Source organism: Diabrotica virgifera, chromosome 7 (assembly GCF_917563875.1).
Source record: "Diabrotica virgifera virgifera chromosome 7, PGI_DIABVI_V3a".
NCBI lineage: Eukaryota > Metazoa > Arthropoda > Insecta > Coleoptera > Chrysomelidae > Diabrotica > Diabrotica virgifera.
In genome coordinates this window covers 245,863,358-245,935,446 of record NC_065449.1, presented here as the reverse complement: position 1 = coordinate 245,935,446, position 72,089 = coordinate 245,863,358, and the positions used below count along the sequence as shown (strand labels likewise).

Here is a 72,089-nt window from a genome sequence, read left to right as displayed (position 1 = left end):
GACACATTCGAAAGGAAAGTACTTACTGAGGAGAACGTTAGGACCTGTGAGGGAAAACGGAATCTTTAGAATTCGATACAACAACGAGCTTCATCAACTTTATAAGAAAACATTGCTGTCAGACTTCATTAGAATAAAAAGATTGCAATGGGCCGGACATGTGATAAGAATGGGAGAGGATAGGCTACCAAAAATAGCACTGAATGCTAGAATGCAGGGAAAGAGACCGGTCGGAAAGCCAAGAACGCGCTGGGAAGACACAGTAAGCAGAAACGCACAAGCACAGACAAACAAGGATGGAGGTAAAAAATAAAGGCCAAGGCTCAATTTGGTCTATAGTGCCGTAGAAGAAGAAAAAGAACTGATTTGCAAGCAGGTAAACTACTGAAGACTAGAACGTAGTTATAATTGTACAGTGTTATTCACTATATTTTGACCCCCCTGTAAACTGCTTTATTTACAGAATTAGAAAAAAAATGAAAAATACAAAAGTTATTCGATTTTTAAATTATGATTTTTTAACGTAATATCGTACTAGTGGCGTCAGAATAGGGGTCGAGTGCTAGCTCATTTGAAAGGTCATTCAATTCCCTATTCAGTAATGTCAACATTAACATGATCAATTATACAGGGTGCCAAAAAAAATTTTTAATTAAATTAATTGGCACAAAAAGAAGAATGTAAATATAAAATAAAAATTTTATTTTTAATTCAGTTGCAATGCGAAGGCGAGACAATCTTACTTTTCAATTAGAATACGGAGCGCAGTCCAGTCCCTTGAATCGCGATTTTCGGCTCTTATTGGAGCCTCATCGGAAAGAACGTAGGCTTGTTCTCCATATCCCAATTGATCCGTACTGAGAGGTTTTCCCACCCATTGCAACTGAAGTGAAAATATTAGGTGACTAGCGTCATCTGGCAATTAAAATATGAAGTTTTCGATCCTAATAGCATTATTAATAATATTTAGAAAATATTAAAATATTGCTAAAAGATTTTTAAATCGAAATCTTATTGGTCCATTTCCTTGGTAACACCTCCAAGGCTTCTAAAATTTGCAAGCCAAATGGATGCTGAAGCGAAGAAGACAAGAGGGAATTCAAAAAACTTACAATTCACGACCCCGTCTGTTCAGCTGGTAAATTCCAACAGAAATTGGGACTGGACTGCGCTCCGTATTCTAATTGAAAAGTAAGATTGTTTTGCCTTCGCATTGCAACTTAATTAAAAATAAAATTTTTATTTTATTTTTATATTGGTCTTTACTCCTTCGAGTAACTACATTTTCTGTTGGAATTTACCAGCTGAACAGACGGGGTCGTAAATTGTAAGTTTTTTGAATTCCCTCTTGTCTTCTTCGCTTCAGCATCCATTTGGCTTGCAAATTTTAGAAGCCTTGGAGGTGTTACCAAGGAAATGGACCAATAAGTTTTCGATTTAAAAATCTTTTAGTAATATTTTAATATTTTCTAATTATTATTAATAATGCTATTTGGATCGAAAACTTCATCTTTTAATTGTCAGATGACGCTAGTCACCTAATATTTTCACTTCAGTTGCAATGGGTGGGAAAACCTCTCAGTACGGATCAATTGGGATATGGAGAACAAGCCTACGTTCTTTCCGATGAGGCTCCAATAAGAGCCGAACATCGCGATTCAAGGGACTGGACTGCGCTCCGTATTCTAATTGAAAAGTAAGATTGTTTTGCCTTCGCATTGCAACTGAATTAAAAATAAAATTTTTATTTTATTTTTATATTGGTCTTTACTCCTTCGAGTAACTACATTTTCTGTTGGAATTTACCAGCTGAACAGACGGGGTCGTGAATTGTAAGTTTTTTTAATTCCCTCTTGTCTTCTTCGCTTCAGCATCCATTTGGCTTGCAAATTTTAGAAGCCTTGGAGGTGTTACCAAGGAAATGGGCCAATAAGTTTTCGATTTAAAAATATTTTAGTAATATTTTAATATTTTCTAAATATTATTAGGTAATAATGCTATTAGGATCGAAAACTTCATCACCTAAGAATGTAAATGTAATTTAAAAACTATGTTTGCTCAGCATTTTAAAACTATTCGACGTATCCTTTTGATGCTTGGCAGAAAGTGCGACTACTATACACCCTACTAAATTATGATAAACAAACGTTTCTAGCTACTACCAAAGTCGTACGACAGAATTGACGGGTTGAGGAATGCAATCTTAGATTGCCCCTAGTCAATTTTATTCATCGTTCGTTTGGCTTGGAAATTTTAGAAGGCACGAATTCAGGTTGTCACTTGAATCTTGGTCCCGACGATAGAAGTTTTAGATTTTTGGATGTAAGATTTTCATTGTTTTTGATTATAATTAATTTTCATATGCAATTGTACATACTAAGTGTAAATTTTATCAATATTTATTACTTTCTTTTAAACCTGCAGTTTAAAAATTGATAAAAAAAATGAAATGAAAAACCCTCGCCAATGTCGCAGGAAAATGAAATACTGCGACAGCATTCCCGATACAAAATATTAAGAAAAAATCGATGAATGACACACAGGTTCGTTAAACTTATTTCAGATGAAAACTCTTCCTTCGGGATATCAGATATCCTTGTGAATCTTACTTTTAATGAAAAGCTCTGATTAAAAAATGTCGAGAAATAGACCAGGAAATTATCTGAGGGAATTTATCTTTTGCCGTTGATTTTTAATTTAATTAAACTGCTTTGGCATTAATTTTGTTGGAGTTTTTTCTTGTTATAAAGAAGTCGGGGTGGCAGTTTCGAATTTATTAAGCCCCGGCGATTCCGTATTTTCAACAAAGCGATAAACTTTCAAAGAAATCAACTAATGGGGAATTTTTCCTTTTTTTTGTCAATATAGTTGAGCTAGATATGCAATGCTAGTAAAAATTCCCCTTCCCTCTCTTATCGTTTGAACGGTTATACTTATAATAGCGAAATTTGTTTAAGTGATATCTCGTTTAAAGGGTATTGAAAATACTTATTCAGTCATACTGATTTTGTTTGGGTTTAAGTTGAATTTGGTAGATAAATTAAATAAATATAATAGTTTCACATTTAATTAATAAAGATTTAGTCCATGTGGTGAGACCGCTCCCGTCTGAAAAAATTTCTGATTCGGTTTCATTGTGGATTCCTATTCAAAAATGTCCCCTTTAAACAAATCTGAAGGGTGCCGGACGGAATTTTTGGGCAGAAATTGTTTAAACAATTTTTTTAAACAAATACAAAAGATTACGTTTTTTGCTCTGAAATATATATTTTTAGGTTTTTTGTGTCATTCTGAAAGGTATCTTGTAATTTTTCTCAAAAATTGATAGTTTTCGAGTTATAAGCGATTTAAAATCTGAAAAATGCGAAAATACGCATTTTCGAGGCTTAAAAACTCATACAAATGAAATAGAGAATGTGGAAAAATCCCCTTACGAATAATTCACACATCCACCATTTCGGGATGGGAAAAATTTTTTGAATAGAATCAAAGACCCAAACACCAGTTCTTAGAAATGTGTTTCGCCCTCTTCAACCTCCCTGGGCTCGTCGGTAAAGATGAGAGGTTGAATATCTTTAGACACATCCAATCAAAAAACATCAAGAGGGCGAAACACATTTCTAAGAACTAATGTTTGGGTCTTTGATTCTATTCAAAAAATTTTTCCCAGCCCGAAATGGTGGATGTGTGAATTATCCGTAAGGGGATTTTTCCACATTCTCTATTTCATTTGTTTGATTTCGTACGAGTGGTCGTTAAACCAGTACCTGTGGATCTTTTGATCACTGAGTGTGTTTCAAAGATCTACATCTTTTGTTTTTTTAAAAACTCATATTTAAATTAGTATCTTTGAGGTTGCCATATACTTAAATTGAAGTTTAAACATTCAGCTTCAAGATTCTGAAGAGTGATCGCGTCTAACCTTAATTTAAATAGTTGTTTTTTAATTGTTAAAATATGCATGTACATCCGATTTTTTGCCGGTGCGGCGCGCTCTATTCCAAAAATCTCCTATTTTCTTCCGAAAAATATTTTTCGTAGATTCTTTGGGATATTCTAAATAAAAAAAGTTTCCTGACATTTTTCTCAAAAGTTAATAGTGTTAAAGTTATAAGCGATTTAAGAACCGAAAATACGTTTTTTTGTCATTTTTCGGATTTGAAATCGCTTATAACTTTAAAACTGTTAACTTTTGAGAAAAATGGCAAGATACTTATTTTATTTAGAATATCCCAAATAATCTAGAAAAAATATTTTTCGGAGGAAAATGGGAGATTTTTGAAATAGAGCGCGCCGCACCGGCAAAAAAATCGGATAAACATGCATATTTAACAATTAAAAAATAACGGTATAAATTAAAGTTAGACGCGATCACTCTTCAGAATCTTGAAGCTAAATGTTTAACCTTCAAATTAAGTATCTGGGAACCTCAAAAATACTAATTTAAATATGAGTTTTTAAGCCTCGAAAATGCGTATTTTCGCATTTTTCAGATTTTTAATCGCTTATAACTCGAAAACTATCAATTTTTGAGAAAAATCACAAGATACCTTTCTTGTTTAGAATGACCCAACAAACCTGAAAATATATATATTAGAGCAAAAAAACGTGATCTTTTGTATATGTTTTAAAAAATTGTTTAAACAATTTCTGCCCAAAAATTTCGCCCGGCACCCTTCAGATTTGTTTAAAGGGGATATTTTTGAATAGGAATCCACAAAGAAACCGAATCAGAACTTTTTTTTCAGACGGGAGCGGTCTCACCACATGGACTAATTCAAACGTCCCCCTTCATATGTACAGTTTGGGTCTCACAGAGTCACCTAACTGTGAGTTTGGAATAGAAGGTGATCTACTACATATTCTCCTCGAATGTTCACATCAATCAGTAAATATAAACAAATTTTATGTTAATCTTAATATATTAAAAATTCCACTTCCCGTTTATCTGAACAATTTTATATTTTCTGAAGATATTAATACATTAAAAACAATTTACGAACATATCAAAAACTGTAAATATAGATTGAAGCAATAAAATTTACCCTGTATTTACCATGTTCTTTTTGTTATTTTTTTTAAATCCTGTAGATTTAAGTAATTATTGTATACTATAATTGAAAAAAGAAAAGAACAAGAAAAAAAGAGAAAAGAAAAAGCAAAACAGAGAGAAAAAAAAAGAGAAAAAAAGCAAAAAAGCAAAAAAAAAAGAAAAAAAAACTAAGAAAGTGTAAACCTCCGAGATGTTGAATCGGGTTTATGTCTTAGCGTAGTAAAAAAAACAATTAATATTAAATAATAATAAAAAATAATAAAAAAAAAACAAACTTGTTAAATTTTTAATAGGATTTACTACTATTGTAAGTATAATTCATGATATCAATATTATTGATACCCAAAAACCCCTTGGTTGCGCCACTGTTACGAGTAAAAACACTACTTAAATTAAACGTACACAATGACGAGTGCGCTAATAACCGTCAAAATAATGCAAAATATGGAAAACATAATACGTCGTGAATTAAAAAGAGATGAAACTTGTAGAAGTGGGAAATTATCAATAGAAACCTATAAATCTACATTATTTTAATAGTTTTCCACCTATAGACGTATCAGAAGAGTTTGGCAACTGCCACTGTCACAGGAGAATTTTATAAAATTCTCCTGTGACAGTTTGACTCCAATAGGTACGACTAGAGGTGTAATACTATGAAAATAATGTAAAAGTAACACTAGGTATGAAAATAATATACAGTCGGAAAAATGAAATATTTAGTACATTCTTCCACGGTTTTTGCTGTAAATTTTAAAGAACCGCTTGGATTGACATGAAATTTGGCAAACGCATAGCTAACATGTCAAAGAAAAAAAGTGATATGGTGCCGATGTGTGCTTTTGCCCTGGGGGTGAGTTTCACCCCATCTCGGGGGTAAAAAAATATATGTCCAAGGAAAGTCCCGAAATGTATAAACTGACTAATTATAAGCAACTTTTGTTCAATAGAGTTTTTTCACCAAATCAATACTTTTCGAGTTATTTGCAAGTGAATATGTTCATTTTTCATCAAAATAACCACGTTTTTAGACGGTTTTTCGGAAATAACTCAAAACTTAAGCATTTTATCGAAAAAAATATTCTTATCAAAACTATAGCCTATAAAAAAGTGAAAAAAACGGTGTATATATTAGGTCTCTATACCGAGCAAAAGCAGAGTTACAGCTAATGAAAACTAGTTTCATATTCGAAAAATTCCAAATAGAATAATTAAATGTGAAATATCCAAATAATGAAGCAATCTTGGGGAAAACACATTACAACTTTTTTAAAGTGTTTAAAAAAAGATTTATTTCTGTTTTTATAAAAAAAATTCTAGCACCAAATGTAAGCAAGTTACGCTCAAAATAAAGTTGGTCCCTTTTGTTTTGGCAAAAAAGAATCAGGAAGATCACCCCCAATTAACAACTTAAATAAAATTAATCTTTACCGCTTTACATGTTACTTTACTTATGTTAAAAAATCTACGAGGAAAATAAACTCCCTGTAGCTGGCTGTATACCATAAATCACAAAAATACCAGGTTTTTGTAAAAGGTATATTTTAAAATACCCTAAATAAGGGTCACAATACAAAACGTTTTCGGATTAAGAAATTATCATCAGTGTTTAAAAGCCAAAAATTGCATGCCCAAGCCACCAAAGTCTATTGGGTAAAAACCCTTTAAATTTAAACGATTTAGTTGTTTTACATATTTATATAAAATTCATGTGATGTCAAAGATATGCCTGGATGTTACCCAGGGCAACACAGGACTCTTCCCACGTGGTTGAAATTTTTTTGGAAAAAACCTCACATATTGGATTTCAATGGCCAACTGACATGAACATTTGGTCAGTTGGCCATTGAAATCCAATATGTGAGGTTTTCTCCAAAAAAATTCCAACCACGTGGGAAGAGTCCTGTGTTGCCCTGGATAACATCCAGGCATATCTTTGACATCACATGAATTTTATATAAATATGTAAAACAACTAAATCGTTTACATTTAATGGGTTTTTACCCAATACATTTTGGTGGCTCAGGCATGCAATTTTTGGCTTTTAAACACTGATGATGGATTTCTTAATCCGAAAACGTTTTGTATTGTGACCCTTATTTAGGGTATTTTAAAATATACCTTTTACAACAACCTCGTATTTTTTTACTTATGTTGTGTTTATATGATCTGTAAGTTTCATCGATTCAAAGTGCTTATTTTTGAACAAATTTGGCTTTAAAGTAAATTTTTTTTAAATTTTAATTTTGAAAAAAATGCTTTTTTTCAAAGTAACTTAAAAATTGTTAGAGATACCAAAAATCTTAACAAGAAAAGTCGGATTTACTATTCTGAATACTTTGTTTCTGTTTTTCTGTAAGACAAAAATTGGTTAAGATTCGGTGTTTCTAAATTTGCATACACTCGTGATAAGTGACTCGTTCAAGCCCTTTTAACTACAGCTCTTTCAAAAATAAGGACTTTGAAACGATGAAACTTACAGATCATTTATGATCAATACATACGCGAGTAAAAAACTTGTGAAGTAGTAACAATTAAGTTCATTTCAAATGCTAATTAGGGGGCGATTTTCCCGATTTCTTAACAAAAGAAGGGACCAACTTTATTTTGAGCGTAACTTGTTTACTTTTGATGCTAAAAATTTAAAAAAAAAAAACAAAAATAAGTATGTTTTTAACACTTTAAAAAAGTTAAAACGAGTTTTCCCCAAAAAAAGTGCTTCGTTTTTTGGTTATGGCACGTTACAATATTTGATTTGGAATTTGACGAATATAAACCTATTTTTCATTAGCTATAACTCTGCTTCTGCTAGGTATAGTGATCTAATATATACACCATGTTTTTCACTTTTTTACGTGCTATATTTTTGATAAGAATTTTTTTCGACCAAATACCTACTTTTTTAGTTATTTGAGAAAAACCGTCTGAAAACGTGGTTATTTTGTAGAAAAATTAACATATTCACTCGCAAATAACTCGAAAACTATTAACTTGGTGATAAAACTTTATAGAACAAAAGTTGCTTGGAATTAGTCATTTTATCCATTTCCGGACTTATTTCGAACATTTATTTTTCACCCCTAAAAGGGGGTCAAACTCACCCCTAGGGCAAAAGCACACATCGGCACACTATCACTTTTTTTTCTTTGACTTGTTAGCTATGGGTGCCAAATTTCATGTCAATCCAAGCGGTTCTTGAAAATTTAGAGGTTTTGTAATATGTATTTTACCTTTAAAGAACGTACTAATTACCCCCATGAACGATCATATCAATCACTTATTTTGTATTTGCTGTCTTTTTCTATAAATAACAAACGTTTGTTATAGAAAAAGACAGCAAATACAAAATAAGTGATTGATGTGATCGTTCATGGGTAATCTTTCATTTTTCCGACTGTAGATTTATATATCTCTTTTTATTACACAACTTAATAGGTTTTCTGTCTTTTCCGTTATTGTGTCGGTTATTAGCGAACTCATCACTGTATTTAAGTAAGTCCAACAAGTCCAGTCATCAACATTTTTGCTTATAACTCAGTAACATTACCCTATATAAAATATAATGTATGTACTGGAAGAGGGTAAATCTGCTCAAAAAATTCTTACAGTGTATGACTGACCTTCGCTCAGTTACAATTAATATTACGCAATATGGAAATCTGCAGAAATACCAAAATTAACGGGAATTACAATCACAACATTTGAATTCGGTCTGAAGTGGACCGCCTCGCTTGAAATTCAGACTTAATACAAACAACAACAAGAGGATTTCAATGTTGTTTTAGAAAATAAAGCTGAAGGAAGCGACTTCTTAGAATCAAGAGGTTGTTGAAGAGATTTACTCGCCTCAAAATGAACTAAGCTGTTCAATTGGATTCGTAAAATAAACTGTAGAGTTTTCCGATAAAGTAAAATCAGTTATACAGTTATACAGTCTTTGAGGAATTAAGAACAAAGCACTCCCAGTCAATTATGCATATAGAGAGAAAAGTGATCTGTTATTGTCCATTTGTTAAGTTAAAAACTCTGTATCGTATTTTTAAATTCTTTATCTTTCCCTATTGTTTTCATGTTTGACAATAGTCCATTCTTTCACGGTTTTTGCTCTAAATTTTAAAGAACCGCTTGGATTGACATGAAATTTGGCATACGTATAGCTTACATGTCAAAGAAAAAAAGTGATGTCGTGCCGATGTGTGCTTTTGCCCTGGGGGTGACTTTCACCCCCTGTTGGGAGTGAAAAAATATATGTCCAAAATAAGTCCGGAAATGGGTAAACTGACTAATTTTAAGTAACTTTTGTTCTATAGAGCTTTTTCGATAAGTCAACACTTTTCGAGTTATTTGCGAGTGAATATGTTCATTTTTCAACAAAATAACCACATCTTTAGAAAGTTTTTCGCAAATAACTCAAAAAGTAAGTATTCTGTCGAAAAAACGTTCTTAGCAAAAATATAACCTATAAAAAAGTAAAAAAAATGGTGTACACGTTAGGTCTCTGGATCTCGTAGAACCAGAGTTATAGCCAATGAAAAATAGATTCATATTCACCAAATTTCAAATAGAATATTTCGACTTGAAATATCCAAAAAATTAAGCACTTTTTGGGAAAAACCCATTATAACTTTTTTAAATTATTTAAAAAAAGCTTTATTTTTGCTTTTACAAAAAGTTTCTAGCATTAAATTTAAGCAAGTTACGCTCAAAATAAAGTTGGTCCATTTTGTTTTTGCAAAAAAAAAAATCGGGAAGACCACCCCCTAATTAGCAACTTAAATGAAATTAATCGTTACCGCTCCACAAATTATTTTACTTATGTTGTGTTTATATGATCTGTAAGTTTCATCGATTCAAAGTGCTTATTTTTGAAAAAATTTGGTTTCAAAGTAAAATTTTTAAAAATTAAAATTTTGAAAAATATGCTTCTTTCAAAATAACTTGAAAATTGTTAGAGATACCAAAAATCTCGAAAAACAAAAAAGTGAGATTTGTTTTTCTGAATATCATGTATTTTTTGTTTTTCTGTTAGATAAAAATTGATTGAGATTTGGTGTTTCTAAATTTGCATACATTCGTGATCAGTGACTCGTTCAACCCCTTTTAACTACAGCCCTTTCAATAATAAGAACTTTGATCCGATGAAACTTACAGATCATATAAACAATATATACACGAGTCAAGAAACTTGTGAAGTCGTAACGATTAAGTTCATTTAAGATACTAATTAGGGGGTGATTTTCTCGATTTTTTTACCAAAACCAAAAGGGACTAACTTTATTTTGAGCGTAACTTGTTTAATTTTGATGCTAGAATTTTTTTTTATAAAACAAAAATGAAGCTTTTTTTAAACACTTTAAATAAGTTGTAATGAGTTTTCCCCGAAATGTGCTTCATTTTTGGTTATTTCACGTTAAAATATTCCATTTGGCATTTGACGAATATGAACCTATTTTTCAATAGCTATAACTCTGCTTCTACTAGGTGTAGAGACGTGATATATACACCATTTTTTAAAATTTTTTACAGGCTATATTTTTGCTAAGAATATTTTTTCGATAAAATACTTACTATTTGAGTTATTTGCGAAAAACCGTCTAAAAGCGTGGTTATTTTGTTGAAAAAATGAAAATATTCACTGCCAAATAACTCGAAAAGTATTGACTTAGTGAAAAAACTCTATAGAACAAAAGTTACTTAAAATTAGCCAGTTTACCCATTTCCTGACTTTCTTTGGACGAATATTTTTTAACCCCCAAGAGGGGGTGAAAACCACCCCCAGGGCAAAAGCACATATCGGCACAATATCACTTTTTTTCTTTGACTTGTTAGCTGTGTGTATGCCAAATTTCATGTCAATCCAAGCGGTTCTTTAAAATTTAGAGGTTTTGCAATATTTTACCGTTAAAGAACGGACTACAACTTGGTTTTTTACATTTGCGTTTACTATAATTCACTGTGACTTATATACGGGGCCAATGAAAAGAGTCCACCGCGATATTTGGCAGTATTTATTTGATTTTAAGGAAATGAAGAAACATATCGAGTTTTGATCTAAGGAAGACACGTTTTTACGGTATATCCATCTGTCATTTTTCAACTCCCTCCCTTCCACTTCTCACACGCCTTATTTTTAAATAGGGAATAGGGGTCGTGTGCTATGTCATTTGAAAGGCTATTCATTTTTCTATTCATTAATATTAACGTTAACATAAGTTATTTATACAGGGTGTCCAAGAAAAATTATTTTTAATTAAATTAATTAACACAAAAAGAAGAATGTATGTAATTTATTTAATTTAAACTACATTCTATTGCTGACAGAAAACAAAAAAAATGTTTAATTGATAAATAGACATTGCTTGTTGCTAAATTCAATATTCAACCTACCAAGAGGCAGATGGGTGGCAGCTTGAACATTGAAATTAAGCAAAAAGCAATATTTATCTATTTATTTATCAAAAAACATTTTTTTCTCTTTTGTCACAGCAGTAGAATGTATTTTGAATTAAATAAATTACATACACTCTTCTTTTTGTATCAATTAGTATTAAAAAAATTTTCTTGGACACGCTGTATAAAAAATTATCTCAATGTTTATATTACTGAATAGAAAATTGAATAACCTTTCAAATGAGCTAGCACGCGACCCCTATCTATCACTATCTATCATTTCTCTTTTGCTTCTAACTATGATATCAACATCATCTGCAAATGCCAATATTTGTACACTTTTTGTTATTATTGTTCCTCTGGTGTTGACTTTTGACTCTCTAATTATTTTCTCTAATGTGATGTTAAATAGAATACAGGATAGGGCATCTCCCTGTTGTAGGCCCGTTCTAACATGGATTGTATCTGTTAGTGCGTTTTGAATTCGAACCCTGCTTTGTACTTTAAGTGTTTCTTTTACTATATCAATGAGATGAGTTGGAATAATAAACTCTTTCAGGGCGTTGATCAGAAATTCTCGATGGATACTATCATAGGCACTCTCAAAGTCAATGAAGAGATGATGTGTTTCTATATTAAATTCACTAGTCTTTTCCAAGATTTGTCTCAAAACGAAGATCTGATCTATTGTGGACTTCTGCCTACAGAAACCACATTGATATCCCCCAACTATTTGTTCCGCATATGGTCTCAATCGCTCAGACACAATATTTGACAGTATTTTATATGCCACAGTCAGTAGCGTTATTGCCCGGTAGTTGTTACATTGAAGCTGATCTCCCTTTTTATGTAGTGGAATGATTACTCTGGTACTCCAGTCTTGTGGAAGTTGTTTATTATTCCATATGTTCACTATAAGTTCGTGTATCGCATTCAATAGGGAGTCTTCGCCTTCTTTTATTAATTCTGCGCTAATGTTGTACAATCCAGGTAAGCCATACGCTAAATAAAATAAATAAAATAAAACAATCCAGGTGACTTGTTGTTTTTCAGTCTGGTAACTGCTTCTTGCATTTCAGCTACTGAAGGGGGGGTTGTTTCTCTGGTATCCGTTTGATCCAGTATAATTTCATCGTATAGTGGATCTCCATTTTGTTCAAACTTCTCTTTGAAGAATTTAGTCCATCTTTGCAGTATTTCACTCTGTTGAGTTACTATATCTCCTTCTTTGTCTCTGCACATCATTGTTCTTGGTTTAAATTCTTTTCTGCTTTTGTCAAGTTTTTGGTAGAATTTTCTGGTTTCTGTTGGTTTATTTAATTCTTCAATTTCTTGGAGTTCTTTTTCTATATGTTCTCTTTTCTTTCTGCGGTGTATTTTCTTCCCTTCCCTCCTTAGCATTCTATATTCCTCCTCTGCCTGTCTTGTTTTATGTCGTTGTTGTAGTCGTTGATATGCATTATTTTTTCTCTCTGTTATGTTACGACACTCTTCATCGAACCACTTCCCTTCAGTTGGTTTGACCTTTTTTTGTAGACCCAAGGTCTCTTTGGCAGCATCTTGTATGATGTTTTTATACGCTTCCCATTCTCTGTTTATATCCTCGTGCTTTTGTCTGTTTTCTAGCCTTCCTTTTATATATTCTTTGTATTTGGCCCTTTTGCTGTTGTCTGCTAAGTTTTTTATTTCATATTTTTCAATTTTGGATCCATTTTCTTTTTTAGAAAAGTTTATTTGTTTTATTTAAATAAGGAAATGCCTACATTTTATACAATATTAAAGTCAATATGAGATAATACTTTTCCTCACTTACTTAAAGAAATCAGTTTTTGCTATGAAAATTAAAGAAAAAGATCTATATTAAGATCAAAACTGGAGATTTTGTATGTAGGCGAAGACAGTACTTGAGAACGATAAGAAGGTTTAGATTAGAAGAAAGATGCATTTTCTAATTAGACGAAACCTGGCTAAACGAAAATCATACCGTTTCAAAAATATGGGTAGATAAAAATATTATTTGTACGTTCTCGGCAATCCTTTCTAGAAGGATATTCTATTGAAATGTTAAAGGATATTCTATTAGTTTCAATGCTCCCGGAGGAAAGAGTCGAAGATTAATATAACACACACAAAACTAATATGCTCAAATCATGACCTCTGCTTATTATTTATACCGTAGAGTCAGACTACTTACAACTAAATGTTAATATAAACATTTTTTGAATAGGTACTTTCTACGTAGACTAAACACAGATGAAATTAATTATATGGGAACTCAAAATACAGCGTAGTTAGACATAATAAAAACAGTCTACGAGATAGGATAAGCATATTGTGGTACAAACAGTACAATCAAAATTTAAGGACAGTTATGACTAGTGAAATGAGAATGTTACAATAACAAATAGAACTAAAATTAACAAAAAATCGTTGACAAAATTAAAAATATTCTTATTTTTCAAATCGCCGTGGATATTTAGCATGAAAGATTAGAAAGATTAACAATAGAACAATTTACCAGAATTTAGGTAGTTGTAGCTTAAAAGAGATTTTAACAATCCCTCTAGAACTTTGTTGTGCCCCTTGTTTGTGCAAGTCAACTTTTTTATCATTTAACTAAATCCTATAAACTCTCTCAACTGTTTATAGTTTTTGTTGAGTTTTGTCCCTGGACTTATAAGACAATTTAAACTTTTCGTGTATGTAGTGGATGAAGAGCCGTGTCTACGCTAAAATACCATCTACGATCGATCCAGCCTTTCCCAGGTCTTACAAACCAAAACCGTTCCGTGTTCGTGTGAACGTTTGTTTCAAACATTCTCAGCTTCCCTAAGATCGCCGGAATAAATCAGATTAAGTTCATTTTCCCATATCATCTACTCGGACGAGACCAATCAGTGACTGGGTTAACCTCTTCCACTCTTCCCTAAACCTCTTAGAGAAATTCGCATGATATATTTAAGACAGAGGCGCACGTCAGACAACTCCTTACGAATTACTTCCGTGCTTCTTAACTTATAGTTTGTGTAGTCGGCGAAGGATGAGGATTTTCCTCATAAAGAGATTGCTGAGTTTGTACTAATTTCTACACTCATGATTTATTTATTAAATTGCTTTAGATGGTTATACAGCCACGTAGACATAGAACTTTATAAACTTGTTACAAGTTTCTACTAATTTGGTGGACTATTATCAGCCACTTATTTTTTTGTTGTTTTCACCCATCTGGAAAAATGGGAAAACGTTAAATTATTCATGTCTGTCTGTTCGTCCGTCCGTGAAAACAACCCCTCCATTATTAGGCCAAACAGAATGACAAATTTGATGTCGAATGAAAGCTTATTAGTCGAGGAAATGAAGCATTTTGGCTCGCAATTTTTTCGTCCAGCATGGATTTACTTGAAATTTTCACAGAAGGTAGGGAAAAGCCCAAGAATCATTTTCTATATCATGCGGCTGTACGCTAAAACCTTGGGGGTGGTTGCCACCCCATCTCGGTGGTGGGAATTTTTTTATTACACTTTAACCATGTAAATCGATGTAAACATTAATTCTAAGGAAAAAATGTTTTTTACATTTTCTTCGTAAAACTAACATTTTTCGAGTTATTCGCGCTTGAAAGTAACAGTTTTTCGTCGAAAAAATCAACTTTTTTAGACAGTTTTTTGCGAATACCTCTAAAAATATGCATTTAATAAAAAAAACTGCAGATATCAAATTTGTACCTTTTAATAACACAAACTAAATTATTTTTCTATAATATCTTTAAAACCAATACAAACCGAGATACGGTATGTTAAAGGTTAGCTTTTTTCGTCAAATGCATAATTTGAAATATTCAAAGCAAAATAACGGGAAAACTTTGCATTTTTCGAAGAAAACTTAAATTATCTTTTTTCAAGTATATAATTAAATCTTTCAAAAAATTATATTAAAAAATTTCTAACGTGAAAATAGAGCGACTTATGATTAAAAAAAGGTCGGTTCCTGCTTTTCTCTACGAAAAATTCGGTGAATATACCCCCCTAACTACCCTCCTAATTAAAAACTGGTCTTCAACTTTCTGAAATTCCCTGTATATTTGCATTGTCAATACACCCAAGAAGCTTGACCTATTTAAAAGGCGTAATTTTAGAAAAATTGGAGTTAAAAGAAAAATTGATTTTTTGCAATTTGGTATTTTTCACCATTTAATTCAAAATATCTCCGAAAATGCTGGAGATACGAAAAAAATGATAGATTACTAAATTAAAGACTTTTTAATAACTAAAATTATATATTGCATATATTTTCATTACAGATAATAGTAAGCGAGATATATCTGTTTAAAACCTCTATTTACGAGCAAACACCGCCTTATTCGAACCCTTTAAACCCGCCCCAATTAAAAAGTAAGGGATCTAACGGAATTTAATTGACACAGTCTTATAGTTCTTCAAAAATCCTACAAAATCATTTTCGAAAAAACCTTTTATCGCTAAAAATGAAGGAGCTATGTTTATAAAACAAAATTTTTTTCGAAATATTCGAATAGTCCGCTTATGGAACATTTTCAATGCGTGTATAATACCACAGATCTGGTTCGTATACTGGAAGATGACTTAAAAAATATCTGTATTTGTACTTTAGCATATTTGTAAATTCGTATTTTTGTGTAAATAAATGTTTTTGTAATTCATTAATTCTACTTTTTGAAGTTATACTTCTTTACCGGCGATAGAGGGTGATTTTTTATATGTTAAAACCTATCAGCCCGGCGCATGCGCATTATAACTTTGTTCTGATTGGATGTTCAAATGACATGTCAAAAATTATCCGATATGGCAGCTGTGGTTTGGAGGTAAAGGTAAAGGTAAACAAATGTATAATATATTAGTTTTATTGTTGTGAGGACAGAAACAAAAAAGTTTATAATATTGTAGTGACTTTTAAATAGTTTTTAAAAGCAACAGGTACGTAATAATTGTTAATGTATCATGGATATAAACCTACCTATTTGATCTGCCAAAATACATAGTATGTAATACTTTTATTTATATAATTTGATTACCATCAAAATTTCTATCAATATTCACCTAATATATTGTTTTTTTACTCTATGTTTTGTTGTATTTTTTCAATTCTAAATCATTTCAATTCAAAATTAAAATAATTTGATCAATTTTCAAAATATCAAAATATCACAAGTTTAATCCGTTTAGTTAGTCGATCTTCGTAAATAATGACACATAGTGTCCTTGGCTAAGCGGAGAAGGCGAATGAATTCCAATACCAACCGCTCTTATCAGCGCTGGTTCGAGTCCCAATAGAAACTTTCTTTTTTGTTTTTTTTTTAATACATTTTATGATTGTAAGTATATTTATTATATAATTGTATTTTCAGAAAATACGTATTTAGTTAAAAAAATTTTCGACAATTAATGTTCAGACATCATTTGTGGCTTGTTTAATGTGTTTGTGTGTGTTTTATTCTTTTATTATTTTAAATTTTGGCACTGTTCTAATAAAAATGTTTGAGAAGTAGTAAGTATAAATTAGTTTAATATTTAAACAAAATATAAATAAAAAGTATATTAATTTCGTTTAAATCATATAATAGAAGTATAACTTCTTACGTGCGTACAAAGTACACACACATTCTTTTTTTTCTGTATAGATCTATTAAATTATCTACTTATAAAAATTGTAATGTTCTTAAGAGTGGTTTTTAAGGGTTGAAATATTGTGATATTATATCCTAAAGCATAAAACAATCATTATTTTTAGCCAATCAAAAACAAATTTTACCCATATTAAAGTTTACAACGTTTTTATATAATTTTTGAAAATAAAGGTAGTTTACACCCCTGAAAATAATCGATGCCCTTGAGCATGTTATAGAATATGAAGTACAGGGTGAGATGATCCTAATCCCAAATTTTTATGTAAATCGATGCAAGCCGAAATTATTCTTTTAGGATAAGTGATTTTTTATATATATAGCTCCAAGAAGGGTGGTTTTAAGGGTTAAAATATTATGATAGTATATCTTAAAGCATAAAACACTTATTATGTAACTAATTAGAAACAAATGTTGACAATATTAAAGTTTAAAATGATATTTTATAATTTTTAAAATTAGGGGTAGTTTTCACCCTTAAAAAACCAAAAGCGTACAACGGCTCAATATAGAAATTGAACTAGAGGGTGAAATGAGCCTAATCCCAAATTTTTGTACAAATCGATGCTGGACGAAAAAATTGCGAGGTTTTGCCATTTTTTCAGCTTCATTTCGTCGACTATATGGCATAAAAATAGTATTAAAGGTGAGAAATTTGACCACGGACTTGGTTTTGGAGTTGCAACCGGAAGTACTGTTTTAAAGTTGCCGAAATAGTACAAGCGATATATTATTCGACGCGCCTTAGCAATACTAGAACAAATACATACTTCCGGTTTCATGCCCGTCGGTCCGTCCGTCTGTATGTCCGTGAACACAACTCCTCCGTCATTAGAGCAGATATAATGAAAATAAGCTGTCTAATGAAAGCTAATAACTTAAAGATGGTAATAAAGGTGAGAAATTTGACCTAGATCTTTCTGTTCCAGAGTTGTAACCGAAATTACTGTTTTAAAGTCCCCGAAATAGTACAAGGAATATATTATTCGACGCCTTAGCAAAATCAGGGATAGCTCAATAACGATAACTTAACGAAACCTAATGATATGAAATGGTAATACTGATAATACAAGGAGATATAAGAGGAGGAATGAATAGATATGTGAAGAAGGAGAGAAACGCAGTTCAATTTAACTTTTCAGAGCAGCGGTAGATAAAGTAAAGATCGTGATGATGATATCTAACCTCCGATTGGGAGACGGCACTTAAATTAGAAGAAGAACCTGCAACAATCCAAGCACTAGTTGCCATGCTATCATACCTATCAAAATCTTCACCTAATCATTGATAACTCGTTTCTGGTTCACTGCCCCCGCAAAACGTTTAAGAGTAATAAGTTTTTGAGTTTTTCTTCATCCAGCCTCAAAAGTCCACTGCTGAACATAGGCCTCCTCCCCTCGTTTCCAATCCCGTCTATCCTTCGCCGCACTCATCCAGTTTTTATTTAGCTTTGTTAAGTCGTCAGTCCATCTTGTAGGCGGTCGATCGACGCTTCTCTTGTCTTCTTTTGGCCTCCATTCACCTTCGTTCTTCTCCTGATTTCTTCGTTTTTGATTTTGTCTCGCAGAATTATTCCTAACATTGACCGCTCCATTCTTCTCTGCGTGACTCTTAGTTTGGTAGCCGAGGCTTTAGTTAAGGTAAGTGTTTCTGATCCGTACGTCAAGACTGGGAGGACGCACTGATCAAATACCTTTCTCTTTAGACATGTGGGCAACTCACTTACTTTTAAAAATTTCTCTCAGTTTTCCGTTTGCTGCCCACTAGTGCCCACCCAAAATTGATTCTTCTCTTCAGTTCTGAAGTCTGGTTATCTCTGCCAACCGTAATGTCATGTCGCAGGGATTAATATCTATCTCCGAGTTCTATTTCTTTTCCACCAATACTGATGTTCTGGTTGGGTACTAAATTTGTCATTATTTTTGTTTTCGAGATATTTATATTTAAACCTACATTTTCTGTGGCCACAACGAGTTCCTATACCATCTCTCTTGCCATACCTAGATCCTCAGCTACCATGACTATATCATCGGCGAAACGTAAGTTGTTTACGTACTCTCCATCTATTTTTATTTCCTTTGTCATCCAATCCAAATTCTTGAAAGCATGTTCTAAGACCGTATTAAAAAGTTTAGGTGACATTGGGTCTCCTTGTCTAACCCCCCGTTCTATTTTTATGCGATTACTGTTAGTATGTAATTTGACAGTGGTTGTTGCCTGTAAGTATATTTCGTATAATAATTTTGTATACCTATAATCTAGTCTGCATTCTTTAAGCGCCTGTAATACACTCACCGACACAAAATTCCGCAACCCAAAATTTTTGATTAAGTTTGACAATCTATAACTTTATTATTTTGTACTCTGATTTTCAAGATTCTTGTATCAGTTTGTAGGTACATGTATTGATGTCGTTTGTAATTATTCCGCTAACAAAAATTTTTTGCTTAGATGGCATTATACGGGGGTGAATGGAAGCATTGTTTTTTCTCCTAACTTTAAAAAATTCTATGGAAAAATTGGAGGGCTAATTTTGTTTCATACTCCCTATTTATTATCCTGGAGGTATTAGTAGGGTTTTGCTTTTCGAATTATCTGAATATCTCTTTTCTTGTAAGAGCTGTAATAAAAACACTGTTTTGAAGGTTTATTTAATTAAAAATATCAAACGCACTAAAATTAACAAAACAAAACAAAGGGCCTAGCCGGGTAAGATGATGAAAAGTGCCCCCAACTCGATTCGAATTCCATATAGGTCACCGTTTAGCATATATAGTGAAACTAACTTTCTGAAATTTTTAGCCCCCTAGGTGGTCATGTGACTCACCTAGAGCCTAATTAGGCTTTTTAAGTTTTTATTTTTTATCTCAGCCGCATCGAGAACTAGCGAAAAACTTTAAATAAAAAAGTTGTAAACTTTAAAAAGTTCTGTCCGAAAAAAATTAATTTTTTTAATTTTTGGCGGAAAATTTAAATTTTAGAACGATTTTAAAATTTTAAATGAGTATAAAAAAATAACTAAGACATTCGTTTTCACTAAAAAATATATAACGTGATTTTTGCATAATATTTCACCCTGAATTTTTTCAAATTTTTAAAATTGGTGAAACGCACCTTTAAAAATAAAAAACCGCATTTTTTCGGTTTTTTTTTCGTTTTTTGATACAATTTTATACATATTTTTCAAAAAAGGTAATACCGTCACTAGAATAGGTAAAAAACTGAAAAATAATTAGGGTTTGCTTAATAAAAATTTTTTTGTAATCCCATCCATTTTCAATATACAGGGCGTTGAAGAAAACAAAATTTTACACATTTTTTACGATTTTGCCGAAACTACTGGCAACATTGTAATACAATTTGGCGAGTTTTAAGAGGTAGTTGTTGTGCATTTTTTGATATACAACTAAGAATTTTATATTTATCATTGGCGCGTATACGGGTAATAGTCTGAACTTTTTAAAGAAAAAAGATAGTACGCCACTGACATATTTCAAATTAACAATCCTTTTTGAATTCCTCGTTTAATTTGTGACAAAAAATATATCTTCCTATTTTTTCATACGACGCGCCATTTTTATTCAAAAAATAAAACATTTTAACCCTTACAAAATATTCGAACTTCTATTAGTAGTTTCTACATCTACATACGTACAGTTGAGTCCGCGAGTCTTTACCCGTGCGTCATTAATACCTGGCGAGATAAAACACATACTTTTTATCTAGCATCATTCTCTTCCACGCATGAAACTCATGACAAACCAGCTGCTGTTTGTTATTAAGTAAAGACACATGCTATTTTTATGAACAATCTAGACTCAGGGCATTGAAAAGAGATAGGTACAAAAAAAGACGATTCGGTATGTTTTCATATTTTAAGCACAATTTGTTTGACGTTTCTGCTTTGTTTACTTTTGTGGCTGTCAGTCAGTTGAATTTTTTGAGGTTATTGTCGAATTTTTGCGTTTTGAAGTTTCTTTATATTACACAAAGGGTTGTTTTCACAACTAATTTTATATTGGGCTTTTAAATTTTAAGGTAAATAATTATATTTTGGCAATTAATATTTAAAACATACAAAGCTAACGTCATTCACACAGTAAAGAAATGATTGTGTTTAGATTTCCGTCAAAGTGAATAAAATAACAAAAATAAAATATGTTATTGTATTTTTTTATAAATTGTTTATTTATTTATTAATCAATAATAATAAAATAATTTATTACGCTACTTCAAATGTAGCTGTAATTCTGCACAAAAATTTTGAAGCAAAACTTACATTTGACATTCTATACATTTGAAAACGTCAAATTTTATAATAAAACCCGTAATCGGAACAGTAGCCACTTTCTGTCAGTTGTTGTTGCGTGAAATAGATTTCCGACTTATTTCGTATGCTTTAAATGATGACGCACGGGTAAAGACTCGCGGACTCAACTGTAAACTCGTACGTCCATTATAAAAACTAATTCCAATACTTTGGAAGCGTTAAGATATTTTATTTATTGCAGCAAAACGGCGCCTCGTATAAAAAAATAAGATAGTTTTTTTATCGCAAATTGAATGAGGAATTTAAAAATGATTGTTAATTTGAAATATGTCAGTGGCGTACTATCTTTTTTTCTTTGAAAATTCAGACCATTACCCCTAAGCGCGCCAATGATGAATATCAAATCCTTAATTGTATGTCAAAACATGCACAATAACTACCTCTTAAAATCCGCCAAGTTTCCTTACAATGTTGCTAGTAGTTTCGGCAAAATCGTAAAAAATGTGTAAAATTTTGTTTTCTTCAACGCCCTGTATCTTGAAAATGGATGGTGTTACAAAAAATTTTTATTAAGCAAACCCCAATTCTTTTTAAATTTTTACCTGCTCCAGTGACGGTGTTGAAAAATATGTATAAAATTGTATCAAAAAACGAAAAAAAAAAACGAAAAAATGCGGTTTTTTATTTTTGAAGGTGCGTTTCACCAATTTTAAAAATTTGAAAAAATTCAGGGTGAAATATTATGCAAAAATACATGTTATATATTTTTTTCGTGAAAACGAATTTCTTAGTTATTTTTTTATACTCATTTAAAATTTTAAAATCGTTCTAAAATTTAAATTTCCCGCCAAAAATTAAAAAAAAAATTTTCGCACAGAGCTCTTTAAATCTTACAAATTTTTTATTTAAAGTTTTTCGCTAGTTCTCGATGCGGCTGAGATAAAAAATAAAAACATAAAAAGCCTAATTAAGCTCTAGGTGGGTCACATGACCACCTAGGGGGCTAAAAATTTCAGAAAGTTAGTTTCACTGTATATGCTAAACGGTGACCTATATGGAATTCGAATCGAGTTATGGGCACTTTTCATCGTCTTACCCGGCTAGGCCCTTTAACAACAAAACAAAACAATTCAATAGCGGGTACGTCCACTTCTTGCAGCAACGACTGCTCGCAATCTGTTTAGCGAATAAAGATGTGTTATCCTTCCTGAGGAATAGCCCGATATTCCTCTACCAGGGCCATAACGGTACCAAATTTTCTGGAGGTTTAGGATGACGACGAATAGCTATTTTCAATTCATCCCATAAATGCTCGATAGGATTGAGATCTGGGCTGCATGCGGGCCATTTTAATCTTATCAATCCAACCTCTAATTTATGAGTCAATCAGTGTTTTTATTTACAAAAAATGGTACAGCTCTTACAAGAAAAGAGATATTCGGATAATTCAAAAAACAAATTTTAGTGATGCCTCCGGGATAATATGACAGAACTATGAAATAAAATCAGGTATTCCATTTTTCCACAGAATTTTTTAAAGTTAGGGGAAAATACAACGTTTTCATTCACCCCTGTATAATGCCATGCAAGCAACATTTTTTTGTTGTCGGAATAATACCAAGTAATATGTACCATGTACCATGTACCTACAAACTGGTGCAAGAATCTTGAAAATCGGAGCACAAATAATAAAGTTATAAATTGTCAAATTTAATCAAAAATTTTGGGTGGCGGAATTTTGTGCCGGTGAGTGTATTTTGCTAAGCTCAACTGTGTCAAAGGCTTTGTGATAATCGATAAAAACAGAACTAGAGGTTTATTGTATTCCACTACTTTCTCTATTTCTATTAGGGTTTTTATACTTTGTAGATGGTCATTTGTTCCGTAATTTTTTCGGAATCCTGCCTGTTCTCTTGGTTGATTAAGGTTTGAGTTTTTATTAGGTGTTCATTTTTTTATTAACTTTCACAAAAAAAAAAACGAATACTATATTCTACCTACTTAGATCGATCTTACGTAATGAAAGAGAGCCGTTGACGAGATAATTGAAAACGGCATAAGAGCCGCGCTTAAGATAATGGAATCCAACAAAGCAGCTGCCTCAAGTGATATATTAACCAAGGCAATATATAAATTACAAGTCCCTTTTTTCTTGTCCCTTATATTGATTTACACAGGATGTTCTAATTATGACAGGCTTCAAATTCTCCAAAATAAGGCTATGCGAGTAATATTGAGATGCAATCGATATACTCGAATTCAAGATATGCTGAAAACTTTAAATTGGTTAAAAGTTGAACATTTTCTGTATGTCCAATCTATGACATTCTTATTATACCATCTTATAAGATGGTAAACCATTTATTGCCTGAGTATTTGAACAGTCAGTTGGTCCCGATAGCGAATGTTCATGAGCATAGCACTAGAGCTGCAAATTCAATAAATTTTTATGTTAGAACAACCAACAAGTCCAGTTCAATGAAAAGCTTGTTTCATAAAGGAATTGTACAGTTCAATAATATACCTTATCACATTAAAAATAGCCATAATGCAACTATCTTTAAGAGATTATTAATCAATTATATTAAAACTAAGACCTAGAAACCAATTGGCAATGTTTGTTGTACTTCCAGTGTTTTTATTTTTATTTTATTTTCTCTTTTTTTATTTATATATTGAATGTTTCTTATTAATTTAATTTGACAATGCTTATTTCTTTATTTGTTTAGTCTCATGTTTTTAATTTTTGTAATACTTTATGATAATTATACAGCGCTCCTTGCCTTCACAATTCTTATGTAATTTGTACAGGTGTGGAGTGCAATGTTTTTGTTTTGTGTATTATCTATTATGATAAATAAATAAATATCTATCTATCTATCTTATTATATCCAAATACAATTGTGCCTAAATAATAAAAGAACAGCTTTCTCGTAGACACAAAAATGGTGATTGTGCTAAAAATTTAACAAAAATTAGAATTTTGTATGTTTTTACAATTTTTTTAAAAATTGACAACTTTACGTTTTTTTGGCATAAGGATCAGAAAGCAAAAAGTTGCTAAGCACGGATTGTGGAGCTGTTCGTGACATGGTCCTTTATACTACAGAATAGTTGCTCATATACAGGTGTTCCATTTGAAATAAGCAAGTTCATTAGATTCTCAAAAAAAACAGAAAATCTGACAACAATGTAGATACCACCATAATATAGGCCACATCACAAGACCACAGTACAAGACCCTAAAGAGTCCCATTCACATTGAGATCGGTATCGATACATGTATCGTGACAAGTTGCGATACACGTATCATGATGAGATTTGTATCTGTTTCACGTCAGTGAGTTGTGATTCTGATACAACGATACTGAGACAACCAAATACACTATGAGATTTGTATCGCGATATTGGGGGCCTATAATCAGATAATTATATAATAATTATCTGATCTAGACATAATTATATAATAGTGGACAACAAAAAAATGTTTTTGACAGAGATTAAGCAAAAATTCGACGATTCTGAAAAACCAATTTCATCACAGCAACAACAAAATTCATCATCGTCTTCAAAAAACTACAGTTTGAGAAGTGGAATACGGAGCTAAATCCGAATTCAACTGAACAATGTTCGCAAAAATTCTCATTAGTGCATCTTAATGTTCATTCAATTCGCAATAAAGTTGATCACATAAATATTTTTATTGACGATTATAGTTCAGAAAACTGTATTGACGTGATCTGTTTCACAGAGCATTGGATGCAAGAGGGAGAATTTGACTTTTACTCTTTAGAGGACTATCAATTCATCATCATCATCATACAACCTCTTCTGTCCACTGCTGGACATAGGTCTCTCCCATTCTTCGCCACTCTTCACGGTTCTGTGCTTCTTGTTGCCATTTCTTGGATATTCGTTTAATGTCGTCCATCCAGCGTGTTGGTGGTCGTCCTCTGCTGCGTTTGTCTTCTCTTGGGCGCCAGTCAATTAGTTTTCTGGTCCATCGTGAGTCTTTCAGTCGCGCTATGTGACCTGCCCAATTCCATTTCAGCTTGGCTATACGTTCAACGACATCAGTGATACCTGTTCTTTTCCTTAAGTCTTGGTTCCTTATTTTGTCTTTTTTTGTCACGCCGAGAATCGATCTTTCCATGCGCCTTTGTGCCACTCGCATTTTTAGTGCTGTTGTTTTTGTGAGCGTGAGAGTTTCTGCTCCGTATGTCATAATAGGAAGAACGCATTGGTCAAATGTCTTCCGTTTCATAGCTGTCGGGATGTTGCTCTTAAAGATGTCTCTTAGTGATCCATACGCCGCCCAAGCAAGTGTTATTCGTCGTTGAAATTCGCAGGTCTGATTGTCCTTGCCTATTCTGACTTCATGACCGAGATATATGTACTTTTCTGTCAATTCTACCACTTGATTTTGGATGGTTAGGTGTTCGCTGGGAACTAAATTTGTCATAAATTTGGTCTTACTGATGTTCATTTTTAGACCTATTGTTGAAGACACGTTTTCTAATTCTAGTAGCATTTGTTGTGCTTCACCCAGATCTTCGGTAATAAGTACTATATCGTCGGCAAAACGCAGATGATTGAGCATTTCTCCATCTATCTTTATTCCTCTATTTTCCCACTTTAGCATTTTAAAGGCGTATTCGAGGACCGCTATAAATAATTTAGGTGAGAGAGTGTCGCCCTGTCTCACACCTCGCTTGATATGAATTTCTCTGGTAGTATCATGTAGTTTTACACGCATTGTGGCGTTTTGGTATAATGTTTGCACTAACTTTGTAAACCGGTAATCTATTCTACTATTGTTCAGAGCAGTTATAATGCTGTCTAATTCCACAGTGTCGAAGGCTTTGTGAAAGTCTACGAAGATAAGTACCAGTGGTTTGTTATATTCTATCGACTTTTCTATTAAGGTTTTTACTGTTTGTAGGTGATCGTTCGTTCCGAATTTTGAGCGGAATCCAGCTTGTTCTCGGGGTTGGTAGAAATCTAACTTTTTTTCTAGTCTTGTCGTAATTATTCGGGTAAACATTTTATAGATGTGGTTCAATAAGCTGATTGGTCTATAGTTTTCTAGGTGCGCCTTGTCTCCTTTCTTGTGTAGTAAAATTGTTACTGCATTGTTCCATGTTTCCGGTATGCAACAATCTGTTAGACAAAGGTTAAACAAAATTTTTATTTGGTTGAGAAGGACACGTCCACCCATCTTTATAGCTTCTATTACGACTCCATCTTCTCCTGGCGCTTTGTTGTTTTTCATCCTTTTCATTGCGTCCTGGATTTCGCTTAGTGTGATCTCTGGCATGAGCTCTGAACCCTGGTTGATAACTTTGCGTGATGCAGCGGCTTCTAAATTCTTTTGGTCTTCTCTTTGGCTTGTATATAGTTCTTGATAGAAGTCTTCAACTATGTGTAGTAGTTCTTCTCTATTTGATGTGGGGACTCCTTCTTTGTTCTTTAGTTTGTGTATTTCGCATTTTCCATTGTTTAGCCGCCTTCTCAGGACTTTCAGACTTTTATTCTCTTCTACTATCAATTAATAAACAAATATTGTAGGAAAACGGATTCCCATGGTGGAGCGGCCGCTTTTTCTAATAAAAAGTTTTATTTTAGTCCAGTTGTTAATTTAGAAACTGTTTCTGTAGATAACAAAATTGAATTTACCGTTGTAAACAATCATAATTTAAAATTAGTAATTTCTTGTATTTATAGACCCCCCTCGGGAGATTTGCGAATATTTTTTAATGTGTTGTGCGATTTGTTAAGTGAACTGTATTTAAAATACAGAAATTACAATTATATAATTTGCGGCGATTTTAATATAGACTTAGATTGTAAGAATAAGAATGTTTTTGATTTTGAAAACATATTGACAATGTATAATTTAATACCAACTATTTTAGAACCTACTAGAGTAACAATAACGTCTGCTACACGAATATAGTATTTTTACTTCTTCTTCTTAAAGTTCCCTCTCCTATCGGAGGTTGGATATCATAATGGCTATGGTCACTTTGTTGGCTGCTGCTCTGAATAGTTGTAATGAACTACAGTTAAACCATTCTCTAAGGTTCCTCAGCCAGGAGATGCGTCTTCTTCCTATGCTTCTTCTTCCTTGGATCCTTCCTTGCATAATAATTCTCAGTATTTTTACTACAAAAACGTTATTACGTAGGTCAAAATTTTTGACGTAAGAGAACTGTCAAAACATTAGAATGTGACTTTTCATTATTGCCATGTTTATAATAAACATGGCAATAATGAAAAGACACATTCTAATGTTTTGACAGTTCTCTTACGTCAAAAATTTTGACCTACGTAATAACGTTTTTGTAGTAAAAATACTATAGATAATATTTGTGTTAATTTGAATCCTAAACTATTATTTGAGGGGTCTACATTTGAAGTAGGAGTGTCTGATCACAAAGCTCAAATTTTAACCATAAGTGTGGATAAAGCTGATGCTAATAATCAATATCATCTGGTTAGATCCTTTTGCCAAACTAATAAATTAAAATTTCTTGAGTATCTTCGTCAGTGCGACTTTAATGATGTATATGAAATATCAGATGTGGAAGTAGCTTATAATGTTTTAATGAAAAAATTGGTTCGGGCTTCGAATACGCGTTCCCGACTAAACGTAAAAAAATACATAACAAAAGAAATTTTAAAGGTTGGTTAACTCCCGGAATAAAAGTATCGTCAAAAACAAAAGATTCTTATTACAACTAAAAAAAATATACAAATAATATTACCATAAAAAACTACATTAAAACGTATTGTCGATGGTTACAACAAATAATTAAAGAGGCAAAAAATAAGTACTTCCACGGTATAATCAACTCCTCAAATAATAAATCTAAAGCGACATATGATTTAATTTCACATTTTAACAAAAAAAACATAACAGCTAAGAAAGATATATTTATTAAAAAAGATGATGTTGATATCACAAATCCAACTGAAGTTGCAGAAGAATTTAAATCTTATTTTCAACACATTGCATCAAGTATTATTCCTAATATCAAAAGTAAAAAATCTAGTGATAACTATTTGCAGAGTTTACCGGCAAATAATGTAAGTTCATTGTTTTTTGGACCTTTAATAGAAACTGATGTCAGGGAGTGCATTTTGTTACAAAAACCAAAGAAATCCGCGGGGCTTGACAAAATTCTAATTACCCTTGTAAAAGAAAATATTGATACCCTTTGTAGGCCTTTAGTTTTTCTTTTTAATTTGTCTCTTGAAAACGGAATATTTCCTAAATGTTTTAAAAAATCGGTAGTTATTTCTGTACATAAAAAAGGTGATAGGTGTAATATAGAATATAGAGAACTATCGCGGAGTGTCTCTATTACCGTCCCTTTCAAAACTATTAGAATGGTGCGTAAATAAGCAATTACTCCTTTTTTTAAATAAACATAAAATTCTAACAAGTTCTTAATATGGCTTTAGATCTGATATGAGTACTACAGATGCAGCATTTTCTCTAATCGAAAATGTGCATAAAATCTTGGAAGCAAAACACCATCCTCTTGGTATTTTTTGTGATTTATCGAAAGCATTCGATTGCGTAGGCGTAGACCATCAAATACTACTGGACAAGATCTACTACTACGGCATTAGAGGTACACCACATAAATGGTTTCAGACATACCTATCACACAGAAAAATGTGTGTTAGAATAAATAATTCTGATAGCTGTGAAGCATCCTATTCAAATTTCGCAGAAGTTCAGTGTGGAGTTCCACAAGGGTCTGTTTTAGGACCAACACTGTTTCTTATCTATATCAATGACTTGGTAGCTAGTTTCCCGAATACCACATTTTCACTTTTTGCAGATGATACGAGTATAGTAATTAAAGGCGATACTTCTGATACATTAACATCCTGTGCCGCTACTACAGTTGAAGAGATATCAGACTGGTTTCTCGCCAATAAATTGGTTCTGAATATTAGTAAAACACAAAGTATCCGTTTTAATTTGTATCAAAATGTGGAAGATGTTGTTATTAAAGTAGATCAAGAAAGCATTACTTCTTGTCATACAATTAAATTTTCAGGCATAAACATAGACAGCAAACTTGATTGGAGTTACCACATAACTGAACTTAATAAAACCCTCAGCAGAGCTACATATGCCATAAGAGCAATTAGACAAAATACAAATTTTTGTGTGGCAAAAATAGTTTATTTTGCTCAATTTCAAAGTATTATGCAATATGGTGTGGAATTTTGGGGCGCGGCTAGCACAGCAGAATCCACATTTGTGGCTCAAAAACGAGCAATTCGAGCACTATTCAACTTAACAAATAGAACTTCATGTAGACCTCTCTTCAAAGATCATGGAATAATGACGCTCATTAATATTTATATTTATAAGATGTCTCTACTTATTACATAGAAAACGACATGAATTGTTAAAACCTTCTGATATATACAGTCACAATACACGCAGGCAAGATATAATTCTTCCCAATTATAATTATAGACGTACTCGAAATGGTCCATTGTACTCCGGTATTAAAGTATACAACCATTTGCCCACTGGGATTAAAGCACTTTCAATATGTAAGTTTAAAAAAAAATTAATAGATTGTTAGGTCAATATGTTTTTTATAGTCTGGATGAATTCTTTTTAATAAATTTTAATGATCTAGACGGTTCCAACGCTTAGGCTAAAATCACATATTGTTCTTGTACAAATATTTTTGTTAAAATTATATTTATTGTAAATTTGTGATTTTTGGAATAAAGATAACTAACTAACTAACTAATGTGAATGGGGGCATATAATAGTATATTTGACTGTCTCAGTATCGCTGTATCACACTTCTCTATCTTCGTCGTTTACAACTCTATTGCCATCTGTATCACTGAAACAGATACAAATCTCATGAAACATGTATCACAACTTGTCGCGATATCACGATAAGGTAGAAATACACTCATCGGCACCAAATTCCGCCACCCAAAATTTTTGATTAAGTTTGACAATCTATAAATTTATTATTTGTACTCAAGATTTTCAAGATTCTTGCATCTGTTTGTAGGTACATGTATTGATGTCGTTTGTTATTATTCCGGCAACAAAAATATTTTGATTAGATGGCATTATACGGGGGCGAATGCAATGGAAGCGTTGTTTTTTCTACTAACTTTAAAAAATTCTGTGGAAAAATTGAAGAGCTGATTTTGTTCCATACTCCTTTTGTATTATCGTGGAGGTATCACTAAGGTTTTGTTTTTTTTTTTTTAATTATCCGTATATCTCTTTTCTTGTAAGAGCTGTCAATAAAAACATTGCTTTTAGGATTTATTGAATTAAAACTATCAAACGCACTAAAATTAGCAACACAAAACAAATTTAACACCAAAACAAAACAATTCTATAGCGGGTAATGTCTATGTTTACCTCTTGCAACAACGACTGCTCGCAATATGTTTGGCATCGATTAATGATGTGTTATCCTTGCCTGGGGAATAGCCCGATATTCCTCTACGAGGGCCATAACTGTACCAAATTTTCTGGAGTCCTAGGATGACGGCGAATAGTTCTTTTTAATTCATCCCATTCTCAATAGGATTGAGATCTGGGCTGCATGCGGGCCATTCCAATCTTATCAATCCAACATCTATTTTATGAGTCCATCAGTGTTTTTATTTACAAAAAATGGTACAGCTCTTACAAGAAAAGAGATATTCGGATAATTGAAAAAAAATTAGTGATGCCTCCGGGATAATATGACAGGACTATGAAACAAAATCAGCTCTTCAATTTTTCCACAGATGTTTTTAAAGTTAGGAGAAAATACAACGCTTCCGCTTCCAGAGATCCAGAGGAAGATCTCCGTACGATCGTCCGACCAAATAAAGGACATGACTGGTTACCTACTCTCCAACTCATTCTCCGAAACAAATTAACACGCACTGGAGAGAGATACTTGGACAGAAATAGTCAAACAAATTACATGACGCCACTATATCCTTAAGAATGGGGAAAATAGAGGAGGAAATTGGGTCTATTGAATAAAAAGAAGTATTTACTTTTACTTCCTCGTATTTAAGTATTGACTTAATAATAATTGAACAAAGCATTAAAGAAATGACTTTATTCAATTACTATTAAATAAATACTTAAATATTTGTAAGTAAAAGCAAATACTTCTTTTTATTCAATAGACCCGACAAGTTTAAAATTTTGCAAATAAACAATTCTGTCAAATGACAAATATTTTTATTAATAAATGAATGACTTACCTCGGTAATGATACCTCCTGATGATATTTCCCATCTCAGTCACATACACTTCTACTGCACTGGAGAAAACACTTCACTACATGACAAAAATCTGAAATAAATTAAAAAAAATTATTTTAACCATCAAAACATTTTGTGTTAAGGCCATCGGTACATAATTCGCAAATATTTTACGGCTATCCCTACTTTTTCTGTCTTTACACGGCAAATTACGTGTAGTTAAAATTCTCACTGATACGGATATGTAAACTTTACTTGGCAATGTCATCATTAACTTTAAAGATGGTTGTGAATGTTCTTGGATAACTGTTACTTCTATAATTAATTGCCTTAATTATTAATTTAATATGATCATTTTTTCACTAGCTATGTATTCAGTGATTGTAATAATTTATCTACTGTACAACAAAAACTAATAATCAATCGAGAAAAGAGGAAAAGTGATAAAGTGATTTTTTAATAATATATTGTTACTATGAAACGCTTACAATTTTGAACATCTTTAACAACAAAATACTTGGATCACTGAATATATCCCGGTGTATTCTCTGCTTGGATCTTCCATAAATAATAAACAATAAATAACTTTTTATTAAGTTCACGTCTTAAATCAATTATTTATCAAAAATACACTATCGATATTATTTAATCAACAACACAAAATGTTTAAAATTGTCCTGTCTGACTGACATATGCTGACAATATTCTATTCGACTGAGTGCGTTGTATGACAAAGATAGATTTGGAAAATATTACCACGAACATAGTGTGAATTTTTTTCGAATCCTGAAAAAACCATTAAATATTTTTTAAAAATTTAAGCGCAGAATGAAAGACTAAATTATTACCGAGGGCGGAAAGTCCCTTACAATAAATAAAAAGTGTATTTTGAATGAGATATTTGAAATTAAAAATCACACTAAATTTTCTCTTAGCTTTTCACCCCTGTAACTTATTAAAATAAACATTATAGAAGTTCTCAGGGACTTTATCGACCCTCGCTAATAATGTAATCTTTCATTCTGCGTTTAAATTTTTCAAAAATACTTATTAGTTTTCTCAGGATTCGAAAAAAATGAATCCCATTTGAATTTGAATAGCATTGGAGCAGAAATTACGTACCCATCCCCTTAATTTTAAAGCGATTTGAAGTAACCCTAGCAGCGACAACTCTCAGTGAACTACGTAACTAAACTGTCAGGGTGTACCAGATGTAGATATCTATAATATCTACCATGTATCGGAATCGTAATGTAATTCTACCAAATTTTGAATTATTTGAAACAGAAACAAAGACGCAAACAGAAAAATTATGGCACAAATGAAAATATCTTGCTGTAATGATAGGCAGACAATATTAATATCGGGAAACAAGCCTGTTACCAATGCGAACAAAAAGGAGAGTATGAAAATCGAGTCTGTAGTTGAAACAAAACAACCAATAAACTATGCCAAGAATCACAATAATTAAGTAGAGGGTAAAAAAGGAAATGTTATATTTCTATAGGGAAGCTTGACATGAAAATCCCGAATATTATGCTATAAGTATGATTAAGTAGTATGTAATACCTACACCTACCTGTAAGCTTTCATGACAAATTATTTCACTTTTTCAACGTAAAACACAATGACACGAATTACTACGTATTGATACCGAAGCAAGACATACACTAAAAGCGTTTTTGCGTAAAAAAATAAGCGAAGTATGCGTTTTAGTAAAGTTTTTTTAATTTTAACAAGAACCGACGCCGAACTCAAAATTTTCAAATCACAGCCTTCTCATTTTTTCGTCGTGCTCACTGGTACCAACTTAACTTCAACTGGATGTGGCTATGCAACCGAGCAACGGTTCATGATTGTAACAATAATTTAATTATTATAATTATTTATATTGTTTAATTGTTTTATTTTAATTATTAATATAATTAATAAATAATTATTATTGTTCTGAAGCTATTTTCTTGTGGCATATTAATGCAGTTTACGATTTTTGGTGGAAATAAATCACAATTTTACTTTAGAATTAAGTTTATTTGGCGTTTAGATTTCCACTTCGGAAAAACTTGTAAAATTATAGAATATAATATATTTTTTAGTTTTGTTATACGAGATTATTATTTATACAAAGTTAATAATAGTTACCTATTAAATCATAAAATAATCTAATAATACAATATCCCTATAGTATTCTTTTTTTTTTCGTTAATGTAAATAATTATTCTGTGTTAAGTAATTCAAAAACCAAATAAAAAACAGTTCAGTATACATACTACGGGTCAAAGGTATTTGTTTTGATTTATCGAGTGTTTGGTCCAAATCATGCATTAAAACATAATCTAATTAGAACTTTGAATTTAAATATGGAGGTATTTTTCGGTTGCATATGGTATGCATACTATGAGCATACTATGAGCAAGATCTTCGTGCTTAAACCATCATCATCTACATATTACTGTACTTCAAAAACACGTAAGTTACTATATTTGATTTGTAGTATTGTATTATAGGTAATCTTAACAAATCCATCCTGAGGGGAAATTTGGCCTTGAAACACCATGTTGACCAAGCGTATTGGCGAGTTTTAGAGTGTGTAGTAGAAAGAAATATAGTGACCCGTTTGCCCTCGGAAACCTAATAGCTATTCGGGGTCGAAAGAAACAAGAGTTGGCCAAGAGAGGCTGATAGGAACGATAGGATAGGATACATTTCACTCAAGACATGTTGAAAAAGAGTAAAATATGAAGGCTCCTATGATCCGCCAGGTGCATTTCATAAGCGTGAGTCTAATACACTTTGTGTTTCTGCTCATACCTTGGGGTGTTGCACAGTACCTACGCTCTATTTGCTAGATTTAAACGTCTATAATATATTAATTTCTGCAGTTACTGTATTACTTTGGTTGATTTGTGTGCCTAGATATATGAACTCTATTACTCCTTCGAAAGTATATGTTCCGACTGTTAGATCTTCGGGTTTTGCTACTAAGTATAGATTATTTTTGTGACCTTTATATATTTAGTTTTATTAATATTAACGTGAATCTCCATTCTTTTGCTGCTGCTTCCAATGCCTTGAACGATTGGACCCAGGTTCGCCTTTTTCTTGCTATGATATCAATGTCGTCTGCATACGTTAGGATTTGTACAGCCCTAATAATAATGCCTCATCTTGTTGTTATTTCAAATTCTCTAATAGCTTTGTCTAAGTCAATGTAGAATAAAAGGCACGATAGGCTATCTTTCTGTTGAAGTCATGTTTGTATCTGTAAAATTATTGATACCTCATCGTTCTACACTCTAACCTTACACTCAATGTTGAGAGGGTTGCTTTCACCAATTTTACTAAGTGTATTGGAATGTTAATTCTGAATTCTAACAAGGCTTTTTATACCGCAATTCTGACTACACTGTCATAGGCACATCTAAAATCCACAAAGAAATGGCGAGTATTAATTCCGTAAGTACTCGTATGTTCTTCCAAAGCTTATCTAAGAAGGAATATTTGATGGATAGTTGACTTTTCTTTGCGAAACCTACACTGGTATTTGCCTAATACCTATGATTTCACAATATCCCGATAGTGTGTGTATGTGTTCACAAAGAGGGGATGGCATTAGATTAACTTTTTGCCACAGATATTTGAAAGTTGAAGATTGAAGATGTCATATTAAATTTTTATTTTAGAATCTTTAAGAAATTGTATGATAATATCATTAATAGTTTTGGTGTTGAAGCTTAGTAGGTGTGAAATATTCAACGGCAAACTTACATTCTGCTCCTGAAGTCTAGCAATTAGTGCTTTCATATGGTATTTATTAAGTTCACAATAAAAGATTATATGATTTAAATCTGCAGCAGAGTAGTTATCACATGAACAGAGAAAGTTGATACGCATTCCTATTTTAGCTAAGTGTGCAGGAAAATTGCCATGGCGACTTAGGGATGTGGAATAAAATCGAGTAACGTGATAATCAAATATATGTGGAATATTTTGCGGAAGTTGTGGGTATATGTAAGTGTATGGATTCCTCGAAGTTTGTACAAACTTGAGCCAAATAGTTTCCCATTTCTTTCTTAATTTTTTATGCAATTCTGAAATGTAATCGCTGGAGATTGTTAAATCTACTATTTAATTTAAAGTTCCTAAATTCTTTGCTATTTCATCCACTATCTCATTTTCTTTGATTCCGGCATGCCCTTTTACCCAGATAAAGACCAAGTCTATTATTGCTGTTACTGCTATTATTTTTAAATCGAGTGATTGTCTTTTTAATATGGCATAACAACTCATTGTTGTGTTTTTTGGTTATTGGTTGTGATATTGCCTCAAGAGCTGATAAAGAATCTGATAGTATAACCGTGTCTCCAAAGTTCTGTTCAACCGCGTAAGTTAGAGCTCTTTCAATAGCATAAAGTTCGGCAGTGAAGATAGATGTAAATTTAGGTAGTCTAAAAGAATTACACTACTAAAAGCGCTACCTACACTATTACATGTTTTTGAACCATTTGTATAGATGTATTTATAATTAGAAAATTCAGATAAAATTAATTTTATAATTTTATTGTTTTGGCATGGTAAGTTTCTGTTTCTGCAACACACTATCTAAAAAGTTTTTAGTTAACAAGGGACTGCGCCAAGGCTGCTGTATTTCACCAACTTTGTTCAAGATATATGTTGCAAAAGCACTAAACCAGTGGAAACGTAAATGCCATGGTATGGGTATAGACCTCGGAGAGGTTTGTTTATATACCTTACAATTTGCTGATGACCAAGTCATCATAGCTAATGATGAAGACGACCTACAGTATATGGCAAGAAAACTAAAGGAGGAATATGAACAGTGGGGCTTGGAAATTAATGTGGAAAAAACTACATACCTACCCATAGGAGCTGAGTTATCCAATATCGAACTAGAGGATAATGAACAAATCACATTCTGTAGTGAATACACGTACCTGGGAGTAATCTTCGATAGAACTGGAAAAGACGATGAGGAAATAAAGAAAAGAGTAACACAAGCTAGAATAATTGGCTGCCTAAATGGAATACTTTGGAGCTCCGAAATAGGAATACAGCGAAAATACAATATCTATGAAACACTTCTTAAAAGCAGCCTACTTTACGGAGCAGAAACTTGGAGAATAACCGAGAACAACAGGAAAAAATTAGAAGCTGTAGAAATGGATGTGTTTAGAAGATCGTTAGGTATATCCCGTAGGGAAAGAGTTCGAAATGAGGAAATAAGACGACGAATTGGAATAGATGGTTACTTAACAACAGACATTGAGAGGAAATAGTTGATTTGGTATGGTCATGTTCAAAGAATGGAAGACACAAGATTGCCCAAAAAGATCATGCAGTGGGTACCACCAAACCGCAAAAAACGAGGAAGACCCAAAATGACATGGAAAGAAGGGGTAACCAAAGCAATGAGTACAAGGGATCTTAGAGATAACCAATGGGATGATAAAATGACGTGGAAGTTAGGCATCGGACAACGTCGAAAGACGTTCTAAAACCGATACATACAAGTTTCTGTATGTAGGTTTTATGATATTTGGAAAGATTGCGATTTCCTCAATAGAAAGGTTATATATGGGTAATATTTGTTTAGTGTTAATGCTACAGTTGTTAGTTTCTAGATAAGCATCTGTAAGAGGGGGAGAAGTTTTAATTAATTAATTATCCCGATAGTCAATCGTAAAAAATGTAGGCCAATAGTTTGTAGATCACGTTTAGCAGGGTAATGCCTCTGTAGTTATCACAAACTGTTTGTAGCCCTACCGACCCTTTACACATCGACGTAGTCGTATTATTATGTGTGCTGATCATCCTGTCTGAACAATATTACGGCGACATCCACGTACATTTGACAAGATTTATAGGTCTCTGTGGATAGTGCATGTGAACTATAACAAGTAACATCGACAGCTTGAAACGGCAAGAGATATCGTCGAGAGACGATGCAATGCAAATGCATCGGATGCATAAATTCCCAGCCACCACTCAATCTGTTATTGTTCGCGTAATTGACTTAAATAGTCAGATTATAGGGAACCGTCGCGTCCCTGTTAAATGTGAATAATTTATGGGATTGGAAGAGACAACTGGAAGATTTAGAGTCAATGCGACGCTCTTGCATTGTAGTATGTAGTTGTAGTTTCTCCAATTTCTCAAGTGAGGATAATAACAGACACGGTGTATATTATGCTACTTAAAACTTCCTTATCATAAATTCTACTGTCTTATATGTATAAGAACAAGAGCGAAGCGAGTAATGCGAATGATGTGCATCCCTTCAAAATTAGTCTCATGCGTGTCCATTCACGGTCTACATTTTTAGGCATATTATTCTCAACTAGAGAATCTCAACGATACATATACTTATATCTGTGCTATACATACCTACTAAGAATCGTCCCCTATACAATCACAAAGTTTTAATATTGGTGGATTAAGAAAATTAATATTAAGTGCGTTCGTGGGTAACTGTCGGCGACAAATTGTCAGCAAATCGCATGCGCACTTTAAAATAATATAAATAATAGATAAATATACAAGGTACATTTACCTAGTATAATTTAATAATTAGTTATTAATATTAATTAAAAGTAAATCATCATCATCCAGCCCTTTGCGTCCACTGCTGGACATAGGCCTCCCTCATTTTTGTCCATTGTGCTCTATTTTGAGCACTTTATGGTATCCAGTAAAAGTAAATATACCTTGTTTATTTATCTTTTAACGGTATTATTTATATTAGGTGAGGTTAGGAATTGTCAACGACTAGTCGCCGACAGGTACCTACCCGCGAACGCTCTTATTAATATTTTGTGAGAGTGTTAAAAATTTTATGGACTAACATTACTAATTTTGCGTTAACGTTCTTCGTCTTACTTTTATTATAATATTTACTGAAAAGATGAATTTATAGGTATATCCTGATGAAGCAAATAATTTTTTGTGAAAGCTCGATATTAACAAAGAGTTTCTCTTATCTTAAACTTAAAGCTAAAATCAATATCATTACAAGAATTGATATCAAAATTAAACTCACTAGGCTTCCGGGTTGAACCGTGTCGATATTCTCTTGCCCGAGCTTTCAACGTCCTCTCAGGTGTCATTTTCAGGACTTCCTGGGTCTCGTTCTCTCGAGTCCCCAGATACGACTACACTACTACACACTGCCACTGGCAAATGAGTTACTATTGGAGCCTGAGCGTTCAATTTTTAATTGTACCGAGGTTCGCTGGAGTGGCGGGGCTGGCGCGAAGATTTTTGACGGTGGGATTTGGATTGGCGCTTGGGTGGGGATTGGCGCGGAGATTTTTCTTCACGACGGGATTTGGATTGGTAGGTTTTTTTTTCCCTGGAAGCCGTCTGTTGTGAACCGGTTGTACTGCAGCCACTTGGCTTATTGTACATCTTCCATTGTTTATGAAACCCATTCCAGAATTCTGGAACCCTGTACCAGCTTGTACAGGTCTAGTAGGTGGGTGCCATATAAATTTGGAGTCATTTCGATGTCTCCGAAAAGTGTTTGCCGCCTCCGATCCAATGCCTCACAGTCATGCAAGATATGGTTGACTGTTTCAGGTTCTCTGTTACAGAGTCTGCAGCTCAAGTCTCCATGAAACAGCCCCATTGTATGTAGGTGACCCTTAACTGGCGCATGTCCAGTGAGGAAACCTGTTATGACTCTGAGCTGATTCCTTCTTGTTTTCAGCAGTAACTCAGCTCTACTAGCACATGTCCGTCCGATATACATCTTGCCATGTGTTTGACCGGGTACACTCTCCCAGTGTGAGTTGTGTTGGCTTCGGATCCAGGCTTTTTTTCGTTCACGGACGGTGCTTTTTGGCACTCCCACGGCCGGCTCTGGACCCAGGTATTTTGTAGCTGATGCTCTCTTGGCAAGTGCATCAGCTCTTTCATTGCCGTATATGCCCCGATGACCTGGAACCCATACCAGTATAACACTGTTATGTTGTGCCAGTCTATCAAGTTCTTGTCGACATTCCCACACCAGCCTAGAGTTCACCTTAGGGCTTATAAGAGCCCCAATGGCTGCTTGGCTATCTGTGCATATGTTAACCCGCTGCAGTTCGAATGTCCTCAGGTTGTTTTCTCTTGCACACTGCAAGATTGCAAAAATCTCTGCCTGAAATACGGAGGTACATTCCCCCAGTGGAATAGAAATGTTGAAATTTCCACCACTATAGAATATCCCTGCGCCCGAACCGTCTGCAGTTTTAGACCCGTCCGTATACCAGGTGCAACCCTGCAGTCTGTGTCGAGAGTTTCCTCTGTCCCATTCGTCTCGTGGGCAAATGTCCACTTGAAAAGGTACTTCAGGCATACATCTTGATGTCATATGGTCAGAAATCATCATCCATTCGGCATTATTAATTTCATTCGTTATTTTACTATGTCCTGATTTAACTGGTACGTTGCTCAGGTTTTCTCGCAGTCTATAATAGCCCATTCTCGCCTCACCTCTTATTGTTATATGTAAAGGAGGGAGATCCAGTAGTGCCTCCATAGCTGCCGTAGGTGTGCCCCTCATAGCCCCCGTGATCCCGAGACAAGCAAGTCTTTGCACCTTGCTTAATTTGATGATGGCACTTTTTTGCTGCACTTTTGGCCACCATACCACTGACGCATATGTAATTGTGGGTTTTACCACCATGTTATTAGTCCAATATACCATGTCTGGTCTCAAACCCCACACTTTTCCATGAGTACGTCTGGCTACCATTAACGTAGATACCGCTCTCTTTGTTATTCTTTCTATCTGCTGATTCCAAGTAAGTCTTGAGTCTAATATTATCCCGAGATACTTTACTTCATTCACCAGATTTAAATGTACACCATTTAGACTTAGAGGACCCAATTCCTCTGAATTCCTTCTTTTAGTAAATTTCATGATTTTGGACTTTAGAGGACTGATGTTAAGCCCTACATTTGAAGTCCATTCTGTAACTACGGTCAGAGCCTGTTGCATTCGAGCTCTGACTGTACCATTAAATTTTCCGTGGGCTAAGATGACTAGGTCATCCGCATAGCCCAGGACGTGATGCCTATAGTTGTCGAGTCTAGCTATCAGGCCATCCATGACCAGATTCCACAATAGAGGAGATAAGACTCCCCCCTGTGGGCAGCCTCTGGCTACCTGAGCTGACACTGTATCCCCTAGCAACGTAGCATATATCACACGGCTTCTCAGCATGCAGTCTATCCATCTACAGCTTGTTTCGTCTATTCCTTTTAGACGGATCGCCCTTGTGATCGCTTCGTAGGAGGTGTTGTCAAATGCTCCCTCAATATCGAGAAATGCACCCATCACCTCTTGGTTTTCTAGAACGTACTCCACTCTCTGTACAAGATGGTGCAGTGCCGTTTCTGTGGAGATTCCCGCTCGATATGCATATTGTCCCCGATGTATCGGACTTTCAACCAATACACCATCCCTGATATGCCTATCGAGCAGTTTTTCTAAGGTCTTCAGTACGAATGACATCAGACTTAATGGCCGCAGAGACTTGGCCCTTTCCTGTCCGATTTTGCCAGGTTTGGGTATAAAAGCCACCCTTATCAGCCTCCATGCTTTTGGTATGTACCCCAGCCCTAAACTAGCCTGCAGTATCTTACACAATTTTTTGAAAAAAAGGTCGTTTCCCTTCTGTAGAAGTATTGGATAAATCCCGTCCGGACCCGGTGATTTATATGGCTCGAATGAGTTTATTGCCCATTTGATTTTGTCCTGGTTTATAACTTCTTTTGCCACATGCCAGTTTTCCCTAGAACCATAATTCATGATATCCAGTCCGGTTTGCCATGTGTCTAGTGGTATCAGTTTTGCCTCAGACTCAGAAAAGTGCACCCTGAAAAGCTCTTTCAGGGTGTCTTCACCATTCTGAGTGTATTCACCTGACTCTTTTTGGAGCGAGGGAATACTTATCTGAGGGTCCTTTGAGAGAACTTTATGGAGCCTTGCCATTTCTGAAGTCCCTTCTATCTCTTCACAATGCCCACGATTCTCTTTTTGCCCTTCTCAGTTCCTTATTGTAGTCAGCCAGAGCTTTGCGATAATCGCCCCACTCGCCTGACCTTTTGGCGAAATTAAATTTTCGTCTAACCTCTGTCCTTTGATTTGCAAGATTATGATTCCACCAGGGAACTTTCCTGTTGGAATTCCTCACTATCTCCGGACAGTTGTCTTCGAACGCTGACGTGACAATCTCTTGAAATTGTTCGGCAGCCATGTCTAGGTCCAATGTATGCCTTATCTTCCCGTTAATCCTGCCTAAGCTATATTCTATGTCTGCTTGATATGCTTCCCAGTTTGTTTTACGAGGATTACGATAAGTTTCCTTGATAAGCTCATTGCCTGTCATTTCAAAACAAATGTGTCGATGGTCTGAAAAGGACACCTCATCTGACACATGCCAGTTTTTCACAGTTCTAGCCACGTTAGTCGTGTCAACTGTTATATCAATCACCTCCTTCCGTCGTGAAGTCACGAAGGTTGGTTTGTTTCCTACGTTTAATATGTCTAAATTATGTTGCATTATAAACTGTAGTACTGACTCACCTCTTGCATTGGTGTTTGTACTGCCCCAAGTCAGATGGTGCGCATTCGCATCACAGCCAATGATCAATTGCAATCCATTTTTCCTGCAATCTCTCACTAGCTGCTCCAATTCCCTTGATGGTGGTTGTTCGGGATTATCATATGGGAGGTATGCTGATCCGAAAACTATCTGCTTCACCCCTCCTCCATCTATGATCTTCATCTTTACCGTGGTTAAATCCCTGGAACAGTGATTTATCAACGGCAGTGTTTTGATGTTTCGTTTGACTATTATGCAAGTTCTCGGGACATCGGCAGATCGGCTATATATAAGCTCTCCATTAATACCCGATAGACCTCTTATTTTGCCCTTGTAAACCCAGGGTTATTGTATCAAGGCTACATCAAACCTTCTCATGGCGACAGTAAGTTCTGCCGAAGCTGACTTACTACGCTGGAGATTCGCTTGCAGGATTCTGATTGGAGCCATCAATGCCTCTGATGGTTTTGAAGGATATCTTTTCAAGTCTGTAATACGCCTTGAAATTAGCAGCCTTCAATGTTTTATAGGAGACCTCGTCGATCGTGTATACGAGGATTTGCATGTCCTCTCCGACCTTCCGATTTTTCAACAACCAGTCTTCCGTCTTAAGGTCTTTATTTTGCCTCTCTAAACGGGTTCTGACTGTTGATTCTTCAGCCTCTTTCTCGGGGATGCGGGCGAGGACCATAGGGCGTTTGGGCATGTGGCTGGGATCGACCACATTTAAGTCGACTCCTTCCCACAGGCCCTGCATAGTCCTTACCACCTCAGTAGTCCATTTTTTGGTATGTTCGTTAGCACAGTTTACCCACAGAGTACCTGCGCTAAACGATGTTTTATGGAACTGTAGCAGTTGATTTTGACTTCCAACTGGAGCCTCATCCACTGCTAGCTTTAGGTTGTTGATGATCAGGTCTGCGTGAGCCTGATATAGTTGAGTATCCGGATGGTGCCTGTGTGCCACCGCTATCCTGAATACTTTTGTGACATTGCTGTATGACCTAGTCTGCTCATGAGAGCTCCTTGGTCTCTTAGCAACCCTTTGTTGCGGGGGGGTAATGGTATTCTGGTTTTACCAGTACTCCCGTTTTTGTTTGTGGATTGGTAGGTGGAGCGGGCGATGTTCTTTAGGAGAGGTATCCGCATGTCGAAGGTAACCGGATGCCGTCATTTCTTTTATTGGCGTCATTATATATCTCTATGGCTACTCCGATAATACTTGGTGTATAGAAGCGGATGGGGCTATGATTCTGAAGTGGTCGAAGTCAATTTTGTAACGCTGTATGTAGATGGTGTTGGCCTAGAGCTGAAATTGAATCGGAATTGCGAACAGATATGCGGAATGTTGGCCTATGTCGGGGGCAGTCTGAACAGGGAATTTCATAATCTCCGTCTCCGTGTTGTTCATTTTGGTGTTTGACTGATCGGTCTTTGACTGATCGGACAAGGGATGAATATTTTGATGTAAGGAAGAAAAGCTTTAGTATGATCAGGGTCTGAGTCTTTGAGTTGAGATTGAAATTTGTTGATGCTCTTATCGATGTGATTTTCGCGGTAACCGTTTTGAATAAGGGCTGGTTTTAAAGAAGAGAGCTCAGTAGATCTACTGCATCATCGCAAAAGCGTATTGATCTGGAAACAAGGGCATTAATAACTAAATTAAGTTTTGAAGGTGGGTGATGAGATTTGGCATGCAAGTATAGCGGTTGGTATGGGTGGATTCTTGGTAAACAGTGTGATGAAAACCTTGGGATTGGTTCTTCTTTATGAGAACGTCGAGAAACTGTAGGGATGAATCAATCTCCACCTCCATCGTGATCTGGATACTTGGATGTATACCATTCCCATTTAGATTTACATCCGTTGGGCCAAATGACGAATGTATCGTCAACATATCGTATACAATGTTGGTTAAGGCATAGAATTGGATAGTGCTCGGGTCCGTAAGTCTTCCATAAAAGTATTTGCAATTACTGGAGAGAGTGGTGAGCCCATTGGGGCACCATTTATTTGTCTGTAGAATTGATTTTGGAAGATGAAATACGCGTTGGACATGCAGTGTTTAATGAGGGATAAGTAGTCTTGCTGGGTACTGCATTTAGTTTCCAGTTTAAGCAATGCATGTCTGTACAGGTATTTTTTTAACGGTTTTCTTACATTCTGTCACTGTCTCCTATTACATTAATATAAAAAGTACTTACTGGGCTTAAACTACCTCCTTTTCAAATAATTGCGATTGCATATTGTGTATTCTTATTGTACTTGTTTTGCGTTTAGTTTATCAGGTTTATAGTTTTCCTTTAGATTGAATCAAATGCCCTTTTCACGTCTATAAATCTTGTAGGTATTTCCGTTCTTGTGCACTGATACAATAATTACTACATTTTCCATTCCATAGGCAATATATTTTTCGTATTATATTTAGAATGTATAAACGCTAATCTTTTCTTTCCTCTCTCTTCCCTTTTCTTGTTTCTGTATAGCTTCTGTTTGCTCAGTGTTTTCCTGTTTATTTTCTTACTCTCTGTTCAACAGTTGTTCGAAATTTTCTTTCAATCTTTCAATTATATCGTTGTTGTCAGTTAATATTTTTTCTTTACTGTTTATTTCTTCAATTTTTTTTCTGAACATGTCCCATCCCGTGTTTTCCTTGTTTTTGACTATTTCTTATATTACTCTTTAGGTATATTTAACTTTTTATATTCTGTTGCGTTTTGTCATGTAGGTATGTATTCTTTTCACAATTTCTTCTTGTCTTTTATTTCAATTTTTACCTCTTTATTCTGCTATGGTGTCCATTTCTTGTGGTCCCACATACTAGTTTGGCTGTACTTCTGTCATCTCTTTCTTTGTCAATTTCCTTCTCCAACTCCTCCATGTATCTGATTTTCGTTTTACTTCCCATGGTTTATGTATTATAATTATTTCCTTGTATTTCTTATTCTTGTTCTATGTGCTTTTTATTTCCATACTTTTGTTTTTTTATTTAATTACTTCTTTAATTCTCTTTTCATCCCTAATCTCCAAAATATTTACAAATTCCTGAAATATACTATAGTACTGAATGTCATGATATCCAAATGTATTTTTTCTAGGGTGTAGTGCCAAATTAGTTCATTATTTCAGTGTATGGCCTATAAGAATACCTATATGATGATTAGTCTTATTTTGGTGAAACGCCTTAGGTGAAACTATTTTATTGAAAAAATGGTCTTGACCATTTCAATGTGTCATACAGTTTCTAACTAGCTGAAGATTTTGTCTATAAAATGTATTATATCCAACAGTCCAACATGTTTCACCAAAATTGCTGTTTTTTTTTTTTGTAAATCTATATTGCTTAGACTATGAGCATTGCATGCTCCGACAATTTTTTATTTTAAAGTTCCTTAAAATGTTATCTTTGCATAACTGCCGTCCTCAATTAAAACGCGGTATCTGCAAGAAAATTGAAAGTGAGTTTTTGTTATATTTAGTTTCCTTGTGACCTTATTTATGCTTCTGCAATGTCTGAAAGCCGTATCATTTTATTTACTACCAAAACAAACCAATTGGAATATGCCGTATGTGCATATAGAGTGCCGAGAAAAAAACTGAGAGCCGATTTCTCGGTTTTAAGTTGGCTGCACATACTGTGTTTTATTTGGGGATGGCAGATAAACAATACATAGATAAGTGTGAAAAAAAGAAAAAAAAAACACTTATTGGGTATTTTAAGAACACATATAAAACTTTATTATAATAAAAATTATTGAAATACATTATTATCAAATTATACAAATATTTTCATAGTACTTTCAATATCATTCCTACAAATTGGACAGGTAGTATGGTACAGCTGTAATTGAGCATTACACTCCATACACATGCATACATGTTTACATGGCAGTACCAGAACACATTTACTACGCTCTTGGCATATCACACAATACCTTTCATCAACTACTGTATTATCATTTTTATTTGGCATATTTGGGGTAGCTTCCCCAACAAAACTTCTAATCTCAGGTGAGACTAAACTTCTTCTAATTTCAGGTAAAACTAAGCTTCTTCTAACTTCAGGTCTTCTGTTCATAGGCAAATTAAGATAATTCCTTTCATTTCTAAGAGGTTGCCTTCGAACTACTGGTGCTACAAATGGTCTCCTAAATCTATTCATTGAATTTAAATATACACGTCTGGAATACAGATATATGGCTACGTTAAATTGTGTGATTACATATATTATACATGCTGCAAAGATCAAACCTATTGCAGATTCCACAGGAACGTCAGTCACAAAAATGTAAATATTCTTTAAACAATCATTAAAACCTAAAACTGTGGTCACTATTGTGTCGTAAATGTTGTGGAGAACACTTTTTATGGCAGTAGCAATTAAATTTAGTAAACTGATGATTGAAAATGGAATTATTGTGATTACGAACCATACTCCTGCACCAAACAACACTATAAAATGCTTAATTAATTGAATTATGGCTATAATTAGTGTATAAAAACTAACTGTAGAGTCGATTAATAATGCATATGTCCTATATATCACAGAAAGTACTTTATAAACAATGTTAGTCACCCCAATAATCACTGAGGAAAAACCAAAGCTTATAGTGTCCCATATTTGTCCTAAAACATCGACAGTCACTTGAATACCTTGAAGAATGTCTTGCAAAAACACAGTGAACGATTCAAATATAATAACGATCAGGACACTGATATTCTTCAGTAGGATATTTAAATTACTTAATAGGCTGTTCAAAATGAACACTAGAAATTGACCAGTTTTAAAACTGAAGTACAGTCCATAATTGATTGTTGTTTTAATAAGACTAATGGTCCCAATAACTTCTTCCAACATTTTCTTTTTGTCACAGCATATTTGGGTTCTTATCGGTTTGAAAAATTCGTTATTTTCTTGTATAAAAGAATGAGGTTAAGGTCGGTCATCGGTCTTCCTCTCTTTCATTTAGTTTATGTTTAATGTTTAATCCTACTTATTACTTAGATTTATGTTAAAAATAGTGAATTATTATTGTTTTAAAGATTTAATCAAATTTTACATTCAAACATCATTCAAATAAGAATACAAGTAAACGTGGCTGCAGATCCATATACCTAAAAGTCCAAAAACTGTCATGTGCGTTCGCGGGTGCCTGTCGACGACTAGTCGGCGACAAATTAGCAGCAAAACGCATGCGCACTTTAAAATGATATAAATAATATCGTTAATAGATAAATATACAAGATATATTTACCTAGTATAACTTGATAATTAGTTATTAATATTAATTAAAAGTAAATATACCTTGTATATTTATCTATTAACATTATTATTTATGTTAAGTGAGGTTAGAAATTGTCGGCAACAATTTGTCAACTGTACCCGCGAACGCACCTATGAACGCACCTAAGCCGAAATGTCAGAAGAATGTCAATAAGGCATAACCTAAAGCTATATCGATTTTAACGACTACTGACATAAGGCATCGTTTCCCTTGAAACGTCTAAAATTACATCATTTTCAAAAAGGTAACGATCGTTTTGAGTTTTGATTGTGATTGTGACCACCTTAAAAAGTTTAATAAAAGCTGAGTATTGTCAATTTTTTTGGACTAATATTATAAAAATATACACAATGTCTGCTTTTAATGTTGATTCAATCGCGGCAAGTTTGGAAAATGCTCGTGTTAGTGATAGTGGTGTTAGTTTTGCTGGAAAATCTCTAAAGTTAAACACTGAGGAAGATGGTAAGTTAAAATGTGGATACCTCAGTTCCAAAGGGAAACCACTCGAAAGTTTCATATTTAAGGAAATGTTCATTAAGTCTTCTTTTATTGATATCATTTTTATTTTACATTAAGAATAGGGTTCTCTACTCTTTTGTATGGTGTGGAAGGTTGGACTTTAACAGATACACTTCTCAAGAAACTGAAAGCCTTTGAAATCTGGGTGTATCAGAGAGTACTACGAATAAGTTGGGTGGATAGAGTGTGTAACGAAGTTGTTTAGCATCGATTAAAAAAGATATGGAAGTCTTCAGAACAGTTAAAAATCGCAAACTTGAATATTTTGGTCATGTTATGCGACACCCAGAGAGATATAATATACTCCATTTAATAATATAAGGCAATGTAGACAGAAGAGGAGGGCCAGGTCAAATAAGAATGTTGTGGCTTAGAAACCTGAGAGAATGGTTTAACAGATCCTCTGCATCCCTTTTCCGAGCTGCTGTCAACAAACCTACTATATCCAATGCTCGATAATCAAGCATAGCACATGAAGAAAAAGACCAGATACATACAGCAACACTTCTTTAAGGCTAGATTACAGGGTTCAACCCAATTGAATCACTTTGGTTGAATGGAGCAGAAATAAAAGTAATGCTATTTACATAGTATCTGGAAAGTGAACTGGTCATCACATATTCTTCGAAAAATGTCCTCAAATGAAGTCATGCATGTAGAAGTTTCATTAATATGAATGTAATCATTTAATACAAGAATTATCAAGAAAGAAGCTAAGGAAACACCTTCATTAGTGGGGCGATCATGGGTATTAAGAAGACAAGTCTTAGAAGCTTCGAACCATCTATTGAGAGAATTGGCAGAAGAGGATACTGATGCATATCTTAATTATCTTCACATGAAAATTTGATAAACTTCTTACAATAGTTACATCGTTAATTCAGAAAGAAAAATGCTTTGCCCCCAAAAGTGAAATTGCAAATCGTTCTTAAACATCTTGATACTGGGGTTTGTTTTGGATCATTAGAAGCATTATACAGACTGACTGTAGAAGTGAATTATTCAAATAGTGTGTTTACACATTCATTCTCATTCAACTGCGTTGAAAATTGGATGATAACAGTAAAAATATTGAGCATGTTCAATTCTTTCAACACCACTGAACAGCAACATTCAATGACATGGAATGATCCACTTTCATGTTTACTTGGATCAATTTCATTGCTTAATCCAAATTGAAAGGCAAAAGTGAACCATGTAATTTTGCCTTAATAGTTTATTTGTGAAGATTTCATAGAGAATGAGAATGGTTGTTTGTTTGAGAATGGGTTTGTATGACTCCAGACACTAAATCCATTCGCCAAAGAACAGAACGAGAATTATAGCAGCAGACTAAAATTCATACAGAAACATTTTGAGTTGTTTCTGTAGAATACTAGACTATAGTAAAATCAACAACTATAAGCATGTTAATTTCATTAGGAAACAACAAGATAATAATTAAAACAGCTCTTTATTTTAAACAAATACAGTAAAACCTCTGATAACCGAAACATCGTTTAGTTTAACAGAAACGTCTACCTATATAATAAATATAGCTGCAAAACATGGTATTCAAAGGAAAACACAAAAGAAAATACAAGATTTAAAAAAAACACTGTAACATGTTCATTTTCCTTAATCTTATTGCTTTGTTCTGTATTTTCAGTGGTAAGAGCACCTACCTACCCAATGACGTCGACTTTGCAAAGTAACAAGACACTTACTCAACACACACAGTACACATTACTCCCCTGAGTTAGTGATGAGTTATAGTCTAAAAAATCATTATGAAATTGACTGGCCAGTTGGTTGTGAAAACCAGTGCCAATAAAACACAAAACACACACACATTTTATGTATTTACATATTAAAGAAAACATTACGAAATCACATCATAGTATTTTTTACTACCAACTTTGACCAAGAATACTATGTAATTTGATACAAGAAGAATACAAAAAACAATGTTATTTTTAACCGAAATTCTTGTTATCTGTAACAGCCTCTCCCCCAATTATTTCGGTTAACGGAGGTTTTACAGTATGCATTTTTGATGCATAAATCTATTGTGTATATCACAATGGTATGGTAAAGAATCTTGTGATCATTTAAATCTGATTTTTAACACACTTATGAAATATTTGATTGTGTTTTTCCCAAAACTCTAAATTTTGACTTATTTCTCTATGGAACTGAGGTATAGATGTGATCTTGATGACAAGTTAACTAACATTTATTATTTGTAGCTAAACAAGTTACCAAAGAAATCGATGGTTGTTCAAACCTGCAATTTCTTAATATGGAGGGCAATACACTTGGGGTGGATGCTTCTAAAGAAATTGCCAAATCTTTAGAGAAGCACCCTGAGTTCAGACGGGCGTTATGGAAGGATATGTTTACTGGCAGGATGAAGACTGAAATTCCAAAAGCACTGGTAAAGAATAATTCTAATAACTATACTAAACTCACAATAAAGATGCACTATAAATAAATAAACCAAGATACTTCGAATGTTACGAGGAGCACTACCAAATCATGATTTACAATGTATATACATTGTAGATTTACAATGTAGATACATTGTAAATCCCAAATCACAATTTACAAAGTTTATACATTGTAAATCATGATTCGGGAGTACTCCTCGTAATATGCAACATGTCTTGGTTTGTTTATTTCTGGTGCATCTTTATTGTGGTTTTAGTATAAGTACAGTCGAACCCTCTTATTGCAATAGCCTTTGTGTCAAACAAAAGTATTCCTATATCTGGGATATTCTAATGACCGATCATTATTGGCTAGTAGAAACATTAGATTCCTCAACTTTCTATTCCTTAATTTGGAATATTCCTATAACCGGTATTCTAATAAGCTGGTTCGGCTGTATTATGTTTATATGGGATTGAGCCACATTTATTGGTGTAATGAAAATTACATTTTTAACATTTTCAGCCCTGATGTTATAATTTTTTTTCTGGTCCATTGGTCAGAAGTTTTTTCATCACTAGTGTGGCATTAGAGTGATGTCTCACTGTCCCAAGGGAATGGTTTAGTGAGGCATCATATGGATGCCACCTGGGGTTGAACATGTTAATTAACTAATGTTTTGATGTATCTATTTGCACCCTGGAAATTGTTCTTAAATTCACACATTCAAATTCACAATACCATTCAAAGCAACTGCACCTATAAAATACCCTGTGAATGCAACAATTTCTATGTGGGAGAAACTGCAAGACCACTACTTGTCAGGGTAAACGAGCATGAGCATTTTTGATACATCAAAAACAGAAACTTCGAGAAATCCCAGATATGCAAACATGCCTAGGACAACGAGCACAGATTATAATGGAAAGATACACATCAATAACTATCAAAGAAACAGACATGATAAAGAGAAAATTCAAAGAAGCAGCCCGCATCCTAGGCTTTGGTGTGGTTGCCAATACTAAAAGAAGAAGTCATAATAACAAGAACATACCAACAATAGCGGAGTAAAGGAAGTCGAAGAACAAATTTTAACAATCTCATACACAACACAATATGCAACCACAATATACAAACACTTTATGTGCAAGAATTTTAAAAAACTTAATTTATACAACCACAGCTGCTATGATACTGATTTTTCAAACAATAGGCTATTGATTATGTACTATAGAAAGGAACTACAACGTTAACGGGGTTTTATTACTTCATATGGTCAATGAATCTCTATATATGAAAAAACCGCGGAGTGCTACCATTTAAAGGGGTGCGTTTTTGAGAAATGGGTGAATTAGTCCCTGGGCACAGGTTACATTAGGGTGAGTTCTATGCACTTTTGGTACAAACACGTCTACATAAAAATTGTACCTGGTTAAATTTCCTATCTAAATATAACTTTTTAAAGTCAAAGATACTTTTTTTTACAAAAATATATTCAAAAGAAAAAGCCCAAAGAAACCCAAAAGAAAGAAATTTTGTTTTTTGTCCCATAACTTTTGTCCACGGGGATATAGGTATAGACATTGCTTCACAGAAAAAAAAACTTACATATTTTCTCTTTAAAATGATGCTTAGTAGAGGTCGTTAGGATTTACAGTTTTCACAATATGATTTTTCAAAGTTCGCCACTCACAGCAATTTTGGGCAATTTTCCTTGTTATTTCGCAAATATTTTTCTGTAACTTTTTTCTACGCAACTTTAGGCATATGCAATGGTACATGTAAGAGGAATAGAAATCAATTACCTTTAAAATGTTCTACTGTATAATGTTGTACGACTTCTTTTAAAGAGGTTATCTTTTTCAAGATTTTATACTTTTAACAAGTTTTTATATTTTTTACGATTATTTTTTAAATTTCCCATTATAACTTTTTTTCTTCTACATTTAGGTATATATTATATAATAAAAAAGAAAGCTTATTCTGTTTACTTTAAAATGGTGTATTATAAAAAATTCTAGGATTATTTTTGAATAAGATATGCTTTTTCAAAATTTAATAAGTACTTGCAACGATTTTTGATTTTAGGATTATTTTTTAAATTTCTCCTTATAACTTTTTTATGTGATTGTGTGTTATGATTGAATCTTATTTTTTATAGGTAATACTTTGGATCCACTTGACTCGGCCGGGCAAACTTCAAAATATGGATTAATTCCAATATTTACTGTCAAAGCTCCTGCACCACAAGCTTTGCTTGAAAAAATAGCATGTAAATGTACCAAAGGATGTACAAAAAACTGCGGTTGTAGGAAGATAGGAATTAGTTTTTCAATATTCTGCAAAGGGTGCATGTGCATGGGTACTAATTGTGGGACTCATAAGATAACTGAGGTGTCAGAGGAAGATATTGAAGCTAATGCTAACGAAGAGATGGACTTTGATTTTGAAATTTTTTAAATGTCAACGTTTAAATAATTTTAACTAAAGTGATGTTTTCTAAGACTAATGTTTATGTAATTTTTGTAAAAGAAATAATTTTAAATAATACAGGTAAAAAAATATCAAAGAATCACTCGGTTTCCATTATTTAAATATAGATGATACACCATTTTAAAGAACAGAAAGTAAGCCCTCTTTATTCAGCAATACATATATAGTAATATATTCATGTACAAGAAAAAAAAAGTTATAATGAGAAATTTAAAAAATAATCCTAAAATCAAAAATCGTTGCAAGTACTTAATACATTTTGAAAAATAATATCTTATTCAAAAATAATCCTCGAATTTTTTGTAATACAAAATTTTAAAGTAAACAAAATAAGCTTTTTTATTATATAATATAATATATACCTAAATGTAGAAGAAAAAAAGTTATAATGAGAAATTTCAAAAATAATCGTAAAAAATGTAAAAAATAATATTTTTTTTATATTAGGTATTATATATTATATAATATAATATTATATTATAAATATATACTATATATAATATAATATTATATAATATACAATATATCATATAATAATATAATTTTATTTTTATATTATATTATAAAAAATCGTTAAAAGTATAAAACTTTGAAAAACCATAATCTCTTTAAAAAAAAGTCGTACAACGTTAGACAGTAGACCATTTTAAAGCTAATTGATTTCTATTTCTATTACGTGTACCATTTCATATACCTAAAGTTACGTGGAAAAAAGTTACAGAACAATATTACAAGGAAAATTGCCCAAAATTGCTGTGAGTGGCGAACTTTGAAAAATCATATTTCGAAAACCATAAATCCTAATTACCTCTACTACACAACATTTTAAAGAAGAAATATGTCGATTTTTTTTCTGTAAAGCAATGTCTATACCTATATCCTCGTGGACAAAAGTTATGGGACAAAAAACAAAATTTCTTTCTTTTGGGTTTCTTTGTGCTTTTTCTTTTGAATATATTTTTGTAAAAAAAAGTATCATTGACTTTAAAAAGCGATATTTAGATAGGAAATTTAACCAGGAACAATTTTTATATAGGTATGTTTATACCAAAAGTGCATAGAACTCACCCTAATGTAACCTGTGCCCAGGGACTAATTCACCCATTTCTCAAAAACGCACCCCTTTAAATGGTAGCACTCCGCGGTTTTTTCATATAAGATGTCCATTGACCATATGAAATAATAAAACCCCGTTAACGTTGTAGTTCCATTTAGCTATCTTATTTTGAATATAATCAATAGCCTACAAATTAACACAAAATAATAAAAAACTGTCAGAATTTGATACCCATAACATCACATTCAAAGAATGTAATCAACCAAGACTAGCTTTGGCCTATATGATCTAGACCAAATATGTCAAGTTTTGAAAAGGCCTATGTTAATAACAAATAATCTAGGTTACAAAATGTTCACTTAATTTTTAGATTAATGTTTTTTGAGAACGATTTCCATAGTGGAAGTTGAAACATCAAACATTTAGTTAATTAATAATGTAATTTTCATTACACCAATAATTGTGTCTAAATCCCATATAAACTTAATGAGGATATTGAATAGTTTATATTTCTTCTCATGTTTTTTGAATTTTTAGCAATACTTAGGAGATGGTTTGGTAAAAGCTGGAGCTCGTCTTACAGAACTTGACCTCAGCGACAATGCTTTTGGACCAATCGGAGTGGAAGGTTTGGCATCACTAATTAGAAGTTCGTCCTGCTTTGCTCTTGAAGAATTGCGTCTCAACAATAATGGATTAGGAATAACAGGTGGAAAATTATTAGCTTCTGCCCTGACTGATTGTTACCAATTTAGTAAAAAGAATGGAAAGCCTTTGGCACTTAAAGTTTTTATTGCTGGCAGAAATCGTCTTGAAAACGATGGAGCTAAGGCCCTTGCTGCAGTGTTCAAGGTAATAATTCTGTAGTATACAGGGTGATTGATTAGTAGGTTAAAGCTCAATAGCTCCGCTATATAATAGATAGCAATAAAAGTTAATAACAAAAATTTTAGCCACCTTTGAGCTTCACATTACAAAATTAGTTATAATGTTACAGGGTGTTCGTTAACACAGTGGCAGACCTAACTTATGTTTTTTTTTTAATGGAACACCCTATATTTTATTTTATATTCGAAATCCTGTTAACTTCTCCATCACAAAAATATAAAGGTTTGTAATGTTATACAGGGTATTTACAAAGTTATAACCAATTTTGTATGAAAATCGTAACAAGTTCAACTCCCTGTATAATTAAAAATAAGCACAACAGCAATGGTTTATTAATGCAATATTTTTTTATTTATTGTTCAAAATTTTTAAGAATTATTGATATTGCTAATTTTCTTTATATCAAATACAGGGTACAAAAAACGCAAGTACATTATTTTCTCAGTAATGTTAAATGGAACACCCTGTATTTTATATCATTATTGAAAAGTAACATTAACATACTTTAATTTTTATATAACATTCCCTATGCCCAAATTTATTAGTTTTCGAGATATTTTCATTTTTCAGAGCAAATTATTTTAGCTGTTTAAATTTATCTAAATTTTAAGTAAGCCATGACTGAATTGACAATTGAATATTACCGATTATCAATCCGGTAATCAATGTAACACTGTAGCAAATAAAGAAATAAATAAAAATAATTTATTAGCAATACATTTTACAAACAAAAACACAACCACTACATGTAACATTTTTGAAACAATTAGAAACTATATTTTTATGTAAATGCAACAAATAAACAAAGAAAATTAGTAATAAATTTTACAAAAAAACACACAAACACAAAATACAATATTTTGTGAAGACAATTAAACACTACTTTTGTATGTAAATGTAACAATGTAACAAATAAAGAACGAAACATAATTGATCAGTAATACATTTTGCAAAAGAACATGTTTGAAAAAATTAGAAGCTACTTTTAATAAAATATTTTTAATATTTATTTACATAAGGTGTTCAAAATTATCTCCTAACACATTTATGTACGCCTAAAAGCGATCATTGAATGAGCTACTTACTCTACGGAGAATTTGTAAATTAACACATCGAATTACACTTTGTATTCTATTTTTCATCTCATCCCTTGTTGTTGGAGGTATTTTATAAACTTCATTATTAACGTAACCCCAAAAAAATCAGTCCAGTTTATTAAATTCTGGTGATTTGGGTGGCCACGCTACTGGTCCATTGAAAAATGAAAATATTTGGAAAACTAATAAATTTAGACATATGGAATGTTATCTAAAAATTAAAGCACGGTAATGGTACTGTTCAATAGTGATATAAAATACAGGGTGTTCCATTTAAAATTACTGAGAAAATAATGTACATACTTGCGTTTTGACTCACCCTGTATTTGATATAAAGAAAATTAGCAATATCGACCATTCTTGAAAATTTTGACAATACGTTAAAAAATATGGCATTAATAAACCATTGTTGTTTTGCGTATTTTTATTTATACAGGGAGTTGAACTTGTTACGATTTTCATATAAAATTGGTTATAACTTTGTAAATACCCTGTATGACATAACAAACCTTTATATTTTTGTGATGGAGAAGTTAACAGGATTTCGAATTTAAAATAAAATATAGGGTGTTTCATTTAAAAAAACATAAGTTTGGTCTGCCACTGTGTTGTCGAACACCCTGTAACATTCTAACTAATTTTGTAATGTGAAGCTCAAAGGTGGCTAAAATTTTTGTTATTAACTTTTATTGCTATCTATTACTATAGCGGAGCTATTGAGCTTTATCCTACTAATCAATCACCCTGTAGTTGGCTGGGAAATCGGTTAGAAAATTTAAACTGAATATACCAAAATTCAGTTTGGCAACATTGTTTGAATACCAAGACTTCTCAAATATCAACAGAACCGTAATTTAGTCCAGACAAATTACCATATGTTTTACCGACAAAAATGAGATATACCAAAAATGTTTCAAATATGATGTGCAAAATAATTTTTAATTCGGTTCCGCTAATAAAGTTCCTTTTATTGTCCGTAAATGTAGAAAAAAAGTTTAGTTTCTCTTACTTAATATTTATCATCTAATTATTTTAACTGTACTAATATGCAAATGTTTACTCTAACTTCTAAAATGACTAATTTACAATGATTAATGGGATGTTAAAATACCTGTATGTGCTTATTTTTAAAGCAGCTACTCGAATTTCTTAACATTTATACCAAACATTGATACCGTCACTTTGTTGTGCAATTTGACTGATTTCCGTTTCTACTATGCATTTTTCCCATAGTTTTTCTTAGATGTTATTCTTGGTTATGCACATGATTGCCCCATTGATATTGTCCTTTTCATGATCATTTTTCAGTGCGTAACAAATGATAGGAAAAAGGGTAAGTCCGTGATAATACACATTTATGACATTTATTCTAACATGACATTTTAGTTCAATCTGACAGTTGTCACATTTTATTTTCAATTTGGAATAAAAACACATCAAATGTGTTTCTTGCATTTATAAAATTTTATTTTCTTTGATTTGTATACGCTGTGAGCTTCGCTGGTGTCGCTCCTAGTGGATTACTAATCAACTTTCACTGGTAATTTTTAAATTTATTATTTAATTGTTATCGCTTAATATTTACAACGCAAAAAAGTAATTAAATTATAATCGATTTTTTAAAGATTTTGCTAATCATTTTGACGTTCTATTGATAAAATATGAATTTCTTACTTCGGATACTTTCACAATTATCGTGTAGATGGCGGTAAGATTAATATATTAATTTATAATTAGATATTACGGAACATTAAAAAAACTTAAATTCAGTATTTAAAACGTAAGTATATTTAAGGTAAAAATATATAACACAGCTTTGACAAACTAATATTGTTTATAATTAATGTTTTTAATTTTAATTTTAAATTAATCACTTTGACATTTATGTCAAATTTCCAGTAAGCGTTTTCAGACTTGTCACTACTGGCGCTCGGGAATTTGTAAATATCCCCTCTACGTACGAGCTCACAGCGTATAGTCTTATAAATTATACAGATTATATTTGTAATATTATTCTCTAATTTAAAAAAAAATATTTTTTTATTATGGCGCCATCTATCGAGAACTAGAATAACTAGAATAAATGTTATAAAAATGTCACCGACGAAATGTAATCACCGACGTACCTTTTTTTCTGTCACATACAATTTAATGCGTTAGAAAGAAATCGAAAAACTGTGACGCACTGAAAGATGATCATGAGAAATACTGTACTTCTTGTTATAGTTTATGGCAATTTATTTCAAATAGTAACCTTTTGTAGCTAATAGGGACGTTAGAAGAAATAGCTATGCCTCAAAATGGAATCTACCATCAAGGTATATCAGCCCTTTCTGAAGCCTTCTCAGTAAACGAAAATCTCCAAATTCTCAACCTAAACGACAATACCATTGGCCCAAAAGGTGCAGAAGCAATTGCAGCAGCCCTCGCAAACAACCAAAAACTAAGAGAGCTCAACTTTGGCGATTGTTTATTAAAAACAAAAGGTGCTATGCTTTTGAGTGATGCATTGAAAGATTCTCATATGAGTTTGGAAGAGGTGAATTTAGGATTTAACGAAATAAAGAAACAAGGAGGTTTGGAAATTGTAGATGCAATGGCTAATAAGAGTAAATTAAAGACTCTGATAATTGACGGTAATCAATTTGGTGAAAAAGGAAAAGAACTGATTCAAAATAAATTAAAAGAAATTGGTAAGTAAATATTTTATTATTTTTCATTTTTTCTTTCTCTTCCTCACTATTTTTCTATATATGTTACTCTCTTCCTTCAATTCTATTTTCCCTTCCTACTGTAAGTTGCCATTGATCCTTCTAGCTCAGTCCATTTTATTTTTCTATTATGCTTTTTCTTTGTATACTCTCGTGATTAGTGACTCGTTCAAGCCCTTTCAAAAATAAGCACCTTGAACCGATGAAACCCACAGATCACACAAACAACACATACACGAGTAAAGAAACTTGTGAAGCAGCAGCGATCAATCCCACTTGGGAAGTTAATTAGGGGATAATTTTCAAGATCCCTCCTCCAAAAAAAGGGTTATTTCGAGTGTAACTTGCCCACTCCTGATACAAAAAAAAACCCTCCAAATCCCAATTAGAATAATAAATTTCATACTTTAACTTCTCTCCAACCTGTCCAGCTCAGTTCTTAATTTACTTTTTTTTTTCTTTTTTTTAAGTTATACTTCCTGACGATCGAGAGTGAAATTTTATAATACCGGGCGCATGCGCACACAGACAGTATGTATTTCGTTGCTAATCTTTCATGATATGTATGTATCAGCGCTGTCATCGCAAATAAGTCATTAAAAGGATATATTAGTGTTTTTAGTAAATGTATTATTTATTATAATTTTTGTGTCTTTGGATTTGTCTTCCTCGGGAACAAGATATTTTATAATAATAGTAAGTATATTTAAAGTATTTTTGTATACTTGACTTGGTATGTATGAGAAATCTTGTAACCTGTCAAAGCGAAGGGAATATAGCTCAGTGGGAGAGCGTGTCACCGGAGATCGAGAGGTCCCGGGTTCAAATCCCGGACGATTCATATTCTTTTTTTTAATTTTTTGTATCGTTTTAATAAAAAAAAATTAAAAGTGGTAGGTAAGAAAGTTAGTTTAATATTTAAATAAAATACAAATAACCTGTTAAGTATATTTATTTCTTTGAAATTATATAATAGAAGTATAACTTCTTACATGCATACAAAGTACACACACATTCTTTTTTTGAAGTTATACTTCTTTAGGCGCGATTGAGATTGAGGGTGAATTTATATTGATCTGCGCGCATGCGCACACCGACAGTTTGGTATTAGTCTTTATACGGGCTCTGATTGGGTGTTGAAATGATCTGTCAATAATTGTTCAATATGGAGGTTATCGGTAAACAAAAATGATGTATAATATATTAGTTTTTATTGTTGTGAGGACAAAAATAAAATCAAATTTATAATTATAGTGACTTTTTAAATAGTTTTGAAAAGCCACAGGTACGTAATTCTAAATGTTTCAGTTGTATTCCAATAAAAAATTATCTTCATACCTATTTGGAAAATGTAAAAAAAAATAATGTACTTACCTAGTACTTGCTATGCTATACCCCTAGTAGGCAATGCTTTAATTTACATAATCTGATTACGAACAAACTTTCTACAAATTTTCATCTAATGTATCGTTTTCTTACTCTATATATTGTATTTTAATTCGACAAAAATCAAACTAATAAAAATTCATATAAACAAAATGTCAAAAAGTTGTTTAGTTTGTGTATATTCCCACATGACGTATACGCGAAGGTGGTGCAGTTTGAAATCGCTTCGACTCTCGTACGGCGGGATACACGGGAAGTAGGTTCAAGCCCAATGCAAGTTATATGATTTTTTTATTTTTTTTATAGATTTTATGATTGTAAGTATATTATTATACAGGGTGTCCCAAAAGTAGTGGAACGGTCGAATATTTCGCGAACTAAACATCGGATCGAAAAACTGAAAAATATGTGTTCAATCATTTTCAAAAATCTATCCAATGACACCAAACACCAACCCCAACTACACCCCCTGGAGGTGGGGTGGAGGGTAACTTTAAAATCTCAAATGGAAACCCCTAGTTTTTCTTGCAGATTTGGATTCGTTACGTAAAAGTAAGCAACTTTTATTCAAGACATTTTTTCTGTGGATAGATGGCGCTCTAATTGAGAAAAACGATTTATCCTGATACCATAGGTAAATTATAGAAACGGTCTAATATCTCGAGAAATACACTTCCAAATGAGAAACCTAAAAAAAGGTTTTTAATACTTTTCGGAAACCTATCGAATAACACCTAAAGCATGATCTTCCAACTTACCCCCTGGAGGTGGGGTGGGGGTAACTTTAAATTCTTAAATAGCAACCCCACTTTTTATTACAGATTCGGATTCGTCATGAAAAATTAAGCAACATTTCTTCGAAACATTTTTTAGAATTGTTGATAGATGGCGCTTTAATTGTAAAAATACGATTTATTAGCGCCATCTATCAGCAATTTTAAAAAATGTTTCGAATAAATGTTGCTTAATTTTTCATGACGAATGCGAATCTGCAATAAAAAGTGGGGGTTGCTATTTAAGATTTTAAATTTACCCCCCACCCCCCGTCTCCAGGGGGTGGGATGGAGGGTCATTTTTAGTGTTTATCGATAGGTTTTCGAAAAATATTAAAAACCTGTTTTTTGGTTTCTCATTTGAACTGTATTTCTCGAGAAATTGGAAAATTAGACCGTTTCTATAATTTACCTATGGTATCAGGATAAATCGTTTTTTCCAATTATAGCGCCATCTAACCACAGTTCAAAAAAATGTCGTGAATAAAAGTTGCTTACTTTTACGTAACGAATCCAAATCTGCAAGAAAAACTAGGGGTTTCCATTTGAGATTTTAAAGTTACCCCCCACCCCACCTCCAGGGGGTGTAGTGGGGGTTGGTGTTTGGTGTCATTGGATAGATTTTTGAAAATGATTGAACACGTATTATTCCGTTTTTCGATCCGATGTTTAGTTCGCGAAATATTCTACCGTTCCACTACTTTTGGGACACCCTATATAATTTTTTTCAGAAAATACGTTTTTAATTAAAATTTTTGGCAACAATATTATTGTTCAGAAATCATTTGTGGCATTTTTCAATGTGTTTGTGTGTGTTTTATTCTTTTATTTTTTTAATTTTTGGTATTGCTTTAAAGGATCGTTTAAACACAGCGATAAATCAAACAACTTATCAAGGTCAATCGAGTTGTTGCAACTTATCATTGTGTGTAAACGGTGCATCGCACAACTTATCAAAGTTGGAGTTGGGTTGAAGGTGGTATCGCATTGAATCGCAGCGTCTAAACAGCGTTTCAACTTGTCATCACAACTAGTTGCTGTGACTTATCGTTGTGTTTAAACGACGCTTAATAAAAATTTTTGGAAAGTAGTAGAGAAACTGTTTAAAGTATATTGATTTCGTTGAAATCATATAATAGAAGTATAACTTCTTACGTGCGTACAAAGTACACACATTCTTTTTTTCTATGTATTATTCTTTCCAACTTTCTCTACTTTATCTCAATTTTCCTTGTTTCCTCTTTCTTTAGTTTTTTTTTTTTTTTTTCTTCCAATCCCTCTTTTATCATTCTATCTCCTACATATTTTTTCCTATATTTAAATATCATTTTCCTAGTTTGCTGCCATCCAAAAGAAACACTTCTGTTTTTAACATGCATTTCTGATTAATCTGTTTTTTTTTTGGTGCAGGAAAATTCAATGTCCTGGGCAGTCTAGAAGACAATGAATCGGAGGATGAAAGTGAAGATGAAGATGTAGATGAAGAGGAGGAGGAAGAGGAAGAATGTAGCGAAGAAGGAGAAACTGAAAATGACGAAGAAAAATCACATATAAATGAAGATGTAATAGCTGTTCCATCTCCTTTAAAACAAAACTTCACTATTAGAGAGTTTATTGAGACACCTAGTGCTAGTAATTTTCTTTCTTTAGGATCCAACAGGATAGATACTATTGTTAAGGAGGCAAAGGTAAGACTGATAGCTGGTAAGACTGAATATTTTGTTATATAAAAAGGAAAGAAATCCCTCTCATTGGCTGTATACCATAATAAAAATTACTAAAGAAGTAAAAAATCTTCCTTCGTAGATGGTATATAATTTGTTTAAAATTTTTTCTAAAAAAGATCCAAGTTGGACTTAAAGTGGGTACATCACTGGTACGATACAAACAAACGTTTTCGGACTCATCAGTCCATCATCAGGTTAAAGTCTAAAATAAGTAAACCACTGTATAAGAATGACAAAGTTAAATTTTGACTGTTAAATGTTAGGAAAAGTTAAAACATGTGGTTACTTACTCCAGATCCAAAGTAGTTGAAACTAGCTACTGTGGTAGGTCGAATGACCTTACCAGTATAAAAATAAGTAATTAACCAAAAGAAGACTCCATTTTGGGTTAATTACACTTACATCTTGTATCATCGACTTATTGTCACTCTCGATGTAGCCGAAATGGCTTATTTTTTATACTGGTAAGATCATTCGACCTGCCACAGTAGCTAGTTTGAACTACTTTGGATCTGGAGTAAGTAACCACATGTTTTAATTTTTCCTAACATTTTAACAGTCAAAATTTAACTTTGTCATTCTTATACAGTGGTTTACTTAGTTTAGACTTTAACCTGATGATGGACTGATGAGTCCGAAAACGTTTGTTTGTATCGTACCAGTGATGTACCCACTTTAAGTCCAACTTGGATCTTTTTTAGAAAAAATTTTAAATAAATTATATACCATCTACAAAGGAAGATTTTTTAAAAAGACTAAGTTTTCACTCTAATGGCATATAAAACAACATAATGCTATTCTACACCCCACCAGAATGAAAACAATGGGAACCTTCTCTGGTTACACCTCCGAGGCTTCTACAATTTGCAAGCCATACGGATGCTGAGACTAAGGAAGATGAGGGAATTCTACAATTTACAATTCACGTCCCATCTGCTCAGCGCGGTAAAGTTCCAACGAGAATGGTTCCCTTCATACTCCACACAGAGTAAATGTAATGAAATGAAATTGAAAATGGTTATTCATTTTTGAAGATTTTTTACTTCTTTAGTAATAATATTTTGTATTTTATATAAATTATCATTTTTATAATAGAAGAAAAAGTTTGGATAGTTTATATACTTTATCACTGTTTTTTCTTCTGGAAAAAGAAACAGCATAAAGTACTGATCAGCAACTGATTGACTTTTTGAGAAGTAGTGAAGTGATTTGAAACTTTTTTTTTATATGTTTACAGTGTGGCAAAGCCAAATGGAATAAATTCATTATTTCGTGAATTAGTGGTTTTGAAAATAAATCCTGAAACTAAATTATTACACACACCGTCTCGAATTTTCTACACCTTTTATCCGATTTTAGTGATTTTTTTAGTATGTATAGCTTATATATTTTTAGTATAGCCTTATTATTTAAGAATATCGTTGTAATAATATTGTTGCTAGACAGGTAAATCTCATTTTATACCGGGTGTAGCAATCATACTGTGTTTTTTTTCTCAAAGTTCGGAACACCCTGTGGAATATTTTAGCCTACATAAAATATTGAAATTAAAACTCCATTATAGCCTTAGATTTTCTTAACATTTTCTTTTTTGATTTATTTGCTTACGTTGAAAAATAAAAAAGTTATGGGCTTTAACAACTAGCCATGTTTTCATAAATAAAACCTCATAGTAGGGGGGGGGGGGAGTATGCTAAATTTGCAGTTACTCGAGCGTTATGGGGACCTATTGGATTGTGAAGAGTGGGTGCTAAAACCAAAAAAAGTTAAGTTTTCCATAAACTGTGGGACTCTCCATATTTTAATTTAATTTTCCATTTCCACCAATCGGTTTTTCCGATTATAGCGCCATCTATCCATAATTGGAAAAAATGTTGCGAATAAAAGTTGCTTATTTTTACGTCAAGAATCCAAATCTGCAATAAAAATTAGGGGCTCCTACTTAAGATTTTAAAGAAACCCCCCACTCCACCTCCGTGGGGGGTCGTGTTTGGTGCTATTCGATAGATTTCTGAAAAATATTGAATACGTGTATTTTGCAGTTTTACGATCTGATGTTCATTTCGCGAAATATCGTATTTAAAATTTTTAATTTACCCCCCACCCCTCTCCGTGGTGTGACGTGTTTAGTATTATTCGATTGATTCTTGAAAAATATTGTCAGATTTTTTAAATATACACTATTTTGCATGTACTTAACTTACCTTATCTTAACATGACGATTTCGAGTTTTTCTAATAGATTTTTTTTTCGGTCCCCCCTAATGAATTCGCCGGTGTTAAGAACCAATATATGGTATAGGTACAGTGGAACCTCGATAACTCGGATTAATCGGGACCGCGGCCGATCCGGGTTATCGAAAATCCGGGTTAGCCGGAGAGTATGGTAAAAATTAATAAAATACGGTATATTTATAGATAAAGTCCCTTATAAGCAAAATAATATGAAATATATATGCACCGTTACCTAAGGTTGTATAGAGTTTAGTATAGACAATATAGAGTATTATTAATTTCTAGGTAAAAAAACTCAGTCAGTTTGGTTGTGTCAATAATTTCGTCTGGTCTGCTTATGTAATTTAAGAACAGTGACTCTTTCATTGTTTAAAAGACCAGTGTTTAAAAAACAATTTTTTAAAAGACAGTTGAAAATAAATAAAGGAATAACAGGTGCCTGTTCTTTGCGATAATGAATGTAGCTCTGCCGCCGCCGTGTGCATGAGTCATTTTTACTATCATATAGTTCAAATTACACAGATACCCATTATCTCTCAAATATTATATTATGATTTGAAGGGAAGTTTTATCAATGAAATTCGATATTTTTAAGACATTCCAGAAGCGGCTGCAGATAAAATGTTTTAACATAATACATACATTTTTATTGTTGAAATGTTTGTCCGATGAAAATCGGTCCGGGTTAGCCGGACTTCCGGGTTATCGGGGCCGACTTATCGAGGTCCCACTGTACATTTACAAGGTACAAGGTTTCTCCCCATGTGATAATCTGACGCACTCAAATAACTGCAAAAATCCCTGCTTGGGTTCACCTACCATCATTATGTGCTTAGTTTAATAAACAAGCCTAAAGTAATTCAATAGATGTACATATTAAATAAATAAATTACTAAGCGATGTCACAATGACGACCTCCCGTGGATTTCAGCTGAACTAGCTTCGAGGGGGGTTTTAATGTCAAACGCTGAGCGCACATGCATTTGAATCAAGTGTAATATTCAGTATTTATTTTTGCATGTTTTTTTACAAATTTTATATACAACATCAGCGAAAAATGAACATCAGATCGAAAGAACTGCAAAATAAACGTACCTATTCAATATTTTTGAAAAATCTATCGAATGGCACCAAACACGAGCCCCCACGGAGGTGGGGTGGGGGATTTAATTTAAAATCTTTATTGCATATTTGGATTCTTTACTTAAAAATAAGCAACTTTTATTCGACACATTTTTTCGAATTATGGATAGATCGCGCTATAATCGGAAAAAACGATTGTTTCAAATGGAAAATTAAATTAAAAAATGAAAAGTCCCCCACTATACGGAAAACTTAACTTAACCCTTTTCTGGTTTTAGCACATTCACAATCCAATAGGTCCCCATAACGCTCGAGTAACTGCAAATTTAGCATACTTTCCTCCCATACTGTGACGATTTATTGATGAAAAACATGGATAGTTGTTAACGCATATAACTTTTTTATTATCCCACATAATTAAATGAATCGAAAAGGAAAATGTTAAGAAAGCCTAACTCTACAATCGAGTTTTAATTTTAATATTGTACATGTGCTAGAATATTCCACAGGATGTTCCAAACTTTAAGAAAAAAACACAGTATGATTGGTACACCCGGTATGAAATGATATTTACCTGTATAGCAACAATATTATCACAACGATATTCTTAAATAATAAGTCTATAACATACTAAAAGAATCACTCAAATCAGACCACTGGTTTAGGAAATTCGAGACATCAAACATGTCCCATTTTTAAGATGTTCGGCTAATTTTGCCGGTGTGTGTATTTCTCAAATAAACATTTTATTTCTCTTTTCTGACAGGAGTAAAATGTATCTTGAATTAAATATATTACGCACATTCTTCTTTCTGTGTCCATTAATTTAATTAAAAACAATTTTTTTGGACCCCCGTTTAAATAATTATGTTAATGTTTATATTACTTAATAGAGAATTGAATTACCTTTCAATTGAGCTAGCACACGACCCCTACTCTCATTTAAAAAAATAGTCGATTTCGCCATCACGTCCAGACGGATGACATCACTAGTATGATATAATATGCCAAAAAATCGTAATTTAAAAATAAAAATCGGGGATTTTTGGGATTTATTTCCAAAATCGCCCATTCACGACATAATGAATTTATTCCATTTGGCTTTGCCACACTGTACAATTCCAATATGAATGATGAATCTTTTCTAGAAAAACGAGGATATATCCATTGATGAATATATAAGGATAATGATGAAAGTATCTGCACTAAGTGACAATACAAAATCAGAAGTAGCAGACAGTTCAACAGAATGCTCTGAAAGATTGTATAAAGAGTTATTCAGCTGGGCGGAAAAATCTGACAAACTTTCTATTGTCAACAATTCAATTCTAGTCAGCCTTGGATTGATTAAGGTAAGTATTTACATATAACGGGATGTTCAACAAGTTTTGCGGTTTGATAAGAAAAACACAATTTTATGGTTTGAAATACACTTTGTTATTCAGTATGTTCTCCCTGAACATCAATGCAGTTGTTTCAACATCATTTCATGAAAAACGCTTTCCATGCATGATTTTTTAGATACTGAAACAGATGGAAGTCACTAGGAGCCAAATCTAGTGAATACAGTGGATGCCCCAACAATTCTAACTTTAATGCATGGATTTTATTATAAAATCTATTGAATGTCTTGTTGAAAAAGTATTTTTTTCTGCACACTCGTTTTTTTCACGAATTTTTTCCTTCAGCTGCTCTAAAAGATTACAATAATTTTTAGGATTTATTGTTTTACCAGTTTGAAAGTAATACATATCGTCGGTATACTGCGAAAACCAGATAAATGACAAATTTTAAAATATTGAGTTAAGTATACTAAAATTCTCAGCTTTTTACGCTCTACATACAGGTAAAACTCAATAAATGATACGACTTACCATTCAGCAGATAATTTGTATAATAAACAAATAAGTTACACCTAACCAACTTTTCATTTTCAAATAAAACAATATATCGCTACTTAATTCCATAATATCAAAGTTCTGTTGCATGTAAAACCAACTAAGCGCACATTTATATTTTCCGGACAATAATATATTTCTACTGCTGTATATCTGCCATATTCAGTAAAAAGGTGATAAGTGTCTTTAATACAGTGTGATTTATTTTGATTTGCAGGTAAAACCAGGTAAGTGATTGCACCTGGATCTTAAATTTAGGTTTAATCAGCTAGGTCTCGTTAACTTTTTCAAACTAATGATAGAATATTATTTCTGATATATGCATCTTTCACTAGCATATCGAATATCAAACAGAACTGGTCCGCTTAATTCAAAATAAAGCACTAAACTTTAAAAACGTTTTTTCTCGATTTCGGTATTTCGCCATTTACCTGGTTTTCGTAGTATACCGACGATATACAAAACTCCTTTCGAATCTATCTTATAAAATTGATGCTAACACATTTTTGGCTGATTTCTGGACGCAAACTCGTTTTGGAACTGAATAATCACAATAATCAGGTTGAAACGAATAAAAAAGAGGCGATAGACTACCCCAGATAATTGAAATACAGTATTGCCCAAAATAAACAGTACTGAAACTGAAACACAGATGTATCTTTGTGCGCGCTGTCATATTCAAATTAACTAGTATAGACCTGTCGAGTAATCTTTAAATAATTACTTATTAAGGCCTAATTGGTAAAAATGGTGTTAAATGCAGATGAGAAAGTGTTTCTCGTGGAGCATTATTTTCGCTCATACGGAATCGGCCGACGTAATAGGGCTTTTCATTCACAGTCATTTGTTTCGAGCTTCTGTCATATCTCGTATAATCCCTGTATATTAATATTATACACAGATTATACAACATATGACAGAAGCTCGAAACAGATGACAATCGATGAAAAGCCCTATAGTGCAAGTCTGCTAAACGTATGTGATCAATTCACACAACAGTTTAATAAACGTTGTCCAAGTAATGCTGTAATTTTGAATTTTGTTGAAAATTACAGCATTAGAACGTTTATTAAACCGTTGCGTTGTGTGAATTGATCACACACGTATTGCAGACTTGCACTATTACGTCGGCCGATTCCGTATGAGCGAAAATAATGCTCCACGAGAAACACTTCTCCTCTGTATTTAACACCATTTTTAACAATTAGGCCTTAATAAGTAATTATTTAAAGATTACTCGACAGGTCTATACTAGTTAATTTGAATATGACACCGCGCACAAAAATACATCTGTGTTTCAGTTTCAGTACTGTTTATTTTGGGCAATACTGTACTATTCGAAAATAATACTTCAATCAACTAAGATAGTTATCGTTCACCCTTAGCTTAGCTCAGTCTCTGAGGGTGTGTGTTCGTCTTGTCCTAATCGTAGAATATGAACTCTGAAAATTTAGAAAGGAAGCAAATAAAACAGTATTTTTAACTAATCATGTTTATTGTTCAATAATGATATAATAAAAATATGACCTATTAAATACATTAACAACGATATTCAAATTCTTGCCAAAAACTACCAATTTTGTAGATTATACTTATGGCTTTTGGTATCTGGTTCGATGGTAACTTCTCGATGTCGAATGGTACTGCTGTTGGTTCTGCAACTGGCTCTGGCTTTTTGGTGTTCAGGTCCACCAGGTCTACAGCTGTTGGTAGTTGCAGTCTAGCTAGATGATTTGGTTGCAGTCTAGATGTCATGTTCCTCGTTCTTGTATCGCCGGCGATTGAGGATTCTTGAAGCTCCCAGAGGAAGGACGGTGATCTTTATCCCAAAAACTAGAAGAATAATGTGTATAAGTGACAATTAAGAAGTTAAAAACCAAATTATACCTTTGCAAAAAGTATTCAAAAACTAGTAGATGGCAAGGGTAAATTAAATGGAATTAAAATTAGGAGAATAGTTAAATTATCTCATTACTAAAAGCATATCAATAGATCAATGAAATATAGAAACCAAACACAAGGTTGAACATTTGGAGGTTAGAGAAAAAAAATTATAAAAATGTTAGATGTAGAAATGTAATTATTAGAAAAAAAAATAATGAATTTTCTTACCGCAAGAGAGATGATTGTTGAAATAGAAATGTTTTAATTTTGAATCTTCTTCGGCTTTTATACCGAAATTAATTTTCCACCACCATACTGAGAGTTGAGAGACGAAGTGCCACGTATGGTATTATCTCTCTGTTTTTTGTAGTCTAAAAACAAGCATACAAATACTTGCATATACATACATAACTATAATTGTGTCACTGCCATGACAGTGGGACGTAGGAGGTGGCAGGCATGTTCTGTATTAAAAGGCAGATATCTACAGAGTAAGGATATACGGGGTACGTTCAGTATGTTCAGTTGATGATTTAAATAAAAAGAGATATAATAAATATAGAAGATAATAAAAGGAGCGCCAACTAGTTTTTAACGAAAAAAACTGGTAAAACAAATACAGAAGATAATTATTAATTTCGGAGTTATTGCTACATTTATTTAAAAAAAATAAATAAATTACCTATAAAAATCAATTTTTTCGGCCCGGGTAAGCATTTAAAACAAAAAAGATATTTTTTAATTTTTCTCTAAAATTAATCGTAAAACTGAAAACTGACGATTTTTTCAAGGTTAAAAAACACAAATAAACCATATTATTTTTAAAACTGCGAAGTACCCAAATTCAAGATCAAGCCTTATTTTATCAGTTACCAGTAAGTAAGTAAGTAATTTGAGCTTGTTTCATTTTAAAACATTGTTTTTTAGTTGTTAATGCAGCCCGATGGCCCGTCCTCCATATGCACTTCATTAACAATTTAAAAAGCAATGTTTTAGAATAAAACTAGCCAAAAAATGTTATAGCGAGCTATTAGAAGAAGAGATGAGCTTGAATTTAGGTACCTCGTTATTTCAAAAGTTATATTTTTTACTTGTGTTTTTGAACCTTGAAATTCGTCGTTACTCGATTTTTTTAAGTTTTAAATTGTTTATTACTCGAAAACGATTCACTGACAAAAATTACTAAAGACCTTTTTTGTTCCCAATGGTCCAAAGAACGTAAAATAATGTCTACCCGGGCCGGAAAAATTGATTTTTATAATTTGATTTTAATAAATGTAGCAATAACAATAACTCCGAAATTATGGGATTTAGGTATAGGGAATATAACATAAAAAATAATCAGTATTTCTTAAGGACTTCAAAAGCTAAAAATATACAGGGTATTCCATTTGAAATAAGAAAGTTCATTAGATTTCCAGAAAAACGGAAGATTTGACAACAATGTAATTAGCACTATAATATAGGCCGCATTTTAAAACCCCTACCTACCAAAATGTATAAATATCGTTCAAGCCGTTTTCGAGATAATTGAGTGTTTCCATACATAAAACTCACTCTGTATGTGTTGAATAATTACTCAGTTTTAATTATAATGTGTTTTGTAATAAAAAAATCATACTGTATAATTTTTAAATTTGCGTAAATTTTCCCGATACACTGCGTAAAATTACCCACATATCGAATCGCAAAACTTATTTAAAACCAAAGAATGTTCTGAAAACGTAAGATGATCTGTAGAGTCAATTAATTCAAGATTGTTTTTTTTTTCAGAGCGAAGACAAAAAGTTCAAACCTACTTGGAATATAGAGGGTTGTTTGAAGGTTCTCAAACACATTTCGAATAAGAATTTTATGCCTGAAAGTACAAAGAATACTCTGAGTGTATTCATGAAGAGGCAAGTAGACACAAACGGTGCCGATTCGATTCCTATTTAATCCATGAAACTTTTGTTTCAGGGATATCGACTGTGGTACTGAACCTTTAACAACCAAAAAAGAGCTTCTCGCGAGTTTATCCTAAGTATTTATTTTAATACATTTGTATATAATGAAAAATATAGTTTTTATTTTCCTAGTGTCCAAAAGCTTCGTTTTTATTTGAGTATTAAAAAGGGGTCTAACCCCTCCGTGACTCAGTGGTAAGAGAGCCTACCTTTGAACCCAAAGGTCGTGAGTTCGAGCTGAGTGTGAAAAACAAGCCTCTTTGTAAATGCCGGGACACACATATCCGCACCGAGCAGGGACAGCGACATGGATGCAGTGACCGAGCATGGCTACGGTGCTGACGCGGTGCGGTACTATGTGTCCCCATAGATAAAATACCTTACTTTTTATTTCTCGCCGTAGCACGTCCTACACTGTGCCGTGTGTCGGCTAGGGCTCAGT

The 72,089-nt window shown here is 32.9% G+C and overlaps 2 protein-coding genes across 2 annotated transcripts; one reads left to right on the top strand and one right to left on the bottom strand.

The window, feature by feature from the left end:
• Positions 1-45,969: 45,969 nt before the first annotated feature.
• On the bottom strand, positions 45,970-47,383 carry LOC126887844 (uncharacterized). Its single transcript, XM_050655733.1, has one exon. The coding sequence runs from the start codon at positions 47,113-47,115 to the stop codon at positions 46,033-46,035; it is 1,083 nt and encodes a 360-aa protein (XP_050511690.1). The 5' UTR covers positions 47,116-47,383; the 3' UTR covers positions 45,970-46,032.
• Positions 47,384-47,685: 302 nt separating this feature from the next.
• On the top strand, positions 47,686-71,759 carry LOC126887843 (ran GTPase-activating protein 1). Its single transcript, XM_050655732.1, has 8 exons — positions 47,686-48,004; positions 50,290-50,477; positions 54,558-54,872; positions 58,269-58,698; positions 62,286-62,563; positions 67,068-67,271; positions 71,475-71,599; positions 71,661-71,759. Exons 1-8 carry the CDS (start codon positions 47,893-47,895, stop codon positions 71,722-71,724), a joined length of 1,716 nt encoding a protein of 571 aa, XP_050511689.1. The 5' UTR covers positions 47,686-47,892; the 3' UTR covers positions 71,725-71,759.
• Positions 71,760-72,089: the final 330 nt, after the last annotated feature.

Bases quoted from the DNA above. Each gene is read 5' to 3' on its own strand.
- LOC126887844 (XM_050655733.1), bottom strand. From the start codon at position 47,115: ATGTTGGAAGAAGTTATTGGGACCATTAGTCTTATTAAAACAACAATC.
- LOC126887843 (XM_050655732.1), top strand. From the start codon at position 47,893: ATGTCTGCTTTTAATGTTGATTCAATCGCGGCAAGTTTGGAAAATGCT. The intron at 67,272-71,474 runs GTAAGTATTTAC...TTTTTTTTTCAG, and splicing joins TCAGCCTTGGATTGATTAAG to AGCGAAGACAAAAAGTTCAA. The intron at 71,600-71,660 runs GCAAGTAGACAC...CTTTTGTTTCAG, and splicing joins CTGAGTGTATTCATGAAGAG to GGATATCGACTGTGGTACTG.